Source organism: Periophthalmus magnuspinnatus, chromosome 11, assembly GCF_009829125.3.
Source record: "Periophthalmus magnuspinnatus isolate fPerMag1 chromosome 11, fPerMag1.2.pri, whole genome shotgun sequence".
In the NCBI taxonomy this organism is placed as follows: Eukaryota; Metazoa; Chordata; class Actinopteri; order Gobiiformes; family Gobiidae; genus Periophthalmus; species Periophthalmus magnuspinnatus.
The window spans coordinates 30348943-30421031 of NC_047136.2; the positions used below are offsets into that span (position 1 = coordinate 30348943).

General features: G+C 42.0%; 1 protein-coding gene across 1 annotated transcript; it reads right to left on the minus strand.

The window, feature by feature from the left end:
• Positions 1–293: 293 nt before the first annotated feature.
• Positions 294–57661, minus strand: LOC117379139 (carcinoembryonic antigen-related cell adhesion molecule 20-like). Its single transcript, XM_033975859.2, has 10 exons — positions 57553–57661; positions 56773–57102; positions 39175–39338; positions 37419–37545; positions 31796–32074; positions 25923–26201; positions 21027–21281; positions 15543–15660; positions 5409–5449; positions 294–5340 (listed from the first exon to the last, which is right to left on the minus strand). The coding sequence occupies exons 1-9, from the start codon at positions 57599–57601 to the stop codon at positions 5431–5433; spliced, it is 1620 nt and encodes a 539-aa protein (XP_033831750.1). The 5' UTR covers positions 57602–57661; the 3' UTR covers positions 294–5340; positions 5409–5430.
• Positions 57662–72089: the final 14428 nt, after the last annotated feature.

Genomic DNA, 72089 nt, shown 5'->3' on the forward strand with positions numbered 1-72089 from the left:
ATGGATTTAAAGGTGCGCCATGTCACTTTTGTGGTGGAAGTTGCTTGTCTCCATGGAGATGTAATTACTTTGCCTAGAATGTTCCACACAATGGCATTAAAACTGATCTTGCATTTCTTTAACTAAACTGCTTCTCCACAGATTTAGCCTGTAACCTTTCTTGACCTGTAACCTTCTTAGACTGTGGAAATCCCTCATTTGTCCAGGAATGATCTCCATTGAGGTAGTTAGATTTAATGCTGCACTGTGGAACTTTCAAGATAATGCAAGACCATGTCCTTGGAGACAATCACAGTTCTTGCTACATTAAATCACAAAACTGAGAAACAAAACACAAGTGGCATTCTGAGACATTTTTAGAGGATTTTAATCTTGTTCCAACCATAAAATATACATTTCTCAGAGACTCCTTTTTACAGTGTAGTCAGTGGTCTGTCATTAAGCACGAGCTCCACCCCTTCCTATCCACATATTCTAAATAATTCCCAGACTTTCAACACATTTTCCCTGATGTTTAGATACGTGTTCAGACTCGCTGATGCTCCAGAAGATAACCAGCAGTGGGCAGTGGGTATATCGCCAATGCTACAGTGGCACAGGTGAACCAGGAGGGGGCAGAGCGAAGTATATCACCAGAACTGCAGTGGCACAGGTGAAGCAGGAGGGGGCAGAGTGAAGTATATCACCAGAGGTCTGTGTAGACCCTCAGTGGTCCAGGTCTGATCCATAGCAAACAACAAAGTTAAGTCTTGTCAATTGGACAAATCTTCTAGGAGTGAAGACGTTTCGCTGCTCATCCAAGCACTTCTTCAGTTCTGGTCAGAATGCTGGTGGCCACTGCCTTTAAATCTATCTGAGGGGAGGGGCTAACCACACTGAAACTGTAAACAGCTATTGTCTCCAGTTTCAGCTGAGACTAACCTATTCAGCCCTTAACGACCCTGCTATTGTTCTGGGTCTAAGGATGGTGTTATAGATGGGGGAGAGATTATGTCTCAGGCCCTCATTTCTGTTTAAGGAAGGATTCTCTTTCCTAACAAAAATAGCTTCTTTAACTCCTCTCTCAAACCATTTATTTTCTCTGGCTAAGATCTGAACTTCACCATCTTCAAAGGAGTGGTTAGTGGCTTTGAGATGGAGATGCATGGTGGACTGAGGTCCAGAGGAACTCTCCCACAAAAGAGAATTGTGAATGCTGTGGGTGAAGTCCCATTAACTTAGTCCACTTCTTTACAGTCTATGGACAGAAGACAACCAGGTGGAGGCAAAGCAGAGTGGGACTATAGAATCACTATATCAATATGAACTAAAAGAATACGTTTAGCACAAGCAGCACGTTTCCCTGTTTGCATGTTGTCCTTGTGTCTGGAGGTTGGCTTTTCCCTCTCACTGGAAACATGTATCGTATTTTCCGGACTATGTCCGGACTTTGTCCAGGGGTGCAACTTATACTCAGATGCGACTTATATGTAAAGTTATTCAAATAAATAATTTCACATCTTCGTTATTGTCACACACTGACAACTGTACGAGGACACTCTAGGATTGTGTATCAGTATCTACTACTCCTGTACAAGTGAACATTTTAAATTTCAACATTGCGGTAATTTAAAATACATCAGAGAAAGACCTAAAAGAAAATCATATTCTGCTTCATTTACTTCCGGAGCAGGCGGAGAAACTTGATCATTTTGATAACATTTTGCGGAACATACCAGGCAAAACAATAACATCTCCATGGAGATGAGCACCCTCCAATGCACCAGTATCACTCACTGGGAGGCTTTTGCGAGTTTGTAGAAAAGTGAGGAAACAGGTCAAATCGCAAATGGAACAATAACCAAAAAAAAAAAAAAAAAAAACCCACGATCCTCCAAAAATATTACAAATGTACAATATCGTAACAAAATATTAGCTGAAAAACATAAATGGCAGAATGAAGTCGAAGTCAGAAATCTAATTGTAGTATAAAAAAAGAACAAAAACTACCATGATAAATATTGGCTGCCAAAAATAATGTTCCAACTTTCGTGTACTGAAGGATATGTCAACATAGTGATTATCGTGACAAGCATACATTCTCCCTGCCAAACCAGTGCTGCGGGTGGAAAGGGGTGTTACCTTCAACACTCTCGAGCTCGACTGGCTCTCGTGTTGCTATGAGACCCGTGGTCAGAATTCCAGATTAGCCACTATAACTGCTAGCGTCAATGAGCTTTATTTGACTGGAGCTGAATGTATCATTCCCCCCATCCACTTTATACAGTCTGTGATAACGACATACACAGAGCATCTATCCAAAAGTACTGCACACTGATAAACACTAATCTATGTAATGACAGCACCAAACATCACAATCAGAGCTAATGTTTCCTACAATACTGCGTCTGAGAGCTCCACAGACCAGTTCATATCATTTATCTAGAGTTTAAAGGAGTAACTTTTCTGGGAGAGTCCACCACCTGCTTGTCCCCATGGAGATATTATTGTTTTTGCTTAGATTCTAGAACTCTCCCTGTAGATGTGTTTAATGTCATATGGCGGGGCCTTCTCTGGGATGCAATAACATTTCCATAGAAACATATCGTGGACTCTCCATTAGAACAGTTATACAGTGCAGCTTCGTTGGGAGACATGCATTTTACTAAGGCACTGTACGAGTTAAAGTGCATATGTTTATATCAGCATTATGACGTCAGACTTCAGCACAACAAATGGTTTAGATATAAATGACAGAAGAAGGCCTAAACCAGGACTAAACCAGGGCTAAACCCGGACTAAAGCAGGACTAAAGCAGGACTAAAGCAGGACTAAAGCAGGTCTAAAGCAGGTCTAAAGCAGGACTAAAGCAGGACTAAAGTAGGACTAAAGCAGGACTAAAGCAGGACTAAAGCAGAACTAAACCAGGTCTAAAGTAGGACTAAGCCAGGTCTAAAGTAGGACTAAAGGAAGATTAACAGAAGGAGAACTGATTTTTACTCAGCTATTTTTTAAGCAATTTTTGAAGAAAAGTTGAAAAATTGAATTACTCTATTTGAGAAAGTTCCACATTAATGACATCACACTTGGAAAATTCTGTGCAAAATTTCAGCACAATCTTTACCCAGAATCACATCTTTTGATACTGAAGCATTATTTCAACAAAATAAATGTGTTTTCTTATTTTAGTGTACTACACAGTGTGGTTGCTAGGTAACAGTTAAGGAAAACCCTAGTGTGGTGTCAAGATTTCTAACCAGGAAGTAAAATTTCAAACCTAAACAATGGATCAATTGGGAGAAAAAAGTCAAATCTTGAGTTAAATTGTAAATATAATGATCTTAACTTTGTTTTAGTAGAAGTCCAACCTGCCATAAGCATTTTAATATGATAATTTGTGAATAATCTCAGAAATAACTTCTTACCTTTGATTTTGAGTTTTGAAGTTACTCATGTGAATATTAAATGTTTGTAATTCAAGTGTTTTTCAACCAATTTTGTGGACCTAATTTTTTATTGTTCTTGAGTCAATAGTTTGTACAATGGGACATTATATACAGAATTTCTACAGACGCAGATTTAGTTTGGTATTAAATAACTTATCTGGGCCATTTTAGTCAATTTCTGCACCAGTTTGGACTTAGCACAGTGAAAAAAAAACAAAACAAAAAAGCAAACAAAAAAAACAACATTATGACAACCTGCTGCTCCATGTTCTGAGACTAGACCAGGACTTAACCTGGACTAGACAAGAACTAAACCAGGTCTTAGAGGGACTATTACACTTGGGGTGGGGTGTGCCAACACTGCTAATGTGTAGCATATTTAGATCACCATGTTACCCTTTATTGTTTTAGGTACATGTTGTTTTGGCAATATTTGCCAAAAACAACATATTCACATGTTTTATAAGTTTCACATTTGTTTTTGACGCTCTGAGTCTCCCCTCCCGCTTTCCACTCTAAATCACTCCCACTTCATTTAACACGATCAGTTGCATCCCACTAATCAAACTGCTGCACATCACACCAAGTTTGTGAACTTGTAGTGTATTGTTTTGTATCATGTTTTTGTATATTTATGGAAAATTGTTGTGTACTAGCAAGGGTGATGTAGGCTTGTGGGCGGAGCCTTAAAGCAGCACTAAACTAGGACTAAAACAGGACTAAAGCAGAACTAGGACTAGAGCAGGACTAAAGCAGGACTAAAGCAGGACTAAAGCAGGACTAAAGCAGGACTAAAGCAGGACTAAAGCAGGACTAAAGCAGGACTAAAGCAGGACTAAAGCAGGACTAAAGACCCTCTGATACTGCACAGTTTTGGGGGCAGGTGGTCATAATGTTATTCTGTCATTCTTAAAAACAAAATTGACAATCTGGTCTCTGATTTGAGTCGGGATCTATCTGATCTTGGGACTATTGATGACGTTTAAAAACACTCCACACAACGTATTCCACTTCATGACATCACAAGGTGGAACAGAGCATTTTGAGCTTTGGACAGACTACTTACTCAACCATGTGTGAATGAAACAAAACAACATAAGGTAACAATGTTCTAACATTGTTTAAAGTTCACAAAAGTCAATTTTTAACTAAATAAATTGTTGTTGTTATTAGTGAAACAATAACTAGGCTATTGTACTGTTTAGTTTTGGCTCTTGTTAACATTATGGTTGTTAAGTAACAGTTATGGTTGCTAATTAACAGTTATGGAACTCTACTATGTGTGCGGCAGGTCCGACTAATCTGCCATATGTACTGAACTACCACAGGAGACTGGCACCACGGCACAGACACATATCAACCCTAAAGCCATTCTTAAATTTAAATTATTTTAAAAGTATTCACTTTATCGTAATCTGTAGCAGAGCAGGGGACAGGTCACAATCTTTTGAACAATAACACACAACTGATATGAGTGGCTTCTTCTTTTCACGGATGGATTTTGGTTTTAGCGTGAGGTAATTCTGAGCTCCAAAACTCCTCTTAACCTGAAAAGTTCATCAAAACATTTCATCAAACATCCTCAATGCAGCCAATGTCCCAAGTGTCCAACCAAATAAAATGTCTCTCAACAAAAACAAAGATTTAAGTCCCTTTGAGAAGAACGGTAGTATCCAACGCCAAGAAAGAGTGAGAAGCAAAGGATCATGGGAAGTGTAGTACTGCTCGAGAAAAATCATCCAAAAGAGTTAGAATCCAGTGTTTTAGGGGTTTAAATGTTCGCGTCTCCCTCCACCCTGAGCAGCTGATGAGCGGTGCATCGTGGGTAACATTGAGCAGTGCATCACGGGTAATGCAGTCCGTTCACAGCAGTGTGGTCAAGAGTGGGGAGACGTCAGTACAGGTCCAGCTTGTCCTAAACACATGGAAGAGTTAGAGTTGAGTAAGTCATGTGACACATTCTGACCAATGAAAATCACTCACCAGGAGGTCGTTCAGGTTGTTTTTAATATGGAGACTCCACACTGAAAAACAAAAACAACGCACCAGTTTAGACAAAAATTTGCATCGTTTTTAAGTATGTAGCAAACAGGAGGTAATAAATGAACAGAACAGAAACCTAAAGACAGAGCTGTGTTGTTAAACTTTAATCAAGATGGAGATGGAGTAATTTCTAAAGGTCAGTGATCAGCCTGGGTCTTTTTTCCCTTCGTCACGTTAAGGTGGTGGTTCAAGGAGGGGACAGGTATTTGGATTATTTGTCTTTTTTGGAGGAATAATTGTGAATAATTATAACAATCATTTTAACAGTAAAATATCATATAAGACATTTGTTAGAACATGAGCAGTGTGCTAATCTACAGCACCACACTCAGGCTCATTATGGACAAATACATCAAGTACACAGGGAATCGTAATATGCATGAAAAAAAAAAAAACAAAACAAAAAACAAAAAAAAAAACCCAAAAAACTGTTTGTGTTTCTGGCCCAGCTCAGTCCAATGAGTCATTTACAGCTGTCAGAGTCCGTGAAGGAATGCAAAACTCAAACATGTGAATAAATGCGTCTGTCAAAGTTTTCACAGAAACACTGATATGGGGCTCAGATAAATGACAGAAGAAACAAGAGAGAGGAAGAGGAGAGGAAGAGGAGAGAGGGAAATAGAGAGGAGAGAGAGAATGTGGAGAAAGAGGAAAGAAAGAGAAAGGAGAGAGGGGGCGAGATAGAAAGAGAAGGAAAGACAGAGAGATAGGAGAGACAGGGAGAGGGGGAGAGGGGGAGAAAGAGAGGTGAAGAAAGAGGGAGAAAAGGTAAAAGAGGGGAGAGAAAGAAAAGAAGTGGGATTGGAAAGCGAGAGAGCCTGCAGGGACAGAGAGGTGGTGGTAGAATGGAGAGAGATGTGGATCTATATTATACATATAGATGGCTGAGGGAGCTTAAACTAAATGTCTGTCATAAACCACTCCAGAAACAGTGACACAGGGAGCTAAGCTAACAGCGCTAACCTCATCCACTGCAGTAACATGACACAGCACACGTGTTTACATCCATGGACCAGAGACTATATACACTTCCCATAGGGCAGGGGTCAGGGGTCATCAAGCTAAACCAGGCAAAATAACCACGGTACTGACTCAGGACCCCCACTGCAAAAGAAACTGACCTTCAGAATCATTTCAAGTAAATCATGTGTAGTAGTTTAATAGTAATAACGAAGAGTAAAAACTGAATAAATACAGTTTCATGATTTTTATCTTAAAATCATGTCACAGCCCATCAGTGCCTCAGGATCTCACTTTGGGACCCAGGCTATAGAGCAGTACTAGGTGTCTGCCCGGCATATACTCCAGTGCGACATATACTTCAGTGCGACATATACTCCAGTGCGACATATACTCCAGTGCGACATATACTCCAGTGCGACATATACTCTGGAAAATACAGTAAGAGTGTTGTACTTTGTTGTAAGTGAAAACAAGAGTGATCTACAAGAGACCGGAATTGTTTTTTTCTGCACATTCCGATGATATAATGGTGATTAGCTCTTCTTATCACAATAAATGATGTAATTGTTTATAATCCCATCCCTAGCTCCTACTGTATAACTTTCAAAATGTATTTTGATTCTGTTTTATAGTCTACTGATCGCTCACATTTTACTTAGAAAATAGTGGAAAAGACTGAACTGAACTAAATAGTCACATTTTTATACAGCATTTTTCCATCTTCAAGTCACTCAAAGCGCTTTACATCCAGGCACCACTCACCCATTCACACATACATTCATACACCAGAGTACACAGACACTGGGGGCGAGGTGGGTTAAGTGTCTTGCCCAAGAATACAACAACAGCATTTGTCTGTGGGAGCTGGAATCACACCGCCAACCTGTGAGTCTGTGGACAAATACTGCCAACTGAGCTACTGTCACCCCAGCAGTAACAAACTAATTAATGCTTGTATACATTTTACACTGTCGTTACAGTTTTAAAGTTTTGTATACCCCAGAACTTCAACTTAACCTGGAATTCTTAAAAAAAAAAAAAAAAAAAAAAAAAAAAAAACAACAACAAAAAAACTTGTCTCTGAGCTCAGACTGTCTCCTGTATCATAATTTTTGGACTGGACCACTCATTTCCACGTCAATTTTTTTTATGATCACAAACTTAACGTGGAAATCATACATAACATTTTTGTTCTCCTCCTCCATTTACTTCGATGCAAAATGGAAATTGAAAGTTAAAACCATACTTCCGAATACAATGGTCCCTCGCTATATCGCAGGTTTACCTTTTGCTTTCTCGCTATTTCGTAGATTTTTCTAGTGCAATTCTACATGCTTTTTTTTTTTTTTTTTTTTTTTACAGTATATGAGCGTGCATTGTGTTCTGTGTCCTGATTGGCTAAGGGATTGTAGTAGACCACTGTCAATCAATCTCCTCCATGTCGTGTCTCTTGTACAGTACAGAATGCGTTCAGCCAAATTTACATAAATGTTCGATTGACACTACAGCAGAGCAGTGAGGACAAAGAGGCACGGTCAGAGGAATTGTGAAATACACAAGAGTCACTATTAATTAATTAAACAAGAGAGAAATGTGAGAAAATGCTAATGCCTGTCTGAGAAAAGTGTATAAAGTGTGTAATGAGGGGTTTTACGGCCTTAAAGCATATGAAATAATTGTAAAAAAATAAAGTTGACTACTTCACGGATTATTTTTAGAACATAAAAATACCCGCAATAGGGACCACTTCTGAATATGGTACGTGCCATACTGTCATATATTAAGGTTAAGGTGAGGGAAATTTGTCCTCTGCATTTGACCGATATTATAGCCAAAGGAACAACACTAGAAACAAGTCAAATAAGAGTCAGGTTTGTGGAGATGCAAGCCCACTCGCAGTAAGGATACATGGTTTTCAGTGCAATAAAAACACTCATAATGAAAAAAACAAAACAAAAAACAAAACAAAAACAAAAAAAAAACAAAAAACAAAAAGCATGCTTTTATTTTAGTCAAATTTTGGGGAAAAAAGTGACATACTGATGCTTTGAGTATGTTTTCAACTTCACGGTGAGAACTGTACATCTATAAACTTAAAGATGGTTGAAAGGCAGTTTAAATGAATGAGGATTCCTGTGTGAAATCTGTGTGGCCTCGACCGGAAAAGAGAAAAAAACCCTCTTCAACAAGAAAGAAATCTGCAAAACGAGTTCAGACACGACACATTCCTCACATACCTCACCTACTTCATCCTGAACCAGGCCTAAACCAGGTCTGAACCAAGCCTAAATCAGGTCTAAACTAGGCCTAAATCAGGTCTGAACTGAACCTAAATCAGGTCTAAAACAGGCCTAAACCAGGTCTGAACCAGGCCTAAACAGGTCTAAACTATGCCTAAACCAGGCTAAACCAGGTATAAACCAGACTAGAACAGGTCTGAACCAGATCTAAACCAGGTTTACACCAGGTCTGAACCAGGTTTAAATCAGTACTTAATCAGTACACCCTTCATTTGACGGACAGCTCAGAAACATAAGAATGTGGTTGGACTGTTGACAAAACATAGACTCAGAAGAGCAGAGACAGCAGAGGTTAAATTGTGCGAAAAGGCAGAGGACATGTGGAAAACTGGGTGGGACATATAATATATAATAAATACATACGCACACACACACATATATATATATATATATATATATATATATATATATATATATATATATATATAGTGAGACAAATAAGTATTTGAACACCCTGTGATTTTGTAAGCTCTCCCAGTTAGAAATCATGGAGGGGTCTGAAATTTTCATCTTAGGTGAATGTCCACTGTGAGACATAATTAAAAAAAAAATCTGAAAATCACATTGTATGATTTTTAAAATAATTTATTTGTACGTTACTGCTGCAAATAAGTATTTGAACACCTGAGAACCTTTGTTTGCAATTACAAAGGTCAAACGTTTCCTGTAGTTTTTCACCAGGTTTGCACACACTGCAGGAGGGATTTTGGCCCACTCCTCCACACAGATCTTCTCTAGATCAGTCAGGTTTCTGGGCTGTCGCTGAGAAACATGGAGTTTGATCTTCCTCTATTGGGTTTAGGTCTGGAGACTGGCAAGGCCACTCCGGAACCTTGATATGCTTCTTATGGAGCCACTCCTTAATTCCTGGCTGTGTACTTCAAGTCATTGTCACGTTGGAAGACCCAGCCACGACCCATCTTCAATGCTCTAACTGAGGGAAGGAGGTTGTTCCCCAAAATCTCGCAATATATGGCCCCGGTCATCCTCTCCTTAATACAGTGCAGTCGTCCTGTCCCATGTGCAGAAAAACATCCCCAAAGCATGATGTTTCCACCCCCATGCTTCACAGTGGGGATGACGTTCTTTGGATGGTACTCATCATTCTTCTTCCTCCAAAAATGGCAAGTGGAACATCCCCAAAGCATGATGTTTCCACCCCCATGCTTCACAGTAGGGATGGTGTTCTTTGGTTGGTACTCATCATTCTTCCTCCAAACATGGCGAGTGGAGTTAAGACCAAAAAGTTCTATTTTGGTCTCATCTGACCACATGACTTTCTCCCATCACTCCTCTGGATCATCCAAACGGTCATTGGCAAACTTAAGACTGGCCTGTGCTGGTTTAAGCAAGGGAACCTTCCGTGCCATGCATGATTTAAAACCATGACATCTTAGTGTATTACTAACAGTAACCTTGGAAACGGTGGCCCCAGGTCTTTTCAGGTCATTGACCAGCTCCTCCCGTGTAGTTCTGGGTTGATTCCTCACCTTTCTTAGGATCATTGAGACCTCACGAGGTGAGGTGAGATCTTGCATGGAGCCCCAGTCCGAGGGAGATTGACAGTCATGTTTAGCTTCTTCCATTTTCTAATAATTTCTCCAACAGTGGATCTTTTTTCACCAAGCTGCTTGACTATTGCCCCGTAGCCCTTTCCAGCCTTGTAGAGGTCTACAATTTTGTCTCTTGTACATTTTGACAGTTCTTTGGCCATGTTAGTAGTTGGAGTCTTACTGATTGTATAGGGTGGACAGGTGTCTTTATGCAGCTAACGACCTCAAACAGGTGTTTCTAATTTAGGATAATACGTGAAGTGGAGGTGGACTAACAGGTCTTTAAGGGTCAGAATTCTAGCTGATAGACAGGTGTTCAAATACTTATTTGCAGCAGTAACATACAAATAAATTATTTAAAAAAAATCATGCAATGTGATTTCCAGAATTTTTTTTTTGGTTATGTGTCTCACAGTGGACATGCACCTAAGATGAAAATTTCAGACCCCTCCATGATTTCTAAGTGGGTGAACTTGCAAAATCACAGGGTGTTCAAATAATTATTTGCCTCACTGTATATATATATATATATATATATATATATATATATATATATATATATATATATATATATATAATGTGTGTGTGTGTGCTCAAAGAATGAGGTCAGTTGACTGTAGTGAATGACCAGGTTATTCCATCAATGGATTTTTTTTTCCTGATGGCTCGGGCATATTCCAAGATGACAATGCCAGGATTAATCGGGCTCAAATTGTGAAAGAGTGGTTCAGGGAGCATGAGACATCATTTTCACACATGGATTGGCCACCACAAAGTCGAGACCTTAACCCCACTGAAAATCTTTGGGATCTGCTGGAGAAGGCTTTGTGCAGAGGTCAGACTACCATCATCAATGCAAGATCTTGGTAAAATATTAATGCAACATATTAATACGTGCCATAATCAAAGCTAAAAGGCAGTCCATATATATATATATATATATACTTTTTTTTTCCTTCTAGACAGCAGATCGACCAAACCAAAAAATAATCGACACACTAAAAAGTCCAAAGACCGGCAGCTCTGTCTTCGTCTGATAATATTTGCCCATATCCCAGACGGGAGAAGCATGTGTGTGTGTGTGTGTGTATATGTGTGTGTGTGTGTGGGGGGGGGGGGGGGGGGCACTACTCAAATAGCTCCAGGACAACACACCTGCACAGGTGAAACTCGCCATGACAACAGCTCCTCAGGTTTGCACATAGACACTGGGACACAGCCGAGGTTTTTCACAAACGCAAAAAACACTGCAGTGTGCATGGGAGACAAGTGCATTAGTGTGTCTCATGTAAAAATGTTACTTTTGGGAACACTGGTCCTTCAGTGGGGGGCAGCAGACCTGAGCCAAGATCCTGTCAGGACTGCCCAGCTGGAGTCAAGGTTCAAGGTTTCTTTATTAGTACCCAAGGGTAAATTTGTTTGCAGAGGGGATCACAGCATTCCTATACCATTCAGTTTAAGACACACAAAATTACACTACATCAGGTGAACAACACAAGTCCTGCAGTCGTCAGATGTCACAGTCCACTTAGTCCTAACAACAGAAGAGTTCAGGTTCTGTTTGATTCAAAGAGTGTGTGGGACTTCTTGGGTCCTCAGTCTTCCTGCTATGTAGTGAGATGGCTAACCACTCTACCACTCAGCAACAACTATATTTACACACGTCTAAATAAGAATAAAACAGGTCAACATTCAGTCAAACTAAAGTCAGAGCCATAGCCATGTTTAGAGTCTGCAGTGTATTCCAAACTCTCAGTCTCATGTTTCGCAGGTGCCGCACACAATAGAAGGGGAATGTAGTGACATCTACGAGCCTCACTGACACACTCTAGGTCCTGAAGCCATGTTTTGGGAGGACTTTTGGTTCAGGACTTATTGTGTTGTCTGTCACTGGTGCTGACAGAGCTTTAGAGCTGCTGCGATGGCTCCTTACATCCTCCATTAGACACAAATATAGTCATTAAAATATTTTAAAGCCTCGTAATTTTTCTGAACTGTGCAAGTATCACGAGAATGTGGCTTTAAATGTGTCAACGTTTACTCTACTTTAAATGGTTATGAATGGTTAAATATCCACAGATCACACAATATGGACTCTTGTGAGCTTTAAGCCTTATTCTAATGCTGTTTCCTCCTCCTGTTTTTTTTCATTCACACATGTTTGAGTAACACTTTATTATTAGTCTGTCTACATCTCAAAAGCTCAAAATGCTCTGTTCCACCTTGTGATGTCATGAAGTGGTAGTTTTCAAGTTAACAGCTCGTTTTAGTTCAATAGAGATTAACAATTCTAGGGATGAAATCGCCCAAATGATTCTAGTAAAGGTGTATGGAGTTTAAAAACACAGTGAAGCACTTCCTGTATTACCACATGATGACATATCTGTGTAATCCCTCAGTCGTCCAGGTCTGATCCATAGCAAAAGATGAAGTTTCAGTTCAGTTCAGAACTGAAGAAGCGGCTTGGATGAGCAGTAAAACGTCTTCACTCCTACAATGATTTGTCCATTTGTCAGATTTAAACTTCATATTTTTCTACACATGATGACATCACAAGATGGAACAGAGGGTTTTCTATTTGAGAGAAGAACTCAGCCTAAATATGCAGGGTTTGTGTGTTAATCTTGACGTGTTGTGAGTTGGAGAGAGCAGGACTACTGTCAAGAATGTTCGAGCTGCGTTTGTAAAATGTGACTTATTAGCTCTGGCTTTGACAGCTCTGCTCTGAAATACAAACAGCTGAGGATTCCCAGATTTCCTGAACACAACCGTGAAGTTACGGTCCATGTGTGGGCCACTGGTTTGACTTAAAGCAGACATATTGCGTCATGTCTGTTTTATAGTTACAATACATTTTAAATCACAATATTCATCTAAAACGACTTAATAAAAATAATAATAAAAAACAAACAAAAAAAAACAATGGGAGTTGACGTAGCCATAAATGTCATCACAACAAAGCATCGCATGCTGTCAGCCCTTGCTCACTAGAGAACAACACATTTTTGTTTTCATTAGTACAAAAATGACGACACGACGCTGTAAAATACTACGTGTATCACCAATTAAGACAATAAAACTGGAGAATGAAGTAAGTAGAGTGTTCCCTCGTATCATGAGGGTTACGTTCTAAACATAACCCGCAATAGGCAAAATCCACTAAGTAGTCAGCTTTATTTTTTACAATTATTATATATGCTTTAAGGAGGTAACAAACATGTTATCAGTAAATTTGGTAATAGAGGATGGGGTGGGTGTCGCAATATGGCAAAACACATTCTTAACAAAACGTCATAGATTTTTCTTAGAGCTATATTCCCCGACAAATCCAAAATGTTCTCTCTGTATTTTTTCATACAGAAGGATATTAGTTTGGTCTCCACTCCCGCTGCTGCGCCTTGAGCCAGAACCAAACACGAACGCAGGTGACACAAAGGAGCTTATCAGTTACAAATCAGATCCCATTTCTCTCCCTCAGATGAACAGAGTTTAGTGCTCCGCTCATTGATTCTGCAGAAATGGTAAAGCGAGGTGAGTTAAGTGTCTTGCCAAAGGACACAACGGCCGGAGCTAGAATTGCACCTGTGGATCAGTGGATGTGATGGCTCAGTTAATGACGTTTATGTCGAGAGTGGGATTCGAACCCCTGAAATTTTTGTCCTTTCTTTTTCCCTCATATGCCGGCATATTTGTTTTGATATGGACGAACCAAGGGTGTCCCTGATCCACTTGTCAATCACGCCCATCTGAACTCAGGAGATTCACCTCTGACCAGACTCACAAGCTAACTGGAGGTACTGCTCTGTCTGAAGCTCTGTTCCTCAAGTTACACTTTAATCTGAGCTTTATTTTAATACAGTCTCACTTAAAATAACTGACTTAGCCACAACAGGTGAGCTGATTTGTGCTGTTAAACAGTCACAAACTAGCTAGCATTAGCCAACAGTTTTTCAGTGAGACACTCTCACCTTCTCACCTTTTTTGTTGACAAAATCCTAAAAAGAACTATGAACGCTCATATTGATCACAGGCTCTTGAAAATGTGTTTTTTAAATCAATTTTGTTAATTTTATTTAGTTTTCAGAGTATCTTAATCAGTGTTGGGAGTAACGGCGTTAAACTATAACGGTGTTACTAACTGCGTTACTTTTTCAGTAACGGAGTAATCTAACTAATTACTTTTACCAGCGTCGTAACGGCGTTACCGTTACTGACAATAAAATGTGGCGCGTTACTTTTAATTGATTTCAGTCTGCTCTTCATCAGAGTCTCAGAGATAAAAGGTTTGTTTGAGATGAGGCGGGCGCAGATACGACGCCGTCGATCGGTGCGCAGTGCATGCCAGTTAGTTTTGTGTCCAAGATGCCACCGACTGCGGCCGCCTGCATGGACTACAAACGCGTAATGCATGATGGGAAATGATGTCCTGTCCACACGTGCATTCACAGCGGATTGGGTCCGAGTTGTGTTTTGATCAGAAACGTGACTGTGTTCTCTCCAAAGAGGAACAGGCTCAGATCAGAGGTGATTAATATTTGAATACTGGGCAAATATTGAGAATTACAGTGTGTGGCCAGAGAAGGTTAAAGGTTTTGTATTATTTTACATGGTTTACATTTGAATGCCTTAGTTTTACAAAACATGGTAATGAATCTTTTCAGTATTATACTGAAAGCACTTTATTGTTACTGTTTATTTTAATGAAGAAAATACTTGAAGTTGAAATTGTGTGACATGTTGATTTATTTGCACTTCAAATGAAATGTTTTATATATTTTTAAATTTTTGATAAATTCTATAATTTACTTGGAAACAAATGCAAAATAATTGCAATCTGTTAAAGTAAAATCAATGTTAAAGGTTCACATCTGTTTTTATTGTTTTAACATAATAAGTAACGTGGAGTAAAGTAACGCGGAGTAGTTACTTTGCCTAGTAACTAGTTACTTCTCCCAAAAAGTAACTGAGTTACTAACTCAGTTACTTTTTGGGAGAAGTAACTTGTAACTATAACTAATTACATTTTTGAAGTAAGATGCCCAACACTGATCTTAATGCTTTTTTGTTGCTAATGTGTGCATTGTGTCACCATGTCATCATGCAGTTACCATGGTGTCACCATGGTAACTGCAGAAACATTCTTCCATAGACATACATGTAGAACACTCTCAGCATGACATCACTGCACTGGATACTGCACTGGATACTAGATTCCACACAGCTGCACTTCACTTTAAGAACTTTATCTTGGTACTTACGGCACTTTCTGTCGACAGTAGATGAACAATCCAATGGCAAGAGCAACCGCAGCTAAAACTCCAATCACGATCCCGGCGATGGCTCCGTCCGACAGCCCATCGTCCAGCTCGCCCTCTCCTGGAGACAACAGTAATATCAGAACTAAAAGACTCAAATACAATTTGCATAATAATTTGGAGCGCAGTGTATGTATTTTAAGTATCATAAATTTTGTAATATTTTGTATTTTCCAGTGAAACTCAAGGATGATATTGTGTCTCAGGGCTCTTTGGGTCAGTGAAAACAATCACTGACCTATTTTCCAGTGAAACTCAAGGATGATATTGTGTCTCAGGGCTCTTTGGGTCAGTGAAAACAATCACAGACACCTGGGCCAATTAGTTTGCCAGGTAAGTCCAATCAAAGGAAAAAAGCAGATCACTATTTTCAAGCAATATGGGAAAGAAAAAGGATCTCTCTAGTGCCGAAAAGCATGAAATAGTTGAATACCTTGGACAAGGTATGAAAACTTTAGATATTTCGCGCAAACTTAAGCGTCAGCGTACTACTGAAAATTCTGATAGGAAATCGCCACAGAAATCTATTTGATGTAGTGGCAAGTATATTATCTGCTCTTGTCCTCCGCGATGACGTATCACGTATAACACATCAGCCACGTCACCCAAAAGTAGAGCCACAAGTTAGTGAAAATGAGCCAAAACAAACGTCTTTGGAGAGCTTTTTAACAAAGGGGAAAAGGCCAATTGAGGAGCCAGAAGAGGAGACTACGACCTCCAAGAAAAAGAAAGCAAAATTTAACAGACAATACCAGGAGTCCTACTTAAAATATGGGTTTGTCGCTACATGTGACTCTCACGCGCAGAGTCTGCTCTGCGTAATATGCGGGAAAAGCAAATGAGGCAATGAAACCTTCAAAACTGCTTTGGCACATGAAGACTAAGCACCTGGGATTAATAGATAAGATTTTGAGTTTTTTGAAAGAAACAAACGTGAGCAAGAAGGAAAGAAGAAACAAGCTCCCACTGATGCATCGGTATGGTGAGTTGTATTTTTTATGCACTTAACTTATTTTTGCCATATTTATCTGCCACGCGTAGAAGGCCGGTCCGTGAAAATAAAACCTACATCCGTGGTGCAAAAAAGGTTGGGGACCCCTGCTCTAAACGTTGATGACCTGAAAATTATGATGACTGATTATGTAATTTATACTCACAATTTTGCAAAATCTGAGAAAAATATAATTTACATAATCAATTGAAATGCAGTGTCATGCAGAGTTCAGGGGCGGAGCCAGACACTTTTCTTTGGAGAAGTGCTAATGTTCAATGTGGTTTGAACATTTTAGTCAAGACTGAACTGTTAGTCAAGATTGAACAGTTGACTTAGGGTTGTAGTCAACTAAACAACATCTTGGTTGACTACCGACATGTCCTGTTCATCAGTTAATGATCGAAATTCAGAGTATTTATATGGCACATTTAAAACAACTTCAGTTGACCAAAGAGCTTCACAAAAAAGTCAACAAAAACAAATATACAGATAGCATGATGCATAGGAAAAGAACAATAAAACATCTGTATATCCTGTCTAGTGTTCAAGACCAGGGAGAAGAGGTGGGTTTTCATTCTGGTCTTAAACTCTGTTAAATACTGAGAGGATCTGACAGGCAGAGGGAGGCTGAAGGAGGATGTTCCAACATAAATCAGTAACATTTCTGAATTCCACTCTATATGAGACAGGGAGGCAGAGCAGGTTACACAGCACAGCACTCTCATCTTTTAGTTTTTGTCAGCAGACGAGCTGCAGCTAAAAGGGTGTGTGACACGATGCTGGCAAAAGCTTTAAAATGTACTGAGCAAAAACTACAATACATAAAAAATAGAACTCAATTGCCCAGAATGTGAACAAATTCCATGTAACTCGCTCCATTTTTTATCTTCTCTTCTGTGGTCCATATACATCTTTTTAATCTAATCCTACCAAAAGAATCAGTCAACTATGGTAAATTTTGTTCAGCTAAGGCCCCATCAACTGAGAAATCTACTAGATTCAGACCTGATCTCTGTGCAATAGCGACTTGAAAGCGAATATGGAAGAGAGAGTTGTATTTTGGTGAAGGTGTGGACTGCACACTATTATAATCAGTGTATTTACAAATGTTCATTAATGTGGTGGATAACAATTGCGGATAAACTTAAAAAAAAATACAATTCCAAGTATGTTTTTGATGAGGAAACAACATTATAATTCGCTTAAAAGTGAAAAGAAATCTGTTTATTTGGCTGGATGGTGAAGTGATGTTGTAAGGTCTTTCTTACGTACACTGTATATACAGTAAGTGTATCCACTATGTACACTGTATATAAGTGTAAACATTGTGTACACTGTATATAAGAGTATACATTGTGTACACTGTATATAAGAGTATACATTGTGTACAATGTATATAAAAGAGTATACACTGTGTTGTTTCACTCAAACAAACTCAAATGAAATTAAAGCCGCAAGCGGCGATGATGGCCCTTGCCCCCCGCGCAACCGCCCCTCACGCGACGGCCCGGGGTGAGCCACCACCCCCACGCAGCATTCCCCCCACCCGGCCGCTATCCGCCCCATTCACACAGTTTCTATAGCGCTGTGTGGCAATTGCATTATAATGGTGGTCCACGGCGTTGAACTGGCAACCTTGTGCATAATACAGGTATGGTGTAATGGACTTTTTTGCCCCTTTTGAGGCCCACAATGATCTCACCAAATTTCATACCAATCGGACAAAGTTGTGTCTTTCACCTGTACTGTAGGGGGCGCTATAGAGGTCACTGGACACATGTTTATTATGGTTCTCTATTCACAGTTTTATTCTGCATCAGTGATTAGAATTTGAGCTTTTTAAGCTGATCCATGTGTCTGTGAGCAGGAGTCAAAGAAACAGGAAATGAAGGCGTTATTCGGCAGAGGCGTATAGGCAAATAGCGTGGAATTTGGAAAAAAAAAGGTGGATGATTTATGAAAATCCATGTGTCTGGATGTGGCATGTTAAATCTGAGCTCATTTGGACCAAAAATCTTCGATTAGATACATTTTGAAAACACGCAGCAAAAAAAGATGGCGAATTTTCGATCCAATATGGCCGACTTCCTGTCCATCATGGGGCAGTGCTTCAATTCATTTTTATGCTTGTCCCATGATTCTCTATCACTGTTCCGATTTATGTGCATGCATTCAAAAAATTCCTGAACATGCACTTTTCGTGCATGTTCAGGAGGTGAAAAATGCATTTGTTTGGGCAGAAAAATGAAGAACAATGTTAATATGCAGTGTGGCCCTAGGCTGTGTGGCCCTGGCTCCATATGAGAGGGGTCTGTGGCTTTGCACCAGCAACCACGTACATAATACAGGTATAGTGTAATTGACTTTTTTGGTTCTTCTCATGCCACCAATTGATTTCCCAAATTCCATAGGAATTGGATAATGTTGGCGTTTCACCTTATGGGTAGGGGGAACTATAATGTTCATTTTGATCAATTTTTAGTGCATTCTATTAATACCCTCATATCACATGTGTGATGAGAATTTCAGCTGTCTAGACCAATGTATGTGCGTGTAAGAAATGTTTTTGAAAAATGACCTATGCCCATAATATTATTTTTTGGTCCACGTCTTGCACCCAATTTATTCTCCAAATTTCGTAGGAATCCGATAATGTTGGCATTTCACCCCCATTGGTAGGGGGCACTCTCGTGTTCATTTTGATTAAAATTAATATTGCATCCCATTCATGCCCCAATCACGCATATGTGATATGAATGCGATCTGTAGACCAATGCACCTACATGAGAGGACATCGAAAAAACAAGACACAAAGGCGTTTTTCGGCGATGGCGTACGGGTGAACCGTGTGGAATTTGGAGAAAACGTGGATGTTTCATGAAAACCCATGTGTCTAGATATGGCATGTGAAATCTGAGCTCATTTGGACCAAAAACCTAGGACTAAATAGGTTTTGAAAACATGCAGCGAAAAAATTGGTGAATTTTCGATTCAATATGGCCGACTTCCTGTTCGCCCTAGGGCAGCACTATGATTGGCTCCATGAGCTCTATCACTGGTGTGAATTTTGTCGAGCTAGGGCGAAAAATGCATTTCGTCGAGCTAGGGCGAAAAATGCATTGTCGACATTGTAGGGATGCCAATTTTATGAAATTTTTCGCCGAGCCGGTCGATCCTATACCTATATGTGGGACTTTTTGTTCATGTTCAGGGGGTGAAAATGCGATCGTTTGGGCGGAAAAATAATAATAAGAAGAAACCGAGCAAGAACAATACCCGAGGGCCAATAAGAAGAAGAAACCGAGGAAGAACAATGCCCCTCGCCCAATAAGAAGAAACCGAGGAAGAACAATGCCCCTCACCATCACTTTTCTTCTTCAAATCTTTATCCTAAAATCCACCAGCACATTTTCATATAATCTGTATTCAACTGAGCATAAGACATCTGCTCCTCTCCTCTGCATCCTCTGCTCCATCTGACCCTCTCCTCTGCTCCATCTGAGCCTCTCCCTTGCATCCTCTGCTCCATCTGACCCTCTCTTCTGGATCCTCTGCTCCATCTGACCCTCTCCTCCGCTCCATCTGACCCTCTCCTTTGCATCCTCTGCTCCATCTGACCCTCTCCTCTGCATCCTCTGCTCCATCTGACCCTCTCCTCTGCTCCATCTGACCCTCTCCCTTGCATCCTCTGCTCCACCTGACCCTCTCCTCTGCATCCTGTGCTCCATCTGACCCTCTCCTCTGCTCCATCTGACCCTCTCCTTTGCATCCTCTGCTCCATCTGACCCTCTCCTCTGCATCCTGTGCTCCATCTGACCCTCTCCTCTGCTCCATCTGACCCTCTCCTCTGCTCCATCTGACCCTCTCTTCTGGATCCTCTGCTCCATCTGACCCTCTCTGGATCCTCCGCTCCATCCGACCCTCTCCTCTGCTCCATCTGTCCCTCTCCTCTGCTCTGCTCCATCTGACCCTCTCCTCCGCTCCATCTGACCCTCTCCTTTGCATCCTCCGCTCCATCTAACCATCTCCTCTGCATCCTCTGCTCCATCTGACCCTCTCCTTTGCATCCTCTGTTCCATCTGACCCTCTCCTCTGCATCCTGTGCTCCATCTGACCCTCTCCTCTGCATCATGTGCTCCATCTGACCCTCTCTTCTGGATCCTCTGCTCCATCTGACCCTCTCTGGATCCTCTGCTCCATCTGACCCCCTCCTCTGCTCCATCTGACCCTCTCCTCTGCTCCATCTGACCCTCTCCTCCGCTCCATCTGACCCTCTCCTTTGCATCCTCTGCTCCATCTGTCTCTCTCCTCTCCATCCTCTTCTCCATCTGGCCCTCTTCTCTGCATCCTCTGATCCATCTGGCCCTTTCCTCTGCTCCTGTTTGCTCCTGTCTGCTCCTGTCTGCTCCTGTCTCCCCCCTCCCCTGTCTCACCTCTGACTGCGAGCATATGGGTCTTGGAGGAGGTCTTCCCAGTCAGAGCATTGTAGGCTTCACACTTGTAGGTTCCTGTGTTGGAGAAGGTCACTTTTTCAATGATGTAGTAACTTGTTGTGACGGTGGTTTTGGTGCCGTTGAATGTCCAGGTGTAGTTTGCGGGTGGGACAGAGGGGGCGGAGCATTCCAGTTTGAGCGGATCTGTAACCTCCACCTCCGACTCTCCGCTCAGCTCCACAGCCTCTGGGCCATCTGAGGAGAGAAGCAGGGGTTAGAAACCACGACACTAAATGTCCTCTCTGTACACAACAGCATCTCCCTGAACTGTTTTATTTCATTTAAATCAGACCTATTCTGCAAACTGGACTTTTGAGAGCTTTAACTATGTTATAGTAGTTTCCTTCTAATTTTCACTCTGAAGTTGTGTTTTTTTATTATTCTGTATTCAAGACGTCATTGCTCTGATTTACCATTTTCACCTTCACCAGTGCACTCCCACTGTGACATACACTCCTACTGTGAAGTACGCGCCCACTGTGACATACGCGCCCACTGTGTCGTACGCGCCCACTGTGACGTATGCCCACTGTGACACGCCCACTATGACACTCCCACTGTGACGTACACGCCCACTGTATGAGATATTAAAATTCTCTTCCAATTTTAATATCTCAATCGGTGATATGTGTAGGATTCAGCAGTGTCATTTTAGTATAGGAAAAAAAAGAAACAAACTCGCTAGTGTGAGGTTTAGCTATCCACAGGGGGCACTGACAGCATGCGGAGCTTTGTTGTGATGACGTTTACGCCGACATCAGCTCCCATTGGGCACTGCAGTTTTCTAACAAAGAAGTCCATGGGCGGGTTTCTTTTATCAAGTTGTTTTAGATGAATATTGCGATCCTCAGGTGTCAGAGATTATAACTATATAACAGACACAAGCATAAAATATCTGTTTTGAGATTCAACTAATGGAAAATATGTATTTTGTGGGAAACTTTATAAGTAGTTTTAGAGATTTACAAACCTTAAGTCCCAACTAAAAATACATATGCTAAAACGTAACTAAACTAACCCAGAACAAAACAAGGTCTAAACCAGGACTAAACATGGCCTAAATGCAGACTTAACACGTAATAAACACAAACTAAACAGGACTAAACCAAGACAATCCAAGAATAAAGCGAATGTAAACCAAGACTAAACCAGGACTCAACGAGAACTAACCCAAGACAAAACCATGACTATACAAGACCTAAACAAAGACCAAAACAATTTTTACCAAAAATAAACTAGTACTAACCCAAGATAAAAATAAGGACTAAACCAGGTCCAAACCAAATCTAAACCAGAGCGAACCAAAACTAAGGGTGGTCCTGGTTGGTTTGGCTTGGTCTCATTCTAGTCTTGGTTTAGTGCAGAGTGTAGTCTCAGTTTAGTAATGTGGTAATTGTCCAAGTATGAACGCACCCTGGATCATGGCAAGCCAGGACTGAACCAGGACTGAACCAGGACTAAACCAGGAATGAACCAGGACTGAACCAGGAAAACTAACACTACCCAAAGACTAAATCAGGACTAAAACAGGTCCTTGTCTACAACCCCAATTCCAATGAAGTTGGGATGCTGTGTAAAACTTAAAAAAAATACAGAATGATGCAAATCCTTTTCAACCTTTATTGAACTGAATAAACTACAAAGACATTAAGATTGAATGCTCAAACTGAATATTTGCATAAAAACAATAAAGTTTATCACTTATTTTCAATTTGATGCCTGCGACACGCTCTATTAAAGCTGAGACAGGGGCAACAAAAGAATGGAAATGTTGAGGGATGCTTAAAATACATCTGTTAGGAACATTCCAGAGGTGAACAGGTTAATTGGAAACAGGTGAGTGTCATGATTGGGAAAAAAAAAAAATGATAAAAGGAACATCCCCAAAAGGCGTAGTCATTCACAAGCAAGGATGGTGCGAGGTTCACCACTTTGTGAACAACTGCGTGAGCAAATAGTCCACCAGTCTAAGAACAATGTTTCTCAATATATAATTGCAAGGAATTTAGGGATTTCATCATCTATGGTCCATAATATCACCAAAAGATTCAGAGAATCTGGAGAAATCTCTTCACGTAAGCAGCAAGGCAGAAAACGATGAATGCCTGTCACCTTCAATCCCTCAGGTGGCACTGTATTAAAAACAGACATGAATGTGTAAAGGATATTACCACATGGGCTCAGGAACACTTCAAGAAACCATTGTGGGTTAACACAGTTTGTCACAACATCCCCAAGTGCAAGTTAAAATATATATATATATATATATATATATATATATATATATATATATATATATATATATATATATATATATATATATATATATATATATATATATATATATATATATATGAACAATACTCAGAAACGCCGCCGGCTTTTCCGGGGCCTGAGCTCATGGTGGAGATGGACTGATGCAAAGTGGAATAGTGTACTGTGGTCTGACGAGTCCACATTTCAAATTGTTTTTGAGAATCATGTCCTGCGGGCCAAAGAGGAAAAGGACCATCTGGCTTGTTATCAGCGCAAAGCCAGCATCTGTGATGGTATGGGGGTGTGTTAGTCCCCATGGCGTGGGTAACTTGCACATCACATAAACATACTAATGTTTATCCATTTGAACATTAAATATCATGTCTTTGTAGTTTATTCAGTTCAATAGAGGTTGAAAATGATTTGCAAATCATTGTATTCTGTATTTTTTTTAAAGTTTTATACAACATCCCAACTTCATTGGAATTTGGGTTGTACTATTCGAATCTATACAATTCCCCTGCCTTTATTCATAAATTAAACCAGGAAAACTAACACTACCAAGTAGTTAGGCCAGCCATTGCAGATCTGTCTAACCCAATCACTGACTGTAGTACTTTAATATTTGATGGCTGTAAAGAGCTTTAGAGGAACAGGAAGCTCCCGGAGCCCTGAGCTGAGAGCAGGTCCGGTGGAGTAGATCTCACAAACATCTGATTAATGAGATGGTTCCTCCTAAAGTGGCCCTCAGCTCAGGAGGATCTGCATTATTAATGACCACAAATGCACGGTTAGCCTTGTGTACACTTTATAGAGACATCGATACAAACTTCTTTAAGCTCAGGGCGCTTCAGGATAAATGACATAAAGTTTGGATTAATAATTTTACTAAAACATAGTCAATTTTATTCAAGATTTTACTAAAAAATGTACTTGTGTGAAAAAAAAACAAAAAAAAAAAAACATGGGTAGTATTCTCCCTAGTGTGATGTCATCAATATAGAACATGTTTGTCAACTTTGGTTTGGTGGCTGGGTTAATACTTGTAGTAAATATAAATGATATTTTTACATAAATCAAGAAGCAGTTTCCAAAGAAGTCATATGCACGTTATACTCATTTTAAAAGGTGCAATGTGTAACTTTTCAGGGGGAGTATATTCCACCTACTTGTCTCCATGTAGGCGTTATTTCTTTTCCAGGAATGTCCCATAGTATGGCATTATCATATCTATCTTTTAGACCTAACTACATGTTTTGCCAATTATTACTATGGCCAATTTCATTTCACTTTGTAGGATTATTATGCATGTTGTTGCCTCACCAGACTAGTACACCTGACCCCCAAAACGTGTAACTATGGATCAAATGCAGAGGTTATATTTTGTTGTTTGCTGTTTGTCACTTTTGATTTTGAGTCCACCCTCCCTTTGCTCCCTGTGCAATGTCACTCCTCTTTCAGAGCTTTGTCAAGTTGCTGTGTACAGTTTTATATCATGTTTTTGTATATTTATGGAGAATTGTCATGTGGGAGCATAGGTGATTGTAGGCTTGTGGGCAGAGTCTTGCTGTTGCTGTGTACAGTTTTATATCATGTTTTTGTATATTTATGGAGAATTGTCACGTGGGAGCATGGGAGATGTAGGCTTGTGGGCAGAGTCTTGCACAGAATCTTACAGCTAACTGTGAGGAGGGCTTGAATATGGTCCGGGAGAGATCGCTAAATTACTCAAGGATGACATCTAAAACATCATCAGACATGTTTTTGATGAGGGAGCGTTATAACATGGTAGAAAGCTTAAATTCTACTGTGACCTCTTGTCTAAATGACAGGAATCCCAGACATGCATCTCTATGATTACTACAACAATGACAGTTCTTCCAAAAAACTAAACTTACATTTTCAGGTTTGGGCTGGTCCACTGTCAAATGTAAGCGAAGAGAAACCTCAGACTTCTACAGGGCTTAGGTCTACAAACTCACAGTATTTTGAAACCGCTGATTCTTTGTCAGATTGAAATACAGACCACTCTGAATTGAGTTCTTCACATTTATCAGTCTGGATCAGCTCTCGTTGAAAGTGATTGGGAAAAGGACATGACATGTCACGCGGCACAATAGCAGAGCAAGCCAAAAAATCTAAATTTAATTAAATCCAGTTAAGAGAAAAGCACATTTTTCACAAACTAAATACTCTGTTTTTCTGTGAAAATAAGCCAGCAGCCTGGCCCTATAGAGTTGCTACGTGTGAACCTGGAAAAGGCATCATCATATAACAAGTCTATCGAGCCAACAGAAGGAGGCTGAGAGGGATCCTTGTGAGTTTGTGAACTTGCAAATATCATGAGATCTTGCTGTGCAAAGTTAGCTGATTCTACCGACATTCTGTCCTCCAGCTCAGTTGTAAAATATACCCTATCCCTGGGTTTCAGAGTAAAAATTTACATAGTTTCCATAGCAATTAACAATTTAAAATGGAGAAAAGTAGCTAAAATTGCGCTTTTGAACAGGAAACCAAAACCCATGTGTAGAAGGAGCTCCGATCCCATGAATAGATAACCCCAGATGAGCAGATACTCACAGATCACAGGGAGTTTGACCTTGGCTGACTCACTGCTGACCGGGTTGGACACTGTGCACGTGTACTCTCCGTTGTCCTCCTTCTGCAGTGGGCTGATCTGGACCGACCTCAAGTCCGCTGGAAAAAACACTCTTCCACTAGAGGTCAGTACAGTGCCATCCTTCAGCCAGGCCACATCCTGCACCGAGCCCTTAGCCACCTCACAGCTCAGGTTAGCCGAACTGTTCCCCGCGAATAACAGTTCAGATGGAGCAGAGAGTTTAACACCTGAGACAGGCTCTGAGGAGAGAAGAGGGGGAGCGGGTCAGGACTGAACCAGGAATAACAAGGACTGAACCAGGAATAAACGGGGACAAAACCAGGAATAAACGGGGACAAAACCAGGACTAAACAGCACTAAACCAGAACTAAACCATTAGTGCCTTTCTGATAGAACAGAGAATTTAATATCCAAGAGAGGCTCTGAGAAGGAGAAAAGACAAAGACCAGGACTAAACTGGGAGTAAATTAAGACAAAAACAGGACTGAACCAAGACTGAACCAGGACTAAACCATGTTTCAAGAAACAGCATAGAAGTAGAGAACTTTGTGCATGTGACTGGCTCTGTGATGACACATTCACAAAGCAACCCTTGATATAACTCACTCCTACAATATATAGCTAAAACATTTACATAAAAAAAAACAAATAAAATAAACAAAAACATATAAACTATGTGCACTACCTTAGAAACTTTTAAAATTAGCTATAGATAAGGAAAAGTGTAGACTAAAGACTGATCTGCTAAACTCATCCAAGAATCCCATGCACTTCAGATCATGTCTGTAGTGTAGTGATTGGTCTCATTCTGATTCTGATCTGACAGTGAATCTGATATCATGTCGTCCTTTGTGCGTCTGCCTTTATTGAACCACACAACCCCCCCCCCCCCCCCCCCCCCCCCCGAGTTTCCATTAATATGACTGTCCCAAAAAGGTCTCTGTGTAGAATTTGGACCTGGTCTAGAAAAGCCGGGTGAGGCCTGGTCATTCCTCTTGAGTGTCTCTGAACACAAAGCACAGGCTGCTAACAGCACTAACAGAGCTTGCAGCTAGCCTCACCTGGGGCTAAAACACTCACTTCCTTGTCAGGCCACACCCACAAAACCCCCTCAGGCCAGAAGATGATCCTCCACCCGCCTGGTTTCAGTCTTTAGGAAAAACACTACTAAGACTACTGCACCTGCTTCTACTACTACTACTAATGCTACCACTACTACTACAAATAATAATAAGCAGTGCAAGCAGTGATAAAGGCCCTCACCACCCCTTGACCGTGGGGTACATGCCACCATGGAGTTCGTGCCTCTCATTCCCGCTTACACTGACCCTCCCCTGAGTAATACTATTCCATTCATTCTAATGAGAGCATTTCTGACATTTTCACACCTGCACGGTTGTAAATAGAGTCTTAGTTGGATTTTTTGTTCAGTATGATGTGGAGAATATGTTTACCATGACAAATCTATGACAAAGTAATTTTTTTCATCCCAGTTAACAAAAAAAACATGTATTTCAATGAGAAATGGCAGACGTTGCCATGGCAGCACACTTTTAAATAGAGGGATGTTGTCTTTGGCTTTTTGTTCAGTATGGGAATACGGATGTCCATGCCAAATTTCAAAAGTTTTTGACAAAGTAAAATTTTTTGGATCCGATTCAAAATTTCAAGGGGGCGCTGTGGAGCAATGGATTGTCTCCGCTATGTAAATTGTATATCATTAGGTTCAGATCAACAGTGTTACCAAAATGTATATTAATGCCGGTTTACAGGACACTGCATGTTTGAGTTAGGTGCAAGTAAATACTTAAAAAAAATGCCATTTTTCTTTGCATGTTAGCCACACCCACATTTTATAACTTCCAAAAGATCCAAAAGAGTAGCCTATAATCCCACATGGGTCTAGTTCAGGGGTCGGGAACCTATGGCTTGCGAACCAGATGTGGCTATTTTGATGACTGCGTCTGACTCTCAGATAAATCTTAGCTGACATTTGTTAACACAATAAGTAATTAATAAATTTGCTGATATTTAAGTAAAACATTACAGAAATCACAGTGTAAAAAAAAATATATATATATATATCGTGCATTTTAATCCATACATTAATGTTTTACCGCACCTGTTCAAGACTGCACTGGAGCCAATCACATCTGTCGGGAACAGGAGTGTCCGACACCTCTGTTTTTATTGGATTATATGCGGTAATCAACGCAGGTCATTGTGAGGGAAAGAAGTAAACTTCCTGCCGTTTAATCACTAATTCAGCTAAGTCTTGCAAAGAAGATGGTGAGAAAAAAAGATGAGGTTACCGTAAATTCTAGCAGATATGAACAGAGGAAGGAGCAGGGACCACTAATGAACTTTTTGATGATGCTACGTATAAAGATAAGATAAACTAATAAAAGACATGCCATCATGATGGTAAATCAAGTGAAAGAAAAACAATTGCAGGACATACATGAAAAAATGTGGTTCCACCCACAATGGCCAACTACCTGTAGAGTTTAGGGTGAGGTCATAATACAGTTTTTTACTGGTCTTGATATATGCTATGTTTGTACCAAATTTATTTTGTCTACAATGAAAAACGTCTCTCATTGCCGTAATGTATTTAGATTTTTGAGGTGGCGCGAATGCGTCATTTTGAAACATACATTTTTTTGCACATGAAAATACAAATTTTTTTGGCAATCTTGAATTTTAGGCCATAGTTTGATTAGTGTAGAGCATCTATTCAATCTACAACAAAGTCTAGTACTCTGAACCCCATTCATTTCAATGAGACATTTATTATGTTACCACGGTAACATGGTTGCAGATAGATGTATGTTCTCATTGGCTTTTTTGTTCAGTTTGTCACGCCAGATGTCCATGCCGAATTTCAAATGTTTATCTCAAAGTAATTTTTTGGTCCAATTAAAAAGTTCAAGGGGGCGCTGTGGAGCAATATAATGCCTGACCTATGCAAATTGTATATCTATGTGTTCAGATCAACATAAAAAAAAATAAGTATATTAATGCCGAGAAATAAGACACTGCATGTTTGAGTTATGTGCAATTTAATACTTCAAAAAATTGCTTTTTTCTTTGCAGGCTGGCCACACCCACATTTTATGATGCAGAAAAATCCAAGATAGTAGCCTATAATCCCACATGGGTCTAGTTCATTTGGAGCAATTTGCAAGTTTCTTGAATGAAAATCCATGGCACAAAAAATTCAAATGTGAGAGGTAAAATTTTGAAAAAAAATGGGGTTCCGCCCACAATGGCCAACTTCCTGTAGGGTTTAGGGTGGGGTCATAATATAATTTTTTTTACTTGTCTTAACATGTTCTATGTTTGTACCAAATTTCATTTGTCTACAATGAAAAAGGTCTCTCATTGCCGTAATGTATTTTGATTTTTGAGGTGGCGTTATCAATTGTCTTCGACAAATTTTTAAAAATGACATTTGAAGAGGGTGCTAGAGAGCCATTTTGTGAGAGTGTGCCTTGATTTGCATATCATTGTGTTCAGCTCACAAATGTGCATAAATGCTGTATTAGCATTTTCCCAACAAAAAATGTGTGAAACAGAAATATTTTATTGAAATATTCCAAAAATTGCGATTTTGTTGAAAATTCCCCCTGACCACACCCAAAGTCATATTCAGAATGTAATTGATAATCTTTAATCACACATGGGTTTAGTGGGATTTGGCCAAATTTGAAGTGCTTGTAATGAAAACTCTGTGAGGAGATGTCCTAAAGGCGAGGATGCGCACTTTTGTCATTCACGGGTTTGATCCAATATGTCTGGCTTGCTGTAAAATGTAGGGCAGGGCCATAATATAATTTTTGTCATGTCCTGACAGCTTCTATTTTTTTTATGTAAGTTTCAGATTTTAGGTTGACTTTTTTCCGAGTCGGGCTCCCATTGGACCCATGAAAATCAAAGTTTGAGGTGGCGCTCCCTTTTTTTATTATTTTTTCTTGGGGTCTTTTGGGACAATTAGAGCTTGTCGAGTTCTAATTTTTGACACCACTCACTGCCATGTCGGGGCGTGTTTACTACTTGATTTTTTGCCATTTTCTGGGTTTCGGACACGTTTTTTTGAGTCCCTCGCCAGGACGTTATCCCAGGCTCGGGTCTAATAATAATGGAAACATTTTTTCCACCCATTATTTTTCTCAAGTCCACAACAAATCGATTGTCTTCTATGAATTTTTGAAAATGAAATTTGAAGATGGCGCTAGAGAAAGAACACCTTGATTTAGATATCATTGCATGAAGGTTACAAATCTGTGTAAACACTGTATTAGCTTTTTCCAACAAAAAATCTGTGAAAGAGAAATTTTTGTTTTAATTAATCCAAAAATACGATTTTGTTGAAAATTCACCATGACCACACCCAAAGTCAGATTCAAAATGTATTTGAAAATCTTTAATCACACATGAGTCTTGTGGGTTTTGGCCAAATTTGATGTGATTGTGATAAAAAACTGTGCGAGGAGATGTGAGGGTGTGCGCTTTTGTCATTCCCCGGTTTGATCCAATATGGCCGACTTCCTGTACATTTGTAGGGCGGGCCTATAATATCTTTTTTGTCATGTCCTGACATGTTCTATTGCATGATGTAAGTTTCAGATTTTTATGTTGACTTTTTTTCCGGGTCAGGCTCCCATTGGCCCAATGAAAATCAAAGTCTGAGGGGGTGCTACCGAGTCATCTTTCAATATTTTTTCCCGGGGTCTTTTGTGAAAATTAGAGCTTGTGGAGTTCAAATTTTTGATACCACTCACTGCCATGTTGGGGAGTGTTTACTACTTTTTTGCCATTTTCCTGGCTCCGGACACGGTTTTAATGTCCCTCGCCGGGACATTGTCCCAGGCTCGGGCCTAATAATAATAATAATAATAAGTTCTGTTGATAATTTATCTGAAGGCACATCTCAAAGTGCTACAACTACTACTGCTCCAACTACCACTCCAATACACTTGTTTAGGCTTGATTCTGTGTAAATTATGTAGTCCCATTTTAGTACCGGTTTAGTCTCGGTTTAGTCCCGGTTTAGTCTCGGTTTAGCCCTAGTTTCTTCTATGTAACAAACAGGGGATTGTGTGCATTCAAAGTAAGCCCATAGAACACTTTTACATTCACTTTAAATTACAAATCAGATGTTGCATCAATACTTTTTTACTTTTACTTGAGTAATTTCTCAGTCTATTACTTTGTACTTCTCCTTAAGTAATATTATTTTGTACTAACATTACTCTTACTTGAGTACAATTGTTGGATAATCTACAACCTCTGATAAGAGATGATGCCGCTGTTGTTCAGGTGTAACGTGGAGCTGCCTGATCTGTGACACAGGTCACATGACTCTCATTCCTCCGACAGTCTTCATTCGAAATGACAAACTCCAGCTGCTCTTTATGTCCCAAAAAATACTGCAAATTACTACAACTAAGTACTATTACTACTACAACCACTGTGTACTATTATTGCGACACATGAGTCAACAACAAACCTGTACTGCATTTCTCAACAGCTCGAGTCACAACACACAATGCAGTTTCAAAATGTCATGAGGATTTTGAACTATGGCTACATTTACAAGATACCTGACTTAAGACTATCATGACTATACAAAATGAAATGAAAAATAATAGTTCGGGTATTTTGATAATCATAATTGTTAAATTTTTTTTTTGGTGGTGTTTTGTTTTACCCAATGATGAGACTGAATTAATGTCATGTAATGAGTTTGTGTTTTTGAATGGTACACCCCAAAATAAAGACATTCATACAGCGGTTTGAACAATACCCCTCCATTCCATGGTGCTCTCACCTATAACAGTGAACGAGACGGCGGTTGATGCGACCTCCCTCTTGGTCTTGGTGTTGGAGGCCTTGCAGCTGTACAGAGCCTTGGTTTGGCCAAGGCCTTTTTTTTCAATGTCACTTAGTGACAGCACAGCTCCAGACGCTTCGATGGGTTTGTCCCCTTGGAACCAGGAGAAGGAGGCCGCAGGGTTGGACCGCGCTGCACACGTCAGGCTGAAGTCTGATTTGGAGGCCACAAACTCGGGAGGAGAGGCCGGAGAGATGGTCACCTCCTCTGGTCCATCTGAGAAGATAAGGACGGTCAGATCAACTATCAATCAAAAACAAGCACAGAAACTTGAGCTGCAAAATAAAAAAATTGCCTGGCAAGTCCAGAACAAAATCATCCTGCATAAATCTGCCATATTTTTCAGTCCCCTGTGATATTTTGCCCTTGCTTTTTTCCTCGTAAACAGCTATATTTGTTTTGATACAAGGGGATCACACGTGTCCCCGATAGGCTACTCCAACTGTCAATCATGCCCATCTGAACTCAAAAATTGTAAAGAGTGCAATTATTTAAGTAACAGGATTTCCTATGCAAACAACAAAATATTCTGTGTCAGTGTTAGATTACAATTACCGGTAGGTATTTTGCCAAAATTGTTCAGCTCTAATCAAAACTTCATATTTAAACAGAAACAGAAAAAAAAAATAACACATAAAATTGTACCTTTCCTGAATACTTCTGGAATGATCTAAATCTCTGTCAGAACTGGCATAAGAAACTGCTGTATTAAAAAAAAAAAAAAAATGCTGCTTTGAAAACACCCTGTTGTTGTGTCTTTGGGCAACACTTTCACACCTTGTCTTTTGCCTTGTCACTCTATGTGGATGACCAAGATATGATATGGTATGGACCCAGATATGGTAAGACTTCGTCCATTAACCAAATGAACACACTACTGTACCTCTCTCATGATGCAGATTCTCTCTCGCATAAGACACTTCACTCATATGAGAGGAAGGGCATCTGGCTTAAAAAAAAAAAAAAAGTCTACAAAATAACGATGTGACTAGTTCACATTGATAGTAACTGAGTGTGTGTACGTGTGTGCATGCGTGCATGTTAATCATACTGTGGGGACTAAAATCTGTACACACACTCACATTATGGGGTTAGGGTTTGGTTAAAGTTTGGGTTTAGGGTAAGGTTAGACTTAGACTTTACTTTATTGTCCCCAAGGGGAGATTCCTTTCCACATACACAGAGCATGTCTGACATACACACAGATAAACACCAAACATCACAGTTACATAAACACATTACAAAAACAGACATGCCTCAGCGGGGCCTGTTGTTTAAAAAGGCAATGGCTGCTGGGATCAGGCTTCTACCGAACCGTGCCCTCCTGCACCTGATCGCCCTGTACCTCCGTCCTGAGGGCAGAGGGATTAGGTGGTCCTGGAAGGGGTGAGTGGAGTCCTGTGTTATGGCGAGTGCAAAGCGTCCAATAGCCCGATTATTTAGATCTGTGAGATTGGGTGTGGGGAGTCCTATGATTTTAGCAGCTATGTGTGTTACTTTTATGAGTTGGGTCCGGTTTTTAACAGGAAGCATGTTATAGAAGCAGGTGGAACAGTACAGTAGGATGGGCTGAATGATAGATTTATACAACAGTAGTAACAGGTGTGGAGAAACATAGAGTCCTTTGAGTTTTCTTATTACTGATAGTCTTTGTTGACTTCTTTTATGAATGTCCATGATGTGATGTTCAAATGTAAGTGAGTTGTCAATTGTAACGCCAAGATATTTAAAACTGTCCATTGTCTCTACTGTTTGGTTGTTAATGATGATGGATTGCTATGATTGGGGGGTTGAAGATCAGTTCCTTTGTTTTACTGACATTGAGGTGCAGATGGTTATCAGTGCACCACTGGGTGAAGTGAGTGAGTGTGTCCATGTAATCCAAGACAGAGGTGTTGTCACTGAGCAGGGCCAGAACAGCAGTGTCGTCGGAGTATTTGAGGTATTTGATGTTTGAGGATGGGCTTGTATTGTCGTTTGTGTATAGTGTGTAGAGAAAAGGGCTAAGCACACATCCCTGTGGTGGACCGGTGTTTATGGTGAGGGCACAGGATGTGGTCAGGCTTAGCCGTACTACCTGCTGTCTGTTGCTCATAGTCCAGGTTAGGTATCTGGACTATGCTTCAGGGGTGTATGTGTATATGTATGTGTGTGTGTGTGTATATGTGTGTGTGTATGTGTGTGCATCTTTGTGCAGTAGTTTACATAGGACACTAGTGCTGTGGACTTAGTGGTCATATCCCTCTTAGTTACAGTAAAGTGGTTTGGTTAGAGCTGACGGCTTATAGTTTGAGCACAGGAAAGGGAGGGAAAGGAGAGAGGGAGAGACAGACAGAGAGAATGAGAGAGGGGGGAGAAAGGGCTGGTGGTAGAGGAGAGAGATATAGAGAAAGACAGGTGACAAAAGAGAAAGATGGTAAAGGTGTGAGAGAAAAAGAGCGAGCAAAGGAGCAAAGAGAGAGAGACCGAGGGAGAGGAGAAGAGGTGTATACAGGGCTAAAACAAACAAAAGCAGAGCATGAGTGGAGGAGGAGGAGGAGATGAGGACACAGAGGTGAAGAGGGGAAGGGTCACATTAGATCAGTGTTTAAGAGAACCTGTTGTCAATTTGTATATTTGATGGTGCTGTTTTCCCTTAGTCGATAAATTGGTCGATGGTGTTTTAGACATTTATTTTATTGGACTATAATGATTTACTGCATATGGGCCATAGCAGAGAGGAAAGGCACAGCTTGAGTTTGAGAGCGACTGGACAGATAAAACTGACTGAGGATGCCGTTTACTGCTCTTCTCTGTGTAGATAGTGTAGCTGTTTTGCCGTGAGATCCTGATCACTTTAAGAGCTTCTTTAAAGTCGACCAAGAATTTCTTTAGTTGAGTATATTTTATTATCCTTCTTCTGTGGGGTATTAACTGATAACACATAACATAGATCACACCATGTTGCGTTTTACAGTGGTCCCTGGTTTATCGCAGGGGTTGCGTTCTGAAAATAACCCTCAATAGGCAAAATCCGCAAAGTAGTCAGCTTTATTTTTTACAATTATCATATATATTTAAGGCAGTAACTCTCACTATACACTTTTCTCAGACAGACATTAACGTTTTCTTACATTTCTCTCTTGTTTAAACACTCTGAAAGTTAAAACCTTCGTATATTATATCCCCCTTCCTTGATGATCATTTTAAATGTGTTGTTCATGTGCCTGTGCTCCAGCATTTATGGTGCAGAATGTTTCATTCGGTTTTGTCGGGGAGAAAACTTGCGAACATACAGCACTTCAGAGTCACACCTGCGAGCCAACATTTATGTAAATTGGTGCTGAACGCATTCTGCACAGTGCAGGAGACACGGGATGGAGGACGTTGACAGTGGTCTACAGTCCCTCAGCCAATCAGGACACAGAACGCAATACACGTTCATACACTATATACAAAAAATTAAAAAACATGCAAAAAAGCACATAAAATTCTGTGAAACAGTGAGGCAGCGAAAGGTGAAGGTGAAGCGAGGGGCCACTGTATTCTCCGAAAATAAAAGTATGAATATGTTTTATAAGATTAATTTTCGTTTTGACATTCTGAGTCTCCCCTCCCTTGGCTTTCCACTCCAAGTCACTCCCCCTTCAAATTTATCCCAAGAATCTCATTTATTTCTGAACATGTTAGTAGAGGGTTAAACTACATGATTAGGAGATTTTACACAGACCCCATGGAAGCACAGGGAGGGCATCTGACACACAGGGAGAGGTTTAAGCAACAGGTTTGCAGGTTATTCTCACGACAGGTCATTTTGTTATTTGCATTCTATTAGCCTAATTGTTTCCATCCACAGAGCTCTCGGTGCATGTGAGGCTCAGGGCTATAGTATTTTTGGGTGTGATAAACGGTTGTGTTTTGACTCAGAGACGGCTTGTGTTTCTGAGGTGTGTCATTAATAGAGCAGAACAAAAGGGCTGAAGTGGAGTGCACTAGAGTCACTAACCAGTCTGAGGAGCAGCCTACACCACTGAGTACAATCTAACACTGTATTAAACATGGCTCTACTGTGATTCAGTAAAGCAGCTTTATGCTTAAAGCACTGCCTCTCCCACACACTACTCCCACTGATACTTTGTAGCTGATGTCATCAAAATGCCCTGGGGGTGTGATGCTAACTGGAGGCATGCTCTGTAAGAAGCTCTGTAAGACTTTAATCTGAGCTTCATTTGAACACAATCTGACCATAAAGAGCTGACTGAAGGAACTACAACAGGTAAGCAGATTCATGCTGTTAAACAAGTCCCTCACACACAACGTTACAGTCACAAGATAGCTAGCATTAGCCAACAGTTTCAGTTAGTCACTCACTTTTTTGTTGAAACTCAAACTCCTAAACAGGACCATGAACGCTTGGAGCAATCACAGGCTCCCGAAAATGTGCTGTTTAAATCCATTTTGTATTTCTTCTTGACAGTCTTAAAACTTTTTTGGTAGTTATTGGTAATGGGTGCATTGTGTCTCCATGGTAACTGCTGAACATTCAAATGTACATGTACATGTAGAACACCCCAGGTGTGATGTCACTGCAAAGTATCAACACATTCTAGAACTTGATGATGCCATGATTTCAGAAGAGAATGGGGCCTTTATAACTCGATGGGGGATTCACTGTTTTTAAGCAAAATCTCCAAACTTATGATCCACAAATGTTGAACCTTATCTTTATGACAAGTTTGTGGCGCCAATCCCAAACAAATATTAATCTTACGGCTTAAAGTCCTTTCAACTGACAACAATCACGTCTTTGGGGTTGAATATTGGCACCACTTTTGGAAGCTATTGTGAAAAAAATCATGTCACTTTTGTTTAGTTACACTGACAGAGAAGATGTTGAACAGTTAAACAGCAAATTCCACCTGAGTGAAACTAGAGGGATTTTACAATGTAATCATGTTTGGTCATCCTTCTGCTCTGAGTGACAGACGGTTCAACCAGGTCTAAGTACAGAATAATCAAGAAGTATAAGTTGTCTGAGTAAAAGTAAATGAGAAGCTAACCAACCAAGAGGTGCTTTTTGACTGGCTCTGCTTCCTAGACGGTGCTGTTATAATTAATGTCTTAATCTAAATCGCACCACAATAACACTTTTAATCATCTCAGCAAGTCACAAAAAAGACATTCAGTAATTCTAAGTTTGTGGCATTGTGAGACATGGCTAAAGCTAAAGCTAAAACTAAGGCTAAAGTTAGCATGTGCGACGGCTATAAGTTGCCCCGTTACCACTGAAAAAGGGCTCAGGATGACTAAACCAGGACTAAACCAGGTCTAAACCAGGACTAAACCAGGTCTAAACCAGGTCTAAATCAGGTCTAAACCAGGACTAAACCAGGACTAAACCAGGACTAAATCAAGACTAACCCCATTCTACAATTTTGTTTTGTTTTTTGTTTTTTATCCCTTCTCTTTTCCTCTTCCCCACAGTAAAAGCCATGAGTCCCACATCCCTGCAGTGTGCAGAGAAATGCATCCTAACCCCAGTGCTAATTCAGTTTAAAGCATGCATTTATACTGTGCTCACAGTAGACGGTTAAGTTGAAGGCGGAGCTTTTCCCTGACGACAGGCTGTTGGAGGCGGAGCAAAAGAGGGGACCAACCAGGTCTGTGCGATGCACAGATAAGACAGAGAGTGCGGTAGACGAATCCCCCTGAAACATAAGAGAATACATTAGTTTAGAGCATAGACAGTAGGAATAGCATGGGCTTGATTCGGCTTCAATTCACTTTCTATTGAAAAAGCATCCTCCCTCTCTCTGTAACTGCTGCTGTCAGACTTAAGTTAAGATATGAGCATTAATAACTGACCAATCAGGTGCCTTCATTCCCCAAGGTCACTCCTGCTAGTGTTGGCAACAGGTTTGAATGACAGCTATCGAGTCTCATTGCTACATGCCTGTCCCTTGCCAAACCAGCAGTAAGGACTGGAAGGGGTGTTACCTTCAATAACCTTGCTCCTGATTGGCTCTTTGGTTGCTATGATGCACACACTCAAATTTCCAAATATGGATTTCTGCTCCAGATTCGCCCTATAACTGCGAGACTTGAATAGCTTAATTTGGCTGCAAGCGACCGCAGTGGGTGACACCACACTCCCTTAATCCCTTAGTCTAGAGCAGTGGTTCTTAACCTTGTTGGAGTTACTGAACCCCACCACTTTCATATGCGCATTCACCAAACCCTTCTTTATGGAAAAAAAAAAAAAAAAGTTTTTTTTTTTCAAATTCAAGACATATATATGTTTTACTGGTGCACAAAATGAACCGTGCATTAACATCACTGTGTTCAAAGAATAAAACCAATACAATGCATGAACTCACAACAAATTACATACATACCTTTTCACAAAGACATGACCTTTTTTAATACTACCACACTGAAATTATTTTAATGTTTAATCTTCTGTATTCCAATAATGAAATTATTGTATTTATGCAATTTATTATTTTTAACATTTTAACACACACCCATCACCTAATTTCGGTAATGTGCTTCCGTGGTCCCTCAAAGATGTCCAATCAGAGCGCAGTTGTCGCCGGGATCCTCCCAGTCAATGCCAGGGCATCACTCTGGCCGTGTCTCAATTCAAGTGCCCTTAAATGCCCTTAAATGCGCCATTGTGCCATTAAGTTAAGTCGGGCGGGTACTTTGATAGGCATATTGAAGGGTGCATTTGTTGAATTGGAACACGGCCAGCGTCTGGAGATGCTCGCAGTCCACGAATCATATTGGGTGCGTGTCTTGACCTCCACCGAGCCCCTGAGACTGACTCACCGAACCCCTAGGGTTCAATCAAACCCAGGTTAAGAACCACTGGTCTAGAGGCTATGGTTTAAATGGAAGAACAAATACACCAAGGTGACAGAGAGGGCACTAGAGCAGAAGAAAGAGTTAATGGTGAATATTTTTTTAGCTTTGGATTCTGCCAATAACGATCATTATATATTAGTAATCCATCAAAAATGAAGTAAATTGTGTTAATGTCTTGTTAAGGTTCAAATATTGCTCTAAAAGTGATTCAAATGAGAAATATTCAAACTCTGCATAACTACAAATAATTGTATTAAATACAGAGCAGTGGGTTTAGATAGGGGGTAGGTGAAAACAAATATTTTTCTGAGCACTCAAGTCTCAAATACAGGACAATACAGGATCACTGAAACCTAAACACTACTCTCAGTAAGATACAGACAAGGGAACACTCAAATTTAAAACAAGGCTCAGAAACGTAAAATTTACAAAATATTTCCCCTGAGAGACTCGCGTTGAGGTTATCTTACCTCTTCAACGGTTATGTGTTTGCCATCTGGTACAATTGCCGTTGTGCCATTGAGCCAGCTGAACTTGAGGAAGGATCCTTTGGCGGTGCAGGTCAGGACCACAGTGGAGTTTAGCTCTATGGCCTCGGGAATGTTCGACTTCACCATGACATCGGATACCGGCTCTGAGCAGAGAGAAAGAGGGAAAAAGAGGGGGAGAGAAGGATAGAACAGAATATAAAACCAACAGACAACAAAACAGGGGATGGAGATTCAGTCATGTCGATCAACTTGTGTTTTTAATGGACAGGTCTACAGCTAATGCTCTGTCAGGAAAAGCACGTGGTTTGGCTCAGACTTTGGCAGAAGAAACAGGACTATTTCTCAAGTTAAATACTGCAGACAAACTCAAATAAAAAAATCAACACAGATCACATAATGGATCGATGTAATCTGTGTTTTGCAAGTACCAATGTGAACAATGTTTAAAGAGAGGTTATTTCTGTAGGCTCTTAACTGCTAACACATAGGGGCAAAAAAGTATTTAGTCAGCCATCAATTGTGCAAGTTCTCCCACTTAAAAAGATGAGAGAGACCTGTAATTTTCATCATAGGTACACTTCAACTATGAGAGACAGAATTGGGGGAAAATAAGATCTCACCCTCACACTCTTTTTAAGTGGGAGAACTTACACAATTGGTGGCTGACTAAGTACTTTTTTTGCCCCACTGTAATTAGATCACCGTGTTACCTTGTTTGTATAGGGCCTGGGAGAGATCACTAGATTGCTCAAACATGGATGGACGACATTTAAAACCTCTTCAGGCATGTTACAACATGGTAGAAATCTCCAAAAACTAAATAAACTGCTAAACTACTGCTTAATACCCCTCTTTAATGGTGCATTCACACTGGGGCATCAGAGCCATTGAGTTTACATGTAAAGTCAATGGTGGACGTGCGTCTTGGTCACCCTGCATATTTGCGGTGCGTCTTTAAGCGTCAGAGGGGCATGAATCTAGAGTTGACGCGGCGCGTCTTAAGCGTCCAGGTGTTGCAACGCTCTGTTCACACGTCCAAAAGTTGAAAAAGCATAACTTTTTGGCATTCGACCTGCAGCGTCAACCAATCAGAGACCAGAACAAGTAGAAAGATATATAAGATATATACAAACTGGCAACACCGGCTAGCTTAAAGGCTAGTGACTGACCCAGACACGCCACAGAGCTGATCGCCTCCGTTGATGGGTTTTATGTAGTAAATACACGAAAACCACTCTCTGAACCTGGGCTGCATTGTTCACAAAGACACAGGGAAAACAAAACATCCATAGGCACTCACAGACCACAACGGACGCTCTGGAGTCCAGGGCATCCATGACGCAAAGGCATCCAACTAGAGGTGTCCAACATATTCTTAACGCCTTGGTGTGGACGCATCATCAGGCATTACGTTATTTAACAAAACTCTTGTTAACCAAAAGAATTCATGAAAAAAAAAAAAACATCCATCCATCCATCCATTTTCTTCCGCTTATCCGAGGCCGGGTCGCGGGGGCATCAGTCTAAGCAGGGACTCCCAGACTTCCCTCACCCCGGACACGTCCTCCAGCTCCTCCGGTGGGACCCCAAGGCGTTCCCAGGCCAGCCGAGAGACATAGTCCCTCCAGCGTGTCCTGGGTCTTCCCCGGGCCTCCTCCCGGTGGGACATGCCCAGAACACCTCCCTAGGGAGGCGTCCAGGAGGCATCCTGAGCAGATGCCCGAGCCACCTCAACTGGTTCCTCTCAACGTGTAGGAGCAGCGGCTCTACTCCGAGCTCCTCCCGTGTGACCGAGCTCCTCACCCTATCCCTAAGGGTGCGCCCGGCCACTCTGCGGAGGAAGCCCATTTCAGCCGCTTGTATCCGTGATCTTGTCCTTTCGGTCATTACCCAGAGCTCATGACCATAGGTGAGGGTAGGAACGTAGATTGACCGGTAAATCGAGAGCTTCGCCTTCCGGCTCAGCTCCTTCTTCACCACAACGGACCGATACAGCGACCGCATCACTGCAGACGCTGCACCGATCCGCCTGTCAATCTCCCACTCCATCCTTCCCTCACTCGTGAACAAGACCCCCAAGAACTCCTCCACTTGGGGCAGAGACTCACCACCCACCCGGAGAGAGCAAACCACCTTTTTCTGGTCGAGAACCATGGCCTCGGATTTGGAGGAGCTGATTCTCATCCCAGCCGCTTCACACTCGGCTGCAAACCGCCCCAGTGCCTGCTGCAGGTCCTGGCTCGAAGAAGCCATCAGGACAACATCATCTGCAAACAGCAGAGATGAAATCCTGTGGTTCCCAAACCTGGTTCCCAAACCAGGCCCCCTCCGGCCCCTGGCTGCGCCTAGAAATTCTGTCCATAAATATAATGAACAGAACCGGTGACAAAGGGCAGCCCTGGCAGAGTCCAACATGCACCGGGAACAGGTCTGACTTACTGCCGGCAATGCGAACACAGCTCCTGCTCTGGTCATACAGGGACCGGACAGCCCTTAGCAAAGAGCCCCCGGACCCCATACTCCAGAGCACCCCCCAAAGGACATCACGAGGACACGGTCGAATGCCTTCTCTAGATCCACAAAACACATGTGGACTGGTGGGCATACTCCCATGGAGCCGATGGAGAGTATAGAGCTGGTCCAGTGTTCCACGACCAGGACGAAACCACACTGCTCCTCCTGAATCCGAGGTTCGGACGATCGGTCGGATTCTCCTCTCCAGTACCCTGGAATAGACCTTACCAGGAAGGCTGAGGAGTGTGATTCCCCTGTAATTGGAAACACACCCTCCGGTCCCCCTTCTTATACAGAGGGACCACCACCCCGGTCTGCCCATTCCACAGGTACTGTCCCCGACCGCCACGCGATGTTGCAGAGACGTGTCAGCCAAGACAGCCCCCACAACATCCAGAAGACTTGAGGTACTCAGGACAGATCTCGTTCCACCCCCGGAGCCTTGCCACCGAGGAGCTTGCCAACCACCTCAGTGACTTCAGCCAGGGTGATGGACGAGTCCGCCTCTGGGTCCCCAGTTTCTGCTTCCTCCTCGGAAGACGTGACAGTGGGATTGAGGAGATCCTCAAAGTATTCCTTCCACCGCCCGACAACATCCCCAGTCGAGGTCAGCAGCTCTCCACCCGCACTGTAAACAGTGTTGGTGAAGCACTGCTTCCCCCTCCTGAGGCGTCAGACGGTTTGCCAGAATCTCTTTGAGGCCGTCCAATAGTCCTTCTCCATGGCCTCCCCGAACTCCTCCCAACCCCAAGTTTTTGCCTCTGCGAGTACCGGCACGCTTGGCCCGCCGGTTACTTCATCAGCTGCCTCAGGAGTCCCACGAGCCAACAAGGCTCAATAGGACGCCTTCTTCACCTTGACGGCATCCCTTACTTCCGGTGTCCACCACCGGGTTCGGGGATTGCCGCCGCGACAAGCACCACAGACCTTACGACCACAGCTACGAGCAGCCGCATCGACAATAGAGGTGGAGAACATGGGCCCACTCGGAGTCCATGTCTCCAGCCTCCCCCGGGATCAGGGAGAAGTTCTCCCGGAGGTGGGAGTTGAAGAACCCCCCTGATAGAGGGCTCTCCGCCAGACGTTCCCAGCAGACCCTCACAATGCGCTTGGGCCTGCCAGGTCTGTCCGGCTTCCTCCTCCGTCAGCGGATCCAACTCACCACCAGGTGGTGATCAGTTGACAGCTCAGCCCCTCTCTTCACCCGAGTGTTCAAGACACACGGTTGGAGGTCAGATGACACGACAACAAAGTCGATCATCGACCTCCGACCTAGAGTGTCCTGGTGCCACGTGCACCGATGGACACCCTTGTGCTCGAACATGGTGTTTGTTATGGACAAACTGTGACTAGCACAGAAGTCCAATAACAAAACACCGCTCGGGTTCAGATCAGGGAGGCCGTTCCTCCCAATCACGCCCCTCCAAGTGTCACTGTCGTTACCCACATGGGCGTTGAAGTCCCCCAGGAGAACAACGGAGTCCCCGGTTGGTGCACTGTCTAGTAGACAAAAGACAAAAAAAAAAAACATTTCTACCAAAATCTGTGCAATGAAATATCACCTCTATATCATCATTCTCCTACAAAGCAGAGGATTGTTGGTTAGATCCCTGGTGCTAGTTTTGCATACTATCCTTGTGCCCTCAGGCCAAACACTTTGCCCCACCTGCCTGTGTAAAAGTGTGTTGAACTTTGCATTGGCAACTGTGACATGCTGCGACACATATAATCCTTCTTTTATTCATCTGGGTCCAGTTCTCCCAGTCTCTCGCTCTCTATATAATTTATATATATCTGTCTCACCATCTCTCTCTCCTTCTGTCTCTGTATCTGTCCCTCTTTTAGTCCGCTCTCTCCTCTATCCTCCGTTTATCATTTTTCAGCCTTTGTTTTTTGTAAATATTCCATAAATAGAAGTTCTTCAGTTTTGTTTTTGTAAATGTTTTATGAAGGGTCTGTTAAATTCAAACTCTCTCTCCCTTTCCCTTTATTTACATCTCTCCTCTTTGTCTGACTCTCCCTTCATCCCTCCTCATCCATCTCTGCTGGAGGATGTTTTACACGTTTTTTTCTACCTCAGGACTCTCCTGCCTCCCTCACTCTTTCTCGCACATCTCTTTCTCGCTCATCTCTTTCTCGCTCATCTCTTTCTCGCTCATCTCTTTCTCGCTCATCTCTTTCTCGCTCATCCTCCTCTCTTGTCTCTGCACTCTTCCTGTGAGGGAAAAACTACATTTGAAGTCTGCACTTAGAAAGCTCTAGACGAAACAGCTCCCCCTCTTCCTTTCTCTGTCATTCTTCCCTCTCCTTTTCTCTGTCATTCTTCCCCCACCCCCCCTCTCTCCCTCTACCTCTCTCCATCTCTCTCTCTCATTCTCACAGACTTCTCTCTGAACCTGCTTGACTTGTTCTTCTGTTGTGTTGAGTAACAGTGGGCGTGTCCGGAGCAGCAGCACAAACCTGCTCCAAACTGTATCGGGATCCTGACACTTCCAAAGAATCTGTGATGACAGTTTAGACACAGCAGGAGACGGACTGAACACCTGCGTGGTCTGTTCATATTAAAGCACACTTGTTGTGCTTGTGCCTCTATAGTTATAATCTCTGACACCTGTGGATCATTCTGTGATAATTTACACCTTTTAAATCACAATATTAATCTAAAACGACTTCATAAAAGAAAAAATCTGACTGACTTCTGTGGTGCCCAATGGGAGCTGACATCATTTGTACCAAAATGGCTCTGTGACACGGCTGAATCTTACATGTATCACTGATTAAGAAAAGAAAATCCTAGAACAAAGTGCATATGTCACACTGGGCGTGTACCTGTGGTAGATCAGCACTATGGCATCTTGAGAATAAGTGATTAAAGCTCACTTAAACAGGCACGGATCACTCTAAATACAAGTTTGGGTGAGCAAATGAGAAACTTCTAGAACATGGTAAAAAGCTCTCAACAGTCAAACACTGCAGAATAGGTTTGATTTAACTCCAGAACAGTTGTGATTTTAGTGATCCACAAGGAAAGTTGAATGATAAAACAGTTGGAGAAAGTATTTAAAAAAATAATAACAAATAAATGAATAATACCTCAAGGCGAAATACAAACATACTCAAATTTCAAACTTTATTCTGATTCTAAGGAAAAAGCTCAATACTGAAATTAAAGGAGCACTGTGCAAGTTTTCTGTGATAGACTCCGGCACCATGCTTGTCTCCATGGAGATGTTATTGTTTCATATTTTTTGTTTGCAGTTTTTTGTTTTTTTTTAATCTCCCTGGTGACAAGCAGATAGCACTATTAGTCCAGGTTATAGGTCAGGTCTGTGGAGAGATGACACAAAATAAAAGTTTAGATTACAGTGGTACCTCACTATATTGTGGTTCACCTTTCACGGTCTCTCTCTTTTGCGGATTTTTTTGTGCAATTTTGCATGCTTTTTTACAGTGTATGACCGTGCATTGTGTTCTGCATCCTGATTGGCTAAGGGACTGTAGACCATTGCCAATCAATCTCCTCCGTGCCGTGACTCTTGTACAGTAATGCGCTAAACCAAATTTACATACATTTAATAATAAACGACACTACAGCGGATCAGCGCCAGGAGGCACGGTCAGAGGAACTGTGAAGTACATGTGAGTCACTATTAATTCATTAAACAAGAGAGAAATGTGAGAAAATTCAATGCCTGTCTGAGAAAAGTGTATAAATTGTGTGGTGTGGGGTTTTACAGCCTTAAAACATATATAATAATTGTAAAAAATAAAGCTGACTACTTCACGAATTTTGCCTATTACAGGTTGTAGTGGCTTCCCTATGCAAACCTTGAAGCCGCGGTGAGAGCCAGAGTGGGTCCTGAACTGTAGATTTGTGACGCGCTGGAAGTTTATTAAGGACAAATACGCTGAGATCAGATATGCGTTTGTTGGTGATTTATTCTGACGAACACGCAGGCACACGGAGGATTCAGCAGCGCAGCAGAGAAAGTAGAACATGGATTGACATACAGTGAGGTAACAGGTTATGGCAAAATAGGTAAATGGAAAGCAAGCTTGCGGTCAACAAAAATTACGGCTACCCAGCCCTGACTCACTACGCTGTGCCCCAAACAAGTCTCGCCTTTTCACACGTACGTGCACGCGCACCTGCCCATGTGAGCCCCGCCCCCTTGGCTCTCAACCAATCGCACATACACACACACAGCAAACACACTGTGCACCCCTCTACCTGTCTCCTACACACCAGCCCCTAATTATTATTTCCCACATAATAATTCACATTTTACAAGCATAATAGGAGACATAACAAATGACCACAAACATAGTCCAATACAGCAGTTGTAATCAATAGTCCAGGAATAAATCCAGTGGCAATAATCCTTCTGGTCACCCTTTGACCCAATAGTCCAGAGTTTTAGTAGTCCAAATTATAATCCAAGAAACAACATTCAGAAAAGACAGTCTATAGAGGTCAGCAACGTCCTTATGCTGCCTCCTCCGACTCCAGCAACAGACAGACCTTAGTTATAGGTCTGTCCAAGCAGCTGGTCTTGGTCTTGATTCGAACTTGACGAACAAAGCCTTTTCGGTCTGGATAGGTTTGCAAAATGCGTCCCATAATCCATGAGTTTCTGGGTGCAGTACTGTCCATTAACAGAACTAGATCTCCTGTAACAAGGTTCTTCTGGACTCCAGTCCATCTCTGTCGCTCCTGTAACAGAGGTAGATACTCCTTTGTCCAGCGCTTCCAGAAAAGATCAGACATGTACTGTACTTGTTTCCATCTCCTTCGTGCACTCCGCTGCTTGGAATTCTCCAGGTGGCAATGAAGGCTGGCCTTTGAGCAGCAGCAGATGGTTCGGCGTTAGTGCCTCCAGATCATTTGGATCCATGGATGCTTTAGTGATGGGCCGGCTGTTTATGATGGCCTCGACTTCACAGAGAACTGTATGAAGACCCTCCTCATCCAGATGTTGAACTTTAAGGGTTGAGTTCAAGACCTTCCTCACAGATCTAATCAGCCTCTCCCACGGTCCTCCATGATGTGATCCAGCAGGTGGATTGAAAGACCACTTGATACCCTTTTGGAGCAACGTATCATGAACCTGTGCTTGATTCCATTGCTCTATGGCCGTTCTTAGCTCATGCTCTGCTCCCACAAAATTTGTCCCGTTGTCAGAGCGCAACTCGCGGACCTGCCCTCTTCTTGCAATAAAACGCCTCAGAGCATTTATGAAGGAATCAGTATCGAGAGAAGGTGCTACTTCGATGTGAATAGCTCTCAGAGCGAGACAAGTAAATATGACACCGTAGCGTTTCACTGTATTCCTCCTGCTCCTCACTTCAAAGGGTCCAAAATAGTCAACCCCAACTCTTGTGAACGGAGGCTCATCCGGTTTGAGTCTTTCTATGGGCAAGTCTGCCATTTGCTGGTGCACTGGAGCAGCGTTAAGCCTCCTGCAGGTGGTACATTTGGAGAGGACACTCCTTATAGCAGTGCTCACTCCAGTTATCCAATATTTCTCTCTGAGCTTTGATAACATGTGGTTACGACCGCTATGTCCCACTTCTTGATGGATGTGTCTCAGCAGCAGAGTAGAGATGTGGAGATCTTTTGCCAATATGATGGGATGCTTTGACTCGAAGGGCAATGAAGATTTGCTTAGCCGCCCACCCACACGTAAAATTCTGTCTTCCAGACTTGGACACAACTTGTACAGCTGACTATTTTTCTTGAGGTTTTGGCCCCTTTCCAAAAACAATAACTCCTCTGGAAACCTTTTTCTTTGGCAAAACTGAACTATTGCCAACTCTGCTTCATCAATGCTTTCCACGGTGAGACGCCTCTGGAACGCTGTACCTTGGAGCATGTGCATTTCCCCCGTCTTAGAGCTCTGCCTTTCAGTCCCTTGAGTGTAAGTTGGGGACCGTTCTTTTCTGCCTTTACAGCAGGACCGCAGCCATTGTTTATATTTCATCCACCATGCCACAACCTTTTTCAGTCGGATCCATGAGGAGAAATAGTTGATCAGGTGAGTAGTAGGATCTTCCTCTGTGTGCACTGCATTTACTGTTATCCTTTTCAGCTCTGGATCATCCTGAGAGAGAGGTTCTCCTGGCTTAGGGTTCACAGGCCACTCAGTTTCTGGCTGGCAAATGAATGTTGGTCCTGATGCCCACAGCATGTCTTTTAGAAAAGCCTCAACCTTGATGCCTCTAGAGGCTGCATCAGCTGGATTAGATGCCGTGTCCACATACCTCCACTGCTCAGGCTGAGATGATTTTAAGATCTCTGAAACTCGATTAGCCACAAACACTTTGAATCTAGAAGTTTCATTCTTAATGTACTTGAGCACAGAGGAGCTATCAGTCCAGAACACAGAATCTTGCATGCTCATGTGCAGCTCTTTCTTCCACAGGATATCCATGCGACTGGCCATTGTTGCAGCAATGAGCTCCATTCTTGGGATAGTCACTGTCTTCAGGGGGGCCACCCGAGCCTTTCCTACGATGAAAGCACTGTGCCTTTGGAGTTGCTCATTCTGTTGCAGCAGGTAAGTGACTGTACCATATCCATCTTCGCTGGCATCACAGAAATGATGTAATTGAGCTGTAATAACTTCTCCAAACGCCACAGGTTTCAAACATCTGCTCAGCTCAAACTTGTCCAACAGGTGGAGCTTTTGCAGCCACCTTTGCCACTCCTTGGAGACATTTTCTGGGATTTGATCGTCCCATCCAATTCCTCTTCTGCATAACTCTCGCAGCAGCTTCTTTGCTGTCAGGACAACTGGACTGAGCATCCCCAGAGGGTCATAAATCGAACTCACTATGGACAAGATCCCTCTGCGGGTGAGTGGTCTGTTTTTTAGCACGATCTTGAACTTGAAGGTGTCTGACCTGATGCACCACTCCACACCCAACACTCGCTCAATTTGCAGAAACTCTCCTTTCAAGTCCCACTGCCTCACTCCTTTTGCCCGATGCGCTTCTGGAACTGACTCAAGCACTGCAGGCCTGTTGCTTAGCCACTTAGACAGAAGCCACCTCTAGCGCAGAGAGACACGAGCTCGTGGCACAAAGTCTGTGCTTCCTCCTCTGTTGCAACTGACACCAGACAGTCATCTACATAAAAGCAGTGCTGCACCTTTTCCACTGTCTCCTTCTTATATTTGTGTCCATAATCATCTGCACATTTCCGGAGAGCAAAATTGGCACAACCTGGGGATGAAGTGGCACCAAAAGGATGCACCCTCATCCTAAATTCACATAGTGCCTGACTCAAGTCTCCTTGTGGCCACCAGAGGAATCGCAACAGGTCAGCATCTTCTGGGGGCACCCGGACTTGATGAAACATAGATTCTATGTCAGCCATGATGACCACAGGCTCCTTCCTGAACCGGGTGACCACTCCAACCAGTGAGCTGGTTAGATCGGGCCCTTGCAACAGCTGTTCATTTAAAGACTCTCCTTCGTAGCTGGCACCACAATCAAACACAACTCGGAGTTTTCCTTTTGTAGGGTGATGGACACCATGGTGCGGAATATACCAAACTCTGCCATCACTCCTGTCCAGGTCTTCATCAGGGACTCTTTCAGCATATCCCTTAACAAGGAGGTCATTAATGAAGGTGTTATACTCCTTGTGCAACTGTGGATCTCTCTGGAGCCTCCTATTCAGCTGGTGTAGGCGCTGTTCCACCACTTTCTTGTTGTTTGGCATGTTAATGTCTGGGTTTTTCAGAGGTAAGGAGACCTGATAGTGACCATCACAATGTTTGGCTGACCTTGATACCAAATCCATGAACCTCAGGTCCTCTCTGGAGAGACCTACTTGTTCCTCCACAGCACACTCCGGAAAATCCATCTTAAATTGCTGTTGCCACAGATCATCCAAATTCACAATGGACACTCCATTTACAGATACTGGGTGCTCACAGCAAGTGGCCTCTCCACCGTTTCCTGTCAGTGGTCCATTTACTGTCCAGCCCAGCACTGTCCTTACTGCGTAGGGTCCATTTTTCTCACTACGGATGACTTCCATTGGTTCCATGGCTCTTGGGACATTGGTCCCTATCAGCAACTCAATCCCGGCTTCAATCTGTGGCAAGGAGAGGTGTCTCAAATATGGCCATTTGGTCAGGTCCTGATTTGTTGGAATGTTTGTTCTGTGCACTGGCATGGACAGTTGAGTGTATGCTTTTGGTAAGTCAATGAAGGTGTCATCTCCGAGGGCAGCCACCTCCAACTCTGGCACAACGTAGCTGCTGACCACCTTCTCCTGTCCCATAGTCCTCAGAAGGATATTTACTTTCTTCCCCATTAGATGGAGCTTATGCATCAGCTTCTCAGTACAAAATACTGCAGTACTGCCTTGATCCAGAAAGGCATACGTGAAGATGACTTTACTGCCCTTCTTGGCCTTGACTTGGACCGGCACAATGGGAAGTTTGCAAGCCTGCTCGCCAGCCCCTGTAAGCCCACTGGAAACCAGAGTATTGTCCACCGACACCTTGACACTTTTCTGGGTTTGTTCTGCACTAGGCTCATTGTTTTTATGGAGCACTGTTGGGTGTTTGCGGCCACACTTTAAACATAAAATCCTTTTCTTGCAGTATTTGCTGATGTGCCCTGTGCACAGGCAGCTGAAACACGCACTCTTTTCCTTCAGGAAATCTATTTTCTCCTTGTGTGCCATTTTTTCCAATCGTGCACATACATCCAAAGTGTGACCTCCAGTGCAGCAGGGGCAACTCTTCACTGGTGCTGGCTCTGTGTGTTCAGCTGGCTGAGCGTTTCTCTCCACAGAATTGACGGTCGTGGCAAAACTTGATCCCTTGAAGTTGGAGCGTGGGTGTGGTTTGGACTTTGTCATGTTTCTAGTTGGTGGGGCAGTGTCTTGGATGTTGCCAAAAACAGGGTCCGTCAGAATCTTGACCTGTTTTTCCACAAAGTAGGTGATGTCTATGAACCTTGCTCTTCTATTGTATTTTTCTTGCAGGTCACAGGCATGGCTCCTCCAGCGATCTCGCAGTCTGTATGGGAGTTTTTTGATGATGTCCACCATGTTTGTGGGTGTGTCCAAATCGTTTAAATATTGCACATCTTCCATGGCATTGCAGCACCCACGCAGGAAGAGACTGTACTCCTGCAGGGCCTTCACGTCCTCAGTTCTTATAGATGGCCATGACTGAGCTTTCTCCATGTAGGCTGCTGCCACCTTCTGCTCATTGCCATAGTGCTCTCTCAATAAAGCCTTGGCCCTCGCAAATCCTCTGTCTGAATTGAGATGTTGACAGCTCCTGATTAGATCCTTTGCATGCCCTTTGGTGTACTGTTCAAGGAAATAGAGTCGGTCACTGCTATTATTCGTGTTTCGCTCAACTCCATTTTCAAAAGCTTTAATAAAGGACTGAAATTTGAGTGGATTGCCATCAAAGATGGGAATTTCTCTTTTCGGAAGTGCAGTGAGACATTATTGTTGAATCAGAAGTGTGGTGATTTCATTTTGTTTTCTCATTATGTCCAGCACACCGTCATTGTTTGATCCAACAGTTTTACTTTGGATGGTTTCTTGTTGCATCTGGTTAACTTCCTGTTCTGAAGAAGATGCTAAATAGCGCTGCAGCGTGAAGGAGTGGGCTGGCTCATTGTGAGGCAAGTTATCTTTGGGCTTTACAATCGTTTGTGTGTTTTCATATGTACAGTCCTTTGGTTTGACGTTTAATGATGGGATGAATTCAGTGGCATTAATATTGAGTTCTGGTTTGGAACATGATTTTTCACAGTATGAGTTCATTCCATCAGAAATCTTTGACTTCGATCTGGATCCAGTGCTGCTTTGTGTTTTTATGACACTCAGTTTTGCCATTTCTTCAGCCATTTCACTGTCCAACAGAAACTGTTCACGTCTTTTGCGCAGCTTTAATTCTTCCTCTTCTAATGCATATTTCTCCTTTAATGTTTTTTGTTTTGCGGCCAAAATTGCCAGATTTGTTTCAGTCTTGAGGCGAGTAGAGGTGCGTGAAACAGTGGAACTATGTGAACGTGGTTTTTTACTCCCAACATTTGAGGCGCTGTCACTGGAACGCACCGCATCCTGTGCGCTCCGTGCGTCCTGTGCATCATGTGCCCGAGACTCAGGCACTACAGGAGCGCGCGTCGTGGATAACTTCTGGTGACTTTTGTTCAGAGTTGTGTGATTTAGCATTTGGTTGTTCAGGATTAATGCTTTCTGTGGACCTTTTATTTGAACACTCACGCGTCCTTTCCATTCTCCACTTGTCCATTTGTTCCCTAAATGTGTCGCTGTAATCCATGATCGAGAAAAACCACTCGTTTTGTTTTGCAATTTCATTCTCTGGCAGTAGAGGAAGCAGTTCGTTATGCAGCTCATTTGCCTTTTTGCACAATGAAACCACATTGTCCATAAGTGAAAGAATTTCAGACTCCTTTTCCTTTGATTTCATCTGCGCTTTAATTTCTGGAATAAGAGCCTTTATTTTATTCACGGCACTTTTTCGCTCATGTTGGAGCCTTTCCACCTTATTTTCCAGAGCTTTTGCTGTCAGTTTAGTTTCTCGTTTTTCCCTTTGCATTTCCATGTTTAACATTCAAGATAGGCAATTATTTGCTTATTTCATTTGATTTTTACTTATTATGAAGCGCAGCACCAAAATTCCACCAAACGCATTCAAACGCTTCAATAAACATCACATTTAAAAACTCTTTGAGAGGTACATTTTTATTCCAAACAATTCAACATTTTTCTGTGGCCTTTCAGACAACACCAATGCCACGTTTTATGCCCCGAAGTCCCGACATCAACATCAAATAATTCACGGAGATGTGGCTCGATCATCAATGCGCATGTGTGCGAACATTCACTCAATATGTGATCATCATTACGCACGTTAATCGTAAGCGTAACAGATTCCTCAATACAAAAAATAAACAGGCTCTGGCCTACCTGTCCCCAGGTGAATGAATGGCGTGGCTTTTGATGCACTTAGCTTTAGCAGCTCCTTTGTTCTCCGGGTAATTCGGGTGAGATGCCTTGGATCTTTGGCACAGATGCGTGGCGTGGTGATTTTCCTTTTAAAGCCTTTTTTTGTTGACAAATATGTAGCGGCTTCCCTATGCAAACCTTGAAGCCGCGGTGAGAGCCAGAGTGGGTCCTGAACTGTAGATTTGTGACGCGCTGGAAGTTTATTAAGGACAAATACGCTGAGATCAGATATGCGTTTGTTGGTGATTTATTCTGACGAACACGCAGGCACACGGAGGATTCAGCAGCGCAGCAGAGAAAGTAGAACATGGATTGACATACAGTGAGGTAACAGGTTATGGCAAAATAGGTAAATGGAAAGCAAGCTTGTGGTCAACAAAAATTACGGCTACTCAGCCCTGACTCACTACGCTGTGCCCCAAACAAGTCTCGCCTTTTCACACGTACGTGCACGCGCACCTGCCCATGTGAGCCCCGCCCCCTTGGCTCTCAACCAATCGCACATACACACACACAGCAAACACACTGTGCACCCCTCTATCTGTCTCCTACACAGGTTATATTTAGAACGTAACCCCCGCGATAAACCAGGGACCACTGTATATTTACCTAGGCCAGCATCACAGGACTATAGAGCTGACCTAGGACACACTGAGAAAAGAGGCCGCCAAGAACAACCACTCACAACACACACACACACACTGGCAAAGACGGTGTGCATGTCTTGCAGTGTTGTCAAAAGTATCGGAAATCAGATATTAATCAGATATCAAAACTAATATCGAAATGCATATGAACAAGTATACTAAAAAAAAGTCCCATTCACAGGACAGAAATCACCCTTTCCAGAGTATGTTTATAATGATGTGTCTGTATGTTTCAAGTATAAGACAGAGACGAGTATACACCCATGGACCACTAAGAACCTACTAGACACTGAAGATTACACACATATAACACACAAGGAATATAATACAAAGTACCAACATTTAAAATCACATTATATTCAACACTAATGTCTTGCCCAAGAACACATTAATAGTATGACCTGGCAAACTGTTCTTGGATATATTTAAAAACAGGAACATGGATAATTTCCTGGTTTAAGATGCACTTTTATGAATCACGCACAGCTCATTCATTCGTCCTCTTCCTCTCTGGCCTCATCACACTGTTCTGGAGCTGTGTTTTACAGTGCACACTGTTGTGAAATTGTGTCTCAGTCAGTTCCATTGTATTTGTGTGGCAGCATTATCTTTTATTTGTTCAGGGCTGGTCAGCACAGAGTCATTGCATTCCTCTACAGACCTTTCAGGCATGCAGCACATTCAGGCGTTCAGCTCAAGCAAATGGAGTCTGTGTTAAAGTACATAGATCACTATTTTTCCATCAGCAGCATCCCATTAATTACACTACAGCTTCACAAACCTGATGTGATATGCAGTAGTTTCTTGTTTTGTATCATATTTTTGTACATTTATGGAGAGTTGTCATGTATACGTAGGCTTGTGGGAGGAGCACAGGTTCGTACTGCTAATCATAAGGAGGGTTTGAATAGGGCCCGGGGAGAGATCGCTAGACTACTCAAACATGCATGAAAGACTAAATCTAAAACTTTTTCAAACATGTTTTTGATGAGGGAACAATGTTACAACAACATGGCAGAAAGCTTCAAAAAGTACATTTTACATTTTTCAAGCATTGTTCAGGTCGACATACTAACCCGGCTGAAACAACAAATCTGATCAGCTACTTAAATAATAACAAACATATACTCTAAATCAGTGTTTTTCAACCACTGTGCCGTGGCACACTAGTGTGCCGTGAGATATTGTGTGGTGTGCCGTAGGAAATTATCCAATTACACCTAACTGGTCTAAAAAATATCAGGTTTCACACTGAGTGAGTAGAAATATTTTATTTTATTAAAAAATGCTTTTTTTGTGTGTTTATTTGATTCGTGTTCAAAATAATATGAGAATTACTTTATATTGTAAATATAGCATGCAGAGTTTGATTTTTTTTAACATTTTCTGCTTATGGTGTGCCTCGTGATTTTTTTCAATGAAAAAAATGTGCCTTGGCTCAAAAAAGGTTGAAATACACTGCTCTAAATGATTATCATATGTACAAAACCTGCCATGTGCTGAAAGAAGAGCTGAAGCTATTACACTAAATACACATGTGCTACTTTTACTGTTTCTGATGAAAAACTGTGTGTCTAAGAACAATTCAACAAACACATCAACACTTCAAAGTACTTCACTACTATCACGACAGGTGGTAAAGAATTTCACATTTCCAAATTACATGGGAGCAAAATGGCTATACATCAAACTATACTGCTGAAGTAGTAGTAGCAATAATAATAATAATAATAATAATAATAATAATAATAATAATAATAATAATAATAATTCATTTGTTCCTTTGTCACACTTGATGATGAGGAACTGCACATTACCAGATTAGCCTGGAACTTCAAACTACATTACTCAAGTGATATAGTAGTAAAAGTAATAGTACTAGCAGCAGCAGTAACATTAATAGTAGCAGTAATAATTGTAGTAGTGATGTTAGTAAGACTTTTTAAGTTTTTTTTTGTTTTTTTTTAATAGAGCACTTTCACAGATAAATGTCACAAAGTGTCACATAGTGCAATAGTAAAGGTCAACAAGTATTAGTGGGAGTAATAGTACTCTCAGTAATGGTAGTAGAAGTAATAGAAGTAATGATAGCTTCGCTGAGGCCCCATGCCTCATGTCTTTACTTGCTCAGTAACATTAATAGTAGTAGCAGTAGTAGCAGTAGTAATAGCAGTGGTAGCTCTCCTCTGAAAGCCCCATGCCTCCTGTCTTTACTTGCTCAGAGCTTAGTAGCAGTAACAGTAGCAATAGTAGTAGTAGTATTAGTATTAGTATTAGTAGTAGTAGTAGTAGTAGTAGTAGTAGTAGTAGTAATAGCTCTCCTCTGAAAGCCCTCCTGTCTTTACTTGCTCTGAGCTCAGTAGCTGTTGGGAACCACACCCTGCGTTTGCTACAGTTTCAGTTTGGCGCCTTCAGGCCGTTTCCCGTTGAGTCACACTATAGAACTGCACAACCACAACTCCTCCAACACCAGAGCACAAGTCAAAGAGCAACCAAAACGCTAAGCTACGGTTGTCAAAAGTATCCAAAGTATCAAAAATCAGACACTAGATACTAATTTGAGCAGGTTTCAATACTAAAAAGTGTCATTCACAGGGCAGTAATTAACCTTTCCTGAATATGTTTATAATGATGTCTCTCAGTATGTTTCACAAGTATAAAACACATAGAATAGTATACACCCATGGACCACTATCAACTTACTGCACACTGAGGATTACACACATATAACACACAGAATAGAAAAAAGTAGCAACATTTAATGTGGTAAATCACAGTGTATTGTCGAAAGAAAGAGTGTTATTATTATTATATATATACATATATAGTATTGACTATATCCCTTAGTATACTCTGTTATGTCTCTCATGCTGCAGGAGGAAATCCCACTCAAAACACCTGATGAAAACCAAGAACCTTACTATGAATGATGTAACTTTACTCACTTTCGTAGAACATAAACATTGGTCTGTGGAGGTCAAATTAGAAATGAAGCACATTGGTGTGTTTCAGATGATATAAGATTCTATAAACAAATCATGCTTAATACAGGTGGGACAGCTCAAATTAATATTGTTCAAATGCAGATTTTTGTTTTATATACAATGTATATAAAACAAAACACTACAATGTAATTAATAAAGAAAACTGCCCCTTCTGAGTATGACATCATCACAGTTTAGAGTCTGAAAAACACCAACAGTAATAACTAAAAACTGAAGGAAAGGAGACAGGAGAAGAGGAGAAGAGGGGAGGAGGAGCCGAGAGGAGAGGAGAAAAGGAGAGGAGCAGAGCGGGGAGAGGAAGAGCGAAGGAGAGGGGCGGAGGAGAGGAGAGCGGGGAGGGAAGAAGAGAAGATGAGAGCAGAGGAGAGGAGGGAGCACAGGGACAGGGTCTGTGTCTTACCGATCACCCGCAGCTCTATCTCGGCCGTCTTCGTGGCTCCAGACGCGGACACGACGCTGATGCTGTATTCTCCGCTGTCCGTGGCCTTGAGCCCAGTGAGGCTCAGGTGTCCGTCAGCGCTAATATTCACTCGGCCAGTGTACGGGGCGTTCGTGTTCAGGCCCTGCGCTCCGAGCGTGGAGATGTGCGTCTGCTCCTCTCCGTTGTTGAAGTTCCACAAGATAAAAGTGAAGTCTGGTTTGGACAGTAGCGTTTTCAGGGTGACACTGCTCCCCACAAGCGCTTCTATTGGGCCGTGCGGGAGGATGTCCTCTTGGCAAACCGTCAAACCTGACAAAAACAGGAATTAAATCAGACTGAGAACAAAATAAAAGCACTCCGAGATACCCCTGCGAGTCCAAAACCACGCGCGTATTTGTCAGATCCAGAGACAAATAGTCACTTCATTGAATCAACTTTGCAAATATGAAATGAGAGTGAGAATGAATGGCCACGGTCTCTTATACAAACTCCACATTAGCTTGATTCAGGAGTAGCCATTAAAACTGCAGTAGCGTCAGATTAATGTGCATCATAACTATTTTGTACACAGGAAGGATCTGCAACACCTGAAAGAGGCGCAGTTGGATCAAACATAAACATGGGAGACGCTTCATGTACGTGTGCGCCGCTGCCTGATCCAAGAACGTTTTACGCTCGAAAGCAGCCATATTTCCAACTAATTAGTCAACTGTGTTCGTAAAGTATCGAAAGTGCAGTTAGTTGAAAAGTGAGGCTCACCGGACAAGAGGACAAGCAGAAGCAGAGGTCTGAGCGCGGGCACGTCCATGGCGCACTTCAAGTGTTCCCAGTAGAAACAGAATGAGCTGAGTAGCACCTTAACATTTAACACAGACACACCCAGATTAACGCGCACGAACTCTGACGGGCACGAGCACGGAGAGGCAACGTCATCATGCGCGAAGCAAATCGTCACTTATGTGCTACAGACTGCAGATCGTACCCGGCCGGGACGCTGAGCTTTGGCGTAACGGGGAGAGGAATTTAGACACAGTTTAGTCCTGGTTTAGTCCTGGTTGACACCTGGTTCAGTCCGCGTTCAATCTTTGTTTAGTCCTGGTTTAGTCCTAGTTTAGTCCTGGTTCAGTCCTGGTTTAGTCCTGGTTTAGACCTGGTTTAATTCTGGTTTAGACCTGGTTCAATCCTGGTTTAGAACTGGTTGAGTCCTGGTTTAGGGTTCAGTCCTGGTTTAGACCTGGTTGAGTTCTGGTTTACTCCTGGTTCAGACCTGGTTTAGTTCTGGTTTGGTCCTGGTTCATTCCTAGTTTAGTCCTGGTTTAGCCCGGGTTTAGTCCTGGTTCAGTCCTGGTTTAGTCCTGGTTTAGACCTGGTTTAGAGTTCAGTCCTGGTTTAGAACTGGTTGAGTCCTGGTTTAGGGTTCAGTCCTGGTTTAGACCTGGTTGAGTTCTGGTTTACTCCTGGTTCAGACCTGGTTTAGTTCTGGTTAAGTTCTTGTTCATTCCTAGTTTAGTCCTGGTTTAGCCCAGGTTTAGTCCCGATTTAGAATTGTTTAGTCCTGGTTTACTCCTGGTTCAATACTGGTTTAGTCCTTGCTCAGTCCTGGTTCAGTCATGGTTTCGTCCAAATTTAGTCCTGGTTCTGTCCTTGTTTAGTCCTTGTTCAGTCCTGGTTCAGTCCTGTTTCAGTTCTAGTTCATTCCTGGTTTTTTGCTGGTTTAGTCTGGGGTTGAGTCCTGGGTTTAGTCCTGGTTTAATCCTAGGTGAGTCCTGGTTTATACCTGGTTTAGTCCTGGTTTAGTCCTGGTTTAGTACTGCTTTATTCCTGGTTTATTCCTGGTATAATGCTTCTTGAGACCTGGTTCAGTCCTGGTTTAATCCTGGTTTTGTCCTGGTTTAGTTCTGGTTTAGTCTTGGTTCAGTCCAAGTTTAGTCCTGGTTCAGTTCTGGTTCAGTCCTGGTTGAGACCTGGTTTAGTACTGCTTTAGTCCTGTTTCAGTCCTGGTTCAGACGTTGTTTAGTCCTGGTTTAGCCCTGGTCTAGTCCTGATTTAGTCCTGGATCAGTTCTAGTTTGTTTACACCTGGTTTAGTCCTGGTATTGTCCTAGTTTACACCTGGTTTAGTCCTGAGAATAGTCCTGCTTTAGTCCAGGTTCAGTCCTGGTTTACACCTGGTTTAGTCCAGGTTCAGTCCTCATTTAGTACTGGTTCAGTCCTGGTTCAATCATGGTTTAGTCCTGGTTCAATCATGGTTTAGTCCTGGTTTCGACCTGGTTTTGTCCTGATTTACCCCTGGTTTAGTCCTGGTTTAGTCTTGGGTCAGTCCTAGTTTAGTCCTGATTCAATTCGGGTTCAGTCCTAGATCAGTCGATCTAGGACTGGTTGAGACCTGGTTTGATCCTAGATCAGTCCTGGTTAAGTCCTGGTTTTGTCCTGGTTCAGTCCTTGTTTAGTCCTGGGTTTAGTACAAGGTTTAGTCCTGGTTTAGACCTGCTATAGTCCTTGTTTAGTCCTGGGTCCAGTCCTGGTTTAGTCCTAGTTCAGTCCTGGTTTAGTCCTGGTTCACTCTTAACTTAGACCTGGTTTAGTCCTTGTTTAGCCCTGTATTCAGTCCTGGTTCAGTCCTGGTTTAGTCCTGGTTCAGTCCTGGTTTAGTCCTGGTTCAGTCCTGGTTCAGTCCTGGTTTAGCCCTGGTTCAGTCCTGGTTTACAAGTGGTTTAGTCCTGGTTTGGTCCTTGTTCAGTCCTGGTTTAGTCCTAGGTTTGGTTTTGATTTAGTCCTGGTTTATTCCTGGTGTAGTTCTGGTTTAGTCCTGGTTCAATCCTATTTTAGACCTGCTTTAATCCTGGTTTAGTCCTGATTTAGTCCTGATTTAGATCTGGTGTAGTCCTGGTTTAGTCCTGATTTAGCCCTTGTTCAGGCCTGATTTTGATTTTGTCTGGTTCTGTCCTTGTTCATTACTGGTTTAGTCCAGTTTTTAGTCCTTGTTCAGATCTTATTCATTCCTGGTTTGTTCCTGGTTTAGTCCTGGGTTTAGTCCTGGAATCAGCCCTGGTTTAGTCCTGGTTTAGTCCTGTTTAAACCTGGTTTAGTCCTGTTTCAATACTGGTTAAGACCTTGTTTAGTCCTGGTTTAGTCTTTGTTTAGTCTTGATTAAATCCGGGTCTAGTCCTGGTTTAGTCCTAGATCAGTCCTGGTTCAGTTTTGGTTCAGTTCTAATTTAGTCCTGTTTCAGTCCTGGTTTTAGTACTGGGTTTAGTCCTGGGTTTAGTCCATTTTAAGTCCTGGTTCAGTTCGGGTTCAGTCCTGGTTTAGTCCTAGTTCAGTCCTGATTTAGACCTGGCTTAGTCCTGGTCTTGTCCTTGTTTACACCTGGTTTATTCCAGGTTTAGTATTGATTTTAGACCTGATTTATTCCTGGTTTAGTCCTTGTTTATTCCGAGTTTATACCTGGTTTATTCCTGGTTTTGACCTGGTTCAGTCCTGGTTCAGTCCTGATTCAGTCCAGGTTTACTCCTGGTTTAATTCTGATCTAGTCCTGGTTCAGTTTTCGTTCAGTCCTGGTTCAGTCCTGGTTTATACCTGGTTTAGTTCTGGTTTAGTCCTGCTTTAGTCCTGTTTTTTGTCCTGGTTCAGTCCTGGTTTAGTACTGGGTTTAGTCCAGATTTAGACCTGACTTAGTATAGTCATTGTTTACACCTAGTTTTGTCCTGGGTTTAGTCCTGGGTTTAGTCCTAGGTTTAGTGCTGGGTTTATTCCTGGTTTAGCCCTGTGTTTAGTTATGGTTTAGTCCTAGATTAGTTCTGGGTTAGTTAGTAAACCTGGTTTAGCCCTGGTTCATTCCTTTTTTAGACCTGACTCAGTCCTGGTTTTCTCCTGGTTTAGCCTTGATCTAGTCCTGGTTTTCATCCTGGTTCATTCCTGGGTTTTGTCCTGAGGGTAGTCCTGGTTTTGTCTTGGTTTAATCCTGGTTTGGCCCTCATTCCGTCCTAGTTTAGTCTTGAGTTTAGTCGTGGGTTTTGTCCTGGTCTAGTACTGGTTCAGTCTTGGTTTAGTACTGGGTATAGTCCTGATTTAGACCGTTTAGTCGTGGGTTTAATATTGGTTTAACTCTGGTTTAGTCCTAATTTAACTCTGGTTTAGCCCTGGTTCAACCTGGTTTAGATCTGGTTTAGTCCTGAGTTTACTCCTGTTTCAGTCATGGTTTATACCTGGTTTAGTCCTGGTTTTATTTCTGCTTTAGTCCTGGTTTATTCCTGGTTTATACCAGGTATAGTCCTTGTTGAGAACTGATTCAGTTCTGTTTCAATCCTGACTTAGTCCTGGTTTGGTCCTGGTTTAGTCCTGGTTTAGTCCTGGTTGGTTTAGTTCTTGTTGAGACCTGATTTGGTCCTGGTTTAGTCCTGGTTCAGTCCTGCTTTAGTACTGGGTTTATTCCTGATTTAGACCAGGCTTAGTCCTGGTCTAGACCTCATTTACACCTGGTTTAGTCCTGGGTTTAGTCCTGGTTTAGTCCTGGTTCAGTCCTGGTTTCTTTCTGTATCAGTTCTTGCTTAGTCCTGGTTTAGTCCTGGTTTAGACCTGGTTTAATCCTGGTTTAGTCCTGGTTTCTGTCCTGGTTTACAAATGGTTTAGTCCTGATTCAGTGTTGGTTTAGTTCTGTTTCAGTCCTGGTTTAGTACTGGGTTTATTCCTGATATAGACCAGGCTTAGTCCATGTCTACTCCTCGTTTCCACCTGGTTTAGTCCTAAGTTTAGTCCTGGTTTAGTCCAGGTCAAGACTTGTTTTAGTTCTTTGTTTTAGTCTTGGGTTTAGTCCTGATTTACTCCTGGTTCAGTCCTGGTTTAGTACTGTTTAGTCCTGGTTTATTCCTGGTTTAGTGGTGGTTTAGTCCTGGTTCATTCCTTGTTTAGACCTGTTTCAGTCCTGGTTTAGTACTGGGTTTATGGACCAGGCTTAGTCCATGTCTAGTCCTCGTTTCCACCTGGTTTAGTCCTAGGTTTAGTCCTGGTTCAGTAGTAGTTTAGTTCTGGTTCAGCCCTGGTTTAGTCCAGGTCAAGACTTGTTTTAGTTCTTTGTTTTAGTCTTGGGTTTAGTCCTGGTTTACTCCTGGTTCAGTCCTGGTTTAGTACTGGTTTAGTCCTGATTTAGACCAGGCTTTGTCCTGGTTTACTTTTTTTTTTACACCTGTTTTAGTCCTTGTTTAGTCCTGGTTTCGTTCTGGTTTAGTCCTTGTTTAGACCTGGTTCAGACCTGATTTCTTCCTGGTTTATTCCTGGTTTACATCTGGTTTAGTCCTGGTTTTGTCCTTGTTCATTCCGGGTTTATACCGGGTTTAATCCATGTTTAGTCCGGGTTTAGACCTGGTTTATTCCTAGTTTTGTTCATTCCTGGTTTAGACATGGTTCAGTCCTGGTTTATTCTTGGTTCAGTCCTGGTTCAGTCCTGGCTTACTCCTGGTTTAGTCATGATCTAGTCCTGGTTTTTGTCTTGGTTCAGTCCTGTTTCAAGCCTGATTCCATCCTAGGTTTAGTCCTGAGTTTAGGCTCGGTTCAGTCCAGGTTTAGTTCTGGTTGAGTCCTGATTCAGTCCTGGTTTATTCCTGGTTGAGTCCTGGTTTAGACCTGGTTCAGTTCTTGTTTAGTCCTGGTTTAATCTCAGTTTAGTCGTGCTTTAGTCCTGGTTCAGACCTGTTTCAGTCCTGGTTCAGTCCTGGTATGTACCTGGTTTAGTTCTGGTTTAATCCTGCTTTAATCCTGTATTTTTGTTTTGGTTCAGTCCTGGTTCAGTCCCGGTTTAGTCCTGTTTCAGTCCTGGTTTTGTTCTCTTTTAATGCTGGTTCTGTTCCGGTTTAATGCTGGTTCTGTCTTGGTTCAATTTTTTTTTAGTCCTCTTTAAGACTTGTTTCAGTCTTCATTTAGTCCTGTTTCAGTCCTGGTTTACACTTGGTATAGTCCTGGTTCAGTCCTGGTTTTGTCTAGGTTTAGACCTGGTTTAATCCTGGGTTTAATTCTAGGTTTAGTCCTGGTTTAGTCGTTGTTCACTCCTGGTTTAGCACTGGGTTTAGTCATGATTTAACCTGTTTTAGTTCTGGTCTAGTCCTCATTTACTGCTTCTTTAGTCGTGCGTTTAGTCATGAGTTTAGTCGTGGGTTTTGCCCTGGTTTATACCTGGTTTAAATCGGACTAGGGCCTGGATTATTCCTGGTTTAGTCCTTGTTTATTCCTGGTTTAGTACTGGTTCAGTCCTGGTTTATACCTGGTTTAGTCCTGTTTTTGTCCTGCTTTATTCCTGGTTGGTATAGTTCTCGTTGAAAACTGATTTAGTCCTGGTTTAGTCCTGGTTCAGCCCTGGTTTAGTCCTGGTTTCGTTCTGGTTTAAACCTTGTTTAGACCTGGTTTAGACCTGATTTCATCCTGGTTTATTCCTGGTTCAGCCCTGGTTTAGTCCTGGTTTCGTTCTGGTTTAAACCTTGTTTAGACCTGATTTCATCCTGGTTTATTCCTGGTTTAGACCTGGTTTATTCCTGGTTCAGTGGTGGTTTAGTCCTGGTTCATTCCTGGTTTAGACCTGGTTCAGTCCTGGTTCAGTCCTGGTTCAGTGCTGGTTCAGTTCTTGCTCAGTCCTGCTTACTCCTGGTTTAGTCCTGATGTAGTTCCCTTTTTTGTCTTGGTTCAGTCCTGTTTCAATCCTGATTCTGTCATAGGTTTAGTCCTGACTTTAGTCCTGGTTTAGTCCTGTTTTTTCCTGATTTAGTCCTGGTTTACACCTGGTTTAGTCCTGGTTTAGTCCGGGTTTAGTTCTGGTTTAGACCTGGTTCAGTTCTGGTTTAGTCCTGGTTTAATCTTGCTTTAGTCCTGCTTTAGTCCTGGTTCAGACCTGTTTCAGTCCTGGTTCATTCCTGGTTTATTCCTAGTTCAGTCTTGGTTTATACCTGGTTTGGTTGTGGTTTAGTTTTGCTTTAGTCCTTTTTTTTGTCCTGGTTCAGTCCTGGTTCAGTCCTGGTTTAGTCCTGGGTTTAGTCCAGGGATTCGTCCTGAGTTTAGTCGTGGTTTAGCTCTGTGTTTAGTTATGATTTTTTCCTAGATTAGTTCTGGTTTAGTCCTTGTTTAGACCTGGTTTAGACTTGGTATAGTCCTGGTTCAGTCCTGGTTTTGTCTAGGTTTAGACCTGGTTTAATCCTGGGTTTAATTCTAGGTTTAGTCCTGGTTTAGTCGTTGTTCACTCCTGGTTTAGCACTGGGTTTAGTCATGATTTAACCTGTTTTAGTTCTGGTCTAGTCCTCATTTACTGCTTCTTTAGTCGTGCGTTTAGTCATGAGTTTAGTCGTGGGTTTTGCCCTGGTTTATACCTGGTTTAAATCGGACTAGGGCCTGGATTATTCCTGGTTTAGTCCTTGTTTATTCCTGGTTTAGTACTGGTTCAGTCCTGGTTTATACCTGGTTTAGTCCTGTTTTTGTCCTGCTTTATTCCTGGTTGGTATAGTTCTCGTTGAAAACTGATTTAGTCCTGGTTTAGTCCTGGTTCAGCCCTGGTTTAGTCCTGGTTTCGTTCTGGTTTAAACCTTGTTTAGACCTGGTTTAGACCTGATTTCATCCTGGTTTATTCCTGGTTCAGCCCTGGTTTAGTCCTGGTTTCGTTCTGGTTTAAACCTTGTTTAGACCTGGTTTAGACCTGATTTCATCCTGGTTTATTCCTGGTTTAGACCTGGTTTATTCCTGGTTCAGTGGTGGTTTAGTCCTGGTTCATTCCTGGTTTAGACCTGGTTCAGTCCTGGTTCAGTCCTGGTTCAGTGCTGGTTCAGTTCTTGCTCAGTCCTGCTTACTCCTGGTTTAGTCCTGATGTAGTTCCCTTTTTTGTCTTGGTTCAGTCCTGTTTCAATCCTGATTCTGTCATAGGTTTAGTCCTGACTTTAGTCCTGGTTTAGTCCTGTTTTTTCCTGATTTAGTCCTGGTTTACACCTGGTTTAGTCCTGGTTTAGTCCGGGTTTAGTTCTGGTTTAGACCTGGTTCAGTTCTGGTTTAGTCCTGGTTTAATCTTGCTTTAGTCCTGCTTTAGTCCTGGTTCAGACCTGTTTCAGTCCTGGTTCATTCCTGGTTTATTCCTAGTTCAGTCTTGGTTTATACCTGGTTTGGTTGTGGTTTAGTTTTGCTTTAGTCCTTTTTTTTGTCCTGGTTCAGTCCTGGTTCAGTCCTGGTTTAGTCCTGGGTTTAGTCCAGGGATTCGTCCTGAGTTTAGTCGTGGTTTAGCTCTGTGTTTAGTTATGATTTTTTCCTAGATTAGTTCTGGTTTAGTCCTTGTTTAGACCTGGTTTAGACTTGGTTTAGTCATGGTTTATACCTGGTTTAGACCTGGTTTAGTCCTGGTTCGTTCCTTGTTTAGACTTGGTTCAGTCCTGGTTTTCTCCTGGTTCAGTCCTGATCTAGTCCTGGTTTTCGTCCTGGTTCAGTCCTGGGTTTTGTACTGGTTTAGTCCTGGTTTTGTCTTGGTTTCATCCTGGTTTTGTCCTCATTCCGTCCTAGTTAAGTACTGGTTCAGTTCTGGTTTAGTACTGGGTATAGTCCTAATTTAGACCTGTCTTAGTTCTGGTCTAGTCCTCATTTACAGCTTGTTTAGTTGTAGATTTAGTCCTGAGTTTAGTCCTGGTTTAACCCTGGGTTTAGTCATGGTTTAGTATTGGTTTAATACTGGTTTAGTCCTGGTTTATACCTGGTTTAGATCTGATTAAGGCCTGGATTATTCCAGGTCTAGACCTTATTTATTCCTGGTTCAGTCCTGGTTTATTACTGATTTAGTCCTGGTTTGGTCCTGGTCTAGACCTTGTTTATTCCTGGGTTTACTCCTGTTTCAGTCATGGTTTATACCTGGTTTAGTTCTGGTTTTGTTTTGCTTTAGTTCTGTTTTTTCCTGGTTTATTCCAGGTATAGATCCTATTCAGATTCAGATTCAGACCATATTCAGTCCTGTTTAAGTCCTTATTTTATCTTTGGTTTTAGGAAGATAAGATAAGATAAGATATGCCTTTATTAGTCCCACAGTGGGGAAATTCCAGGGTAGTACTGGGTTTAGTCCAATTTAAGTCCTTGTTCAGCTCGGGTTCAGTCCTGGTTTAGTCCTAGTTCAGTCCTGGTTTAGTCCTAGTTCAGTCCTGGTTTACACTTGGTTTAGTCCTGGATCAGTCCTGGTTCAGTTCTGGTTCACTCCTGTTTTAGTCCTGGTTTAGTCCTGGTTCAGTCCTGGTTTTGTACTGGGTTTAGTCCTGATTTAGACCTGGCTTAGTCCTGGTCTTGTCCTCGTTTACACCTGGTTTATTCCAGGTTTTAGACCTGATTTATTCCTAGTTTAGTCCTTGTTTATTCCGAGTTTATACCTGGTTTAGTCCTGGTTTTGACCTGGTTCAGTCCTGATTCAGTCCAAGTTTACTCCTGGTTTAATTCTGATCTAGTCCTGGTTCAGTTTTCGTTCAGTCCTGATTCAGTTCTGGGTTTAGTGCTGAGTTTAGTACTGGTTTTGTTCTGGTTTATTCCTGGTTTCAGTCCTGGTTTATACCTGATTTAGTTCTGGTTTCAGTCCTGGTTTATACCTGATTTAGTTCTGGTTTAGTCCTGCTTTAGTCCTGTTTTTTGTCCTGGATCAGTCCTGGTTTAGTCCTGGGTTTAGTCCTGGTTTAGCCCTGTGTTTAGTTATGGTTTAGTCCTAGATTAGTTCTGGGTTAGTCCTTGTTTAAACCTGGTTTAGACCCGGTTTAGTCCTGGTTCATTCCTTTTTTAGACCTGATTCAGTCCTGGTTTTCTCCTGGTTTAGCCTTGATCTAGTCCTGGTTTTCGTCCTGGTTCATTCCTGGGTTTTGTCCTGAGGGTCGTCCTGGTTTTGTCTTGGTTTAATCCTGGTTTGGTCCTCATTCTGTCCTAGTTTAGTCTTGAGTTTAGTCCTGGGTTTTGTCCTGATTTAGACAGTTTAGTTGTGGGTTTAGTCCTGGTTTAACCCTGGGTTTAGTCATGGTTTAGTATTGGTTTAACTCTGGTTTAGTCCTGATTTAACTCTGGTTTAGTCCTGGTTCAACCTGGTTTAGATCTGGTTTGGGCCTGGTTTAGATCCGGTTTAGTCCTGAGTTTACTCCTGTTTCAGTCATGGTTTATACCTGGTTTAGTCCTGGTTTTGTTCTGCTTTAGTCCTGGTTTATTCCTGGTTTATACCAGGTATAGTCCTTGTTGAGAACTGATTCAGTTCTGTTTCAATCCGGACTTAGTCCTGGTTTGGTCTTGGTTTAGTCCTGGTTTAGTCCTGGTTGGTTTAGTTCTTGTTGAGACCTGATTTGGTCCTGGTTTAGTCCTGGTTCAGTCCTGCTTTAGTACTGGGTTTATTCCTGATTTAGACCAGGCTTAGTCCTGGTCTAGACCTCATTTACATCTGGTTTAGTCCTGGGTTTAGTGCTGGTTTAGTCCTGGTTCAGTCCTGGTTTCGTTATGTATCAGTTCTTGCTTAGTCCTGGTTTAGTCCTGGTTTAGACCTGGTTTAGTTCTTGTTTAATCCTGGTTTAGTCCTGGTTTCTGTCCTGGTTTACAAATGGTTTAGTCCTGATTCAGTGTTGGTTTAGTTCTGTTTCAGTCCTGGTTTAGTACTGGGTTTATTCCTGATATAGACCAGGCTTAGTCCATGTCTACTCCTCGTTTCCACCTGGTTTAGTCACCACTCACTCACATAGTTAATATGTCACTTCAATCTGGAACATTCCCAAGTGCTTTGAAAACTGCGGTTATCAAGCCTCTCCTAAAGAAGAGCAGTCTTGATGCCACAATATTGAACAATTATCGACCAATCTCAAATCTGCCATTTTTAGGCAAAGTCCTTGAAAAAGTTGTTTACCAACAGCTTATTAACTTCCTCGAAATGAACAACTCCTTTGATGTTTTCCAATCAGGTTTTAGACCCCACCACAGCACTGAGACTGCTCTTATCAAGGTGACAAATGACATCCGCCTGAACACTGATGCAGGCAAAGTCTCAGTCTTGATCCTGTTAGATCTGAGTGCTGCTTTTGACACTGTTGATCATGGGATCCTCTTACAGAGACTGGAGGACTGGGTGGGCATCTCTGGTACGGCACTAAACTGGTTCAAGTCCTATTTAGAAAACAGGGAGTACTTTGTTGAAATTGGAAAATGTATATCAGATAAAATGTCCCTGACCTGTGGGGTGCCCCAGGGTTCAATCCTGGGACCCCTGCTGTTCAATCTCTACATGCTGCCGTTAGGCCAGTTAATACGCAGCAATAATGTGTCTTACCACAACTATGCAGATGACACTCAGATCTATGTCTCACTAGCAGCAGGTGAATATGGACCAGTGGATTCACTCTGCCACTGCATCCAACAGATCAGTGTGTGGATGCAAAACAACTTTCTTCTGCTAAACTCAGACAAGACTGAAGTTATCATCTTTGGCCCACAGAAACATAGAGAAAGTGTCAGCAGTCACCTCCAGTCTCTCTCTCTAAAACCTTCAAATCAGGCTAGAAATCTAGGGGTAATAATGGACTCAGACTTGAACTTTAACAGCCACATCAAATCAATAACATCTGCAGCTTTTTACCACCTAAAAAACATTGCAAAAATCAAAGGTATACTGTCAAAGCCAGACTTAGAGAGACTTATCCATGCATTTGTCTCCAGTAGGTTAGACTACTGTAACGGCCTGCTCACTGGCCTCTCCAAACGAGCCTTAACACAGCTGCAGTACATCCAGAATGCTGCTGCTCGGGTCCTGACTAGAACCAGGAAGTATGAGCACATAAGTCCTGTGCTCAGGTCTCTGCACTGGCTTCCTGTAGCTCAAAGAATAGACTTTAAAGCAGCTCTGCTTGTGTATAAGTCTCTCCATGGCCTAAGTCCAAAGTATATCTCCGACATGTTAGTGCCATATGAACCATCTCGCAATTTGAGGACTTCAGGGATCGGCCTCCTGCTGGTGCCCAGAGTCAGGACTAAACATGGGGAATCAGCGTTTAAATTTTATGCAGCTAAAACTTGGAACAGTCTTCCTGAAGATGTGAGACAGGCCTCTACTTTGACAATGTTTAAATCCAGACTCAAAACAGTTCTGTTTAGCTGTGCATATGACTGACAGGTTTTTATTCTGCACTCTTCTCTTTTAATGTTGATTTTATGATGATTATTTGTGATTATTTATGTTTGATTTGTGTGATTTTAATGTCTTTCTTATTCTGTAAAGCACTTTGAATTACCTTGTGTACGAATTGTGCTATACAAATAAACTTGCCTTGCCTTGCCTTGCCTAGGTTTAGTCCTGGTTTAGTCCAGGTCAAGACTTGTTTTAGTTCTTTGTTTTAGTCTTGGGTTTAGTCCTGATTTACTCCTGGTTCAGTCCTGGTTTAGTACTGTTTAGTCCTGGTTTATTCCTGGTTTAGTGGTGGTTTAGTCCTGGTTCATTCCTTGTTTAGACCTGGTTCAGTCCTGGTTCAGTGCTGGTTCAGTCCTTGCTCAGTCCTGGCTTACTCCTGGTTTAGTCCTGATGTAGTTCTCTTTTTTTTTGTCTTAGTTCAGTCCTGTTTCAATCCTGATTCCGTCGTAGGTTTAGTCCTGACTTTCATTCTGGTTTAGTCCTGTTTTTTTCCTGGTTCAGTCCTGGTTTAATCCTGGTTCAGTCCTGGTTTACACCTGGTTTAGTCCTGGTTCAGTCCGGGATTAGTTCTGGTTGAGTCCTGATTCAGTCCTGGTTTATTCCTAGTTGAGTTCTGGTTTAGACCTGGTTCAGTTCTGGTTTAGTCCTGGTTTAATTTTGCTTTCATCCTGCTTTAGACCTGGTTCAGACCTGTTTCAGTACTGGTTCAGTCCTGGTTTATTCCTGATTCAGTCATGGCTTTCGGGGCGACAGTGGCTCAGTGTTTCGAGTGTTGGTCCCCCAACCCGAAGGTCAGAGGATCGAGTCCGGCTCAGACCAAGTTCTGTCGTTGATGGCACAGATTGGTAGCCTCACTTCCGTCAGTCTGCCCCAGGGCAGCTGTGGCTACAATAGTAGCTTACCATCACCAAGTGTGGAAATGAATGAATAATGACTATAGTGTAGTGCTTTGAGAGGCTTTGAAAAGCGCATTACAAGTGTAAGCCATTATTATGGTTTGGTTCTGGTTTAGTTTAGCTTTAGTCCTGTTTTTTTTTTTTTTTTTGTCCTGGTTCAGTCCTGGTTTAGCATCAGGTTTAGTCCTGATTTAGACCTGACTTAGTCCGGGTCTAATCATTGTTTACACCTAGTTTAGTCTTGGGTTTAATCCTGGGTTTAGTCGCGGTTAAGCCCTCTGTTTAGTTATGTTTTTTCCTAGATTTGTTCTGGTTTAGTCCTTGTTTAGACCTGGTTTAGACTTGGTTTAGTCCTGTTTTATTCCTGGTTTAAACCTGGTTTAGTCCTGGTTCATCCTGGTTTAGACCTGGTTCAGTCCTGGTTTTCTCCTGGTTTTCGTTCTGGTTCAGTCCTGGGTTTTGTCTTTGTTTAATCCTGGTTTGGTCCTCGTTCCGTCCTAGTTAAGTCTTGAGTTTAGTCCTGGTTTAGCTCTGGTTTAATCCTCGGTTTTGTCTTGGGTTTTGTCCTGGTCTAGTCCTGGTTCAGTCCTGGTTTAGTCCTGGGTATAGTCCTAATTTAGACCTGTCTTAGTTCTGGTCTAGTTCTCATTTACAGCTTGTTTAGTCATAGATTTAGTCATGGGTTTAGTCCTGGTTTAACCCTTGGTTTAGTCATGGTTTAGTATTGGTTTAATACTGGTTAAGTCCTAGTTTATACCTGGTTTAAATCTGATTAAGGCCTGGATTATTCTAGGTTTAGATATTGTTTATTCCTGGTTCAGTCCTAGTTTATAACTGAGTTTAGTCCTGGTTTGGTCCTGGTCTAAACCTGGTTTATTCCTGGGTTTACTCCTGTTTCAGTCATGGTTTATACCTGGTTTAGTCCTGGTTTTGTTCTGCTTTAGTCCTGATTTATTCCTGGTTTATTCCAGGTATAGTTCTTGTTGAGACCATATTCAGACCTGTTTCAGTCCTTATTTGGTCCTGGTTTGGTCCTGGTTTAGTACTGGTTTAGTCCTGGTTTTGTCCTGGTTTAGTCTTAGTTCAGTCCTGATTTAGTCCTGGTTTAGTCTTGGTTCAGTCCTGCTTTTGTCCTGATTTAGTCTTGGTCCAGTCTTGGTTTAGTCCTGGTTTAGACCTGGTTCAGTCCTTATTCAATCCCGGTTTATTACTGGTTTAGTCCCAGGATTACACCTGGGTTTAGTTCTGGTTTAGTCCTGGTTTACTCCTGGTATAGTCCCGATCTAGTAATGTTTTTTGGCTTTGTTCAGTCCTGTCTCAGTCTTGATTCTGAGCTAGGTTTAGTCCTGGTTCTGTCCTGGTTTAGTCCTGGTTTAGTCCTGATTTAATAGTGTGTTTAGTCCTGATTTAGACCTGGCTTATTCCTGGTCTAATACTTATTCACACGTTGTTTACTCTTAGGTTTTGTCCTGCTTTTGTCCTCATTCAGTTCTGGTTTACACCTGGTTTAGTACTGGTTCAGTCCCGATTTGGTTCTGGTTAAGTCTTGGCTCTGTCCTAGATTAGTCCTGGTTTAGACCTGGCTTAGTCCTGGTCTAGTCCTCCTTTACACCTGGTTTAGTCCTGGGTTCATTCCTGGGTTTAGTGCTTGTTTAGCCCTGGGTTTAGTCATGGTTTAGTACTGGTTTAATTCTGGTTTAGTCCTGGTTTTATTCAAGGTCTAGTCCTGGTTTAATTTTGGTTTAGTCCTTGTTTATACCTGGTTTACACCTGGTTAAGTCTTGGGTTTTTCCTGGTGTAGACCTGGATGGTTACTGGTTTAGTCTCGGGTTGGGCATTGGATTTTGTCCTGATTTAGTCCTGGTTTAGTCCTGTTTCAGACCTGGTTTTGTCATATTTTAGCCCTGGTTCACTCCTGGTTTACACCTGGTTTAGTCCTGGTTCCAGTCCTGGTTTAGTCTGGGTTCAGTCCTGGTTTTGTCCTGGTTTAGAACTTGTTTAATATTAGTTTTGTTCCTGGTTTAGTCCTGATTTAAACCTGGCTTTGTCCAGACCTAGTCCTCGTTTATACCTGGTTTAGTCATGGGTTTAGTCCTGGGTTTATTCCTGGTTTAGCCGTGGTTTAGTCATGGTTTAGTCCTGGTTTAATTCTGGTTTTTACTCCTTGTTAATTGTTGTGTAGACCTAGTTTTGTCCTGGTCTAGTCCTGGTTTAGTCCTGGTTTAGATATGGTTTAGTCCTGGTGTTGTCCTTGTTCTTTCG

What these genes read in the sequence shown, in the direction of transcription:
- LOC117379139 (XM_033975859.2), bottom strand. Translation starts at nt 57,601, where the DNA reads ATGGACGTGCCCGCGCTCAGACCTCTGCTTCTGCTTGTCCTCTTGTCC. An exon ending in CTTCAACTTAACCGTCTACT is followed by an intron (nt 32,075 to 37,418) that starts GTGAGCACAGTA and finishes TTATCTTCTCAG; the next exon opens with ATGGACCAGAGGAGGTGACC. An exon ending in CGTCTCGTTCACTGTTATAG is followed by an intron (nt 26,202 to 31,795) that starts GTGAGAGCACCA and finishes TTCTCTCCTCAG; the next exon opens with AGCCTGTCTCAGGTGTTAAA.